The sequence below is a fragment of the Sus scrofa genome, chromosome 4 (genome assembly GCF_000003025.6).
Source record: "Sus scrofa isolate TJ Tabasco breed Duroc chromosome 4, Sscrofa11.1, whole genome shotgun sequence".
Taxonomy (NCBI): domain Eukaryota; kingdom Metazoa; phylum Chordata; class Mammalia; order Artiodactyla; family Suidae; genus Sus; species Sus scrofa.
In genome coordinates this window covers 75,145,818-75,217,906 of record NC_010446.5, presented here as the reverse complement: position 1 = coordinate 75,217,906, position 72,089 = coordinate 75,145,818, and the positions used below count along the sequence as shown (strand labels likewise).

General features: G+C 42.1%; 1 protein-coding gene and 1 long non-coding RNA gene across 3 annotated transcripts; one reads left to right on the top strand and one right to left on the bottom strand.

The window, feature by feature from the left end:
- On the bottom strand, nucleotides 6,919-26,651 carry IMPAD1 (inositol monophosphatase domain containing 1). The gene is made up of 5 exons (NM_001243632.1): nucleotides 25,990-26,651; nucleotides 17,864-18,026; nucleotides 16,729-16,824; nucleotides 9,698-9,859; nucleotides 6,919-7,744 (listed from the first exon to the last, which is right to left on the bottom strand). Exons 1-5 carry the CDS (start codon nucleotides 26,374-26,376, stop codon nucleotides 7,473-7,475), a joined length of 1,080 nt encoding a protein of 359 aa, NP_001230561.1. The 5' UTR covers nucleotides 26,377-26,651; the 3' UTR covers nucleotides 6,919-7,472.
- On the top strand, nucleotides 34,652-54,423 carry LOC110260292. 2 transcript variants are annotated; one of them, XR_002343317.1, is made up of 4 exons: nucleotides 34,652-36,420; nucleotides 42,795-42,841; nucleotides 52,272-52,339; nucleotides 53,766-54,423. It is a non-coding gene; the product is annotated as an uncharacterized LOC110260292 (long non-coding RNA). The 2 variants fall into 2 exon arrangements; XR_002343318.1 differs by lacking the exon at nucleotides 53,766-54,423 and adding an exon at nucleotides 52,471-53,048.

Here is a 72,089-nt window from a genome sequence, read left to right as displayed (position 1 = left end):
AAAATAACCAATGGGAAACTTTAGAGCTAAAAATCAGTCAGAAAAAAAATTCCCTAGATAGACTTAACAATAGACTGAATACTGTAGGAGTAATAACTCTTGCACAGGTCATAACGGCAAGGGCAATAGAAGTGACACAACAGATGTGACAATAAACTGTACAGGGGAGTTCCCGTTGTGGCTCAGCAGGTAATGAACCTGACTAGTATCCATGAGGATGCGGGTTCAATCCCAGGCCTAGCTCGGGGGGTTAAGGATCCAGCATTGCCATGAGCTTCATATAGACTTGAACAGGCTGAATTTCAATGAAAAATAGGCAGTTTGAAATATGGACCCAAAACATTGGAGAAATACAAACTGGGAGATGTAAATTTGGGGTCATTGCTACTTGGGTGACAATTGAAATTTGCCCTGGGAGAATATGCTGAACAAAAGCCAAGAATGGAAGCTCTGGGAAAAAATATGGAGGCACTGAGATTCCCTTTGAAACTTTCATGCTGAGCAGAATCTTTGGCATCGGTCTCAGGACACAAGCTCACCTTCTCCTCAGACTGCAGGCTGTTCTGATTAAAGTGACTTTCTACTAGCACATGCTTCTCGAATTATCGACTTCTGAGCAGTGAGGGTCTGTAACAGGTACAGCCACAGAAAGAGCAGAGGAGAACCACAGAGGCGAACTGTAACGCTCCCTGAAATTAACATCTACTAAGAAGATCACTGGCAACCATGAAAACTCCTGATGTTTTTTAGCTAGGATGTCTGGGATTTGAAGTGGATGCCAGGGGGTCAGATTTCCTTCATCTCTCCATTGGCTTAACAACAACAGCAAAAGAGGTGGGGGAGCTATAAAAAAATATACCTCACTCACTGCCTTTTCCTGAGTGACTGTAATAATAATAAACACAGTTAAGGTAGATTTATAGACTATCTAATATAAACCCAATACTGCAAAGGTCTCAGACAAACTAAAATCATGTATTTCAGAATTCTAAAAAGTGTCAAGAAGTTATCTGCTTCTTTCGGAATTCAAACAGGTATTTTCTGCCTCCCATATGTACGTGTAGCCACTGGATGTGGAAGGAGTGGGAGAGAATTCCAGCACAGCAACCACCTAGAAGTTCACAGCCAGGCCAGGGCAAGGCTCACAGGTTGAGGGCAAAGCCCAGACATTCCCCGAGCTGCCATTTCTACACAGCCGTGTCAGGTGGCAAATGCTCATCTGCAAATCTGACAAACGCTTTTGGAAGAATCCTCAGCAAATGTAACAAGCAGCATTCCAGAAAAATCATGCTTTTCAGGGGAAAAAAAAAAGCATTTTAAAAGGTGTAGCTAAAGAAATTAAAATAATGTAATAGCTATCTCAAGACAGACAGGTTGCCAGTGACCGAATGAAAGGGGCTGCCCTCAAGCCTGCTTTGTTCATGCTCAGAATAAACCAGATTGGAAACTGAAACCTCTCAAAGGGAGCGGATAACATCTTTCTATTCCTACAAGACTTGAGGGAAACAAAACCCCCGGACATCTTCCCCATCCTACTTTTCCAATGACTCCCTTTCTGCAATTTTGTTCTTTCCTTTTGCTTTTTTGCATCCTCCCTCCATCTCAGTTACTGAAAAAAGTCTAGTAAAGGACTCAAGGGATCATTTTGCTGGAGCTGTGTTTGTGGTGTACACCCATTCTCAAGCAGTTGATTTTTGTGTAAACAGGGAGAGAGAAGACAGAAGTCCCATAAAATGAAGAGTTCCAAAGCAGAAGCATCAGGAGACACAAAGCAGGACGTGGTTACCAGAGGAGGTGGTGGGGAGTGGCTGTCCAGTGGGCTCAGAGTCCCCGTTTGGGATACACAGGTTCTTCAAATGGATGGTGATGACTGCACACCATTGTGGCTGTAAACGCCACCCAACTGTACCCTTGAAAATGACTGAAATGGTAAATGTGTTATATTTTACTGCAGTAAAAAAAAAGAAAAAAACAAGTAGATTCAGCACACCATCTTTCAGACATGACCAGTTTATTCAGAAAATTCAAATTCCAATTTGGCAAAGTATATCGGGGTAGAATGGGGGTAATCATTTCATCAGAGGTAACCGCATTTTCTAGAGCTAATTGGCTGTGGGGTAGCATCTGAAGGGAAGAAAGCAAAGTTTTAAAAATCATCTACAGAGTGTAGGGTGATAATCATAATTGTTTGCAGAGGAAACCAAACAACCTACCGCCTTACACAACTGAGGCCTGAGAGATGCTGATGCTAGAGTAGAAACCCCTTATTCCATCTACTTCAATGGACATGAAGCACTGACTTTGTTCCAGACACTGGGCTAGCTGCCGGGATTGAGGTGGAAATACTAAAATCACCCAGACATGATCCCTGTGCTAAGGAAGTTTCCACCAGTAGGTGTGAAAACGAGTGCTGTCGGTGAGGAACACAAGCTGCTGTAAAAGCCGGGCAAGAGGAGCGTTCACCTCAACCTCTCCTAGACGTTGAGGTCGGGACTCTCCCAAACTTGGTGGTGAGTGAGACGGATGAGTAAAGAAAACTTCGGGATCTAAGCATGTCTTGGCAACAGCAAATGGTCTAGCTCCTCCAGAGCTTTCAGTGTGTGAGGTGGGGAGGGATATGCAAATGTTTTTAGTTTTGTTTAATCCCACTCACCATTAACTCATTATATGATCTTGGCAAGGAAGTGAGAAGTAATTTTTAAAAACCCCCAGATTGAAGAGGCAGGGACACAGACAGGTAGACAGGAAACGTCGCATCATAGTTTTAGTGCAGACTCAACCCCTCGCGTGTATCCATTCAGTAGCTTAAGAAAAATCATCAAAGCGGGAACACACACGCACAGGCACACACACTGACAGCACCACAGTTCCTCATGGCAGGACATGGGCTAGGAGGCTGGCTTTGGCTACTGCCAATGGCCGTTGAAAGGGTACAACACGAAGTCCGTATTTTACACACAGTCCACACACACTGCCACCTTAACCGAACACAGGTGATGAAGAGGGCTTAGGAGAGGTCATCTGAGGAGAGCCAGATGAAGTCTTCCTAGGCTAACAGATCTAATGGTGACCTGGGATGCTGTATTTATTTTAAAAAAATGCAGGATAAGCAAGGCTGAATAGTAGTTTACTGTATGTATAACATACACCTCGAAAAGAATGTTAACTGACATACTACCCAAAACATCACAGTTTCTGCTTTTGCAATTTACACATATTACCTGAATTTTAATACTTGAGGGAACCCTTACAAACACAGTATATGACAAATTGTAATATTATTCATCATCCTTAATTTCTGAAGGTTTGGTTTATATGATTTTATCTCAAAGGAAAACTAATATTTATAAATCTCATTTTTCCACAGAATGAATTCATCAACCAACGTTAAAAATAATTTTTAAAAAAGCAGCTTCCTTGTAAGCCTTTCCCAGTGGTAAATTGGAATGCAAACACCTGCCAGGCTTTGACGAAATAAAAATAAACAACTTATATGACCAGCACCTCATAAAACCAAGACCTCTTCAAAGCACAAAGTCCAATCCATCTTGCCCTCTCAGTAACTGCTAACCCGAACCCTCCCCGATCCAGGAACTGTTCTGGTTTGTTCTGTCACATATAGTACTTTTTAACATTAACAAGTTCTTGATATGGTATCGTAAATAAATAAAAACCAAAGTGGCTAAGAGTACTGGAACAGATAATAATAGCACACTGCAATGACTTAAAAGTAAAATTAAAAAAAAATCTATCATGGTCTTATTCATTTAAATAAAAAAACCCCAAATGATTAAGTATTGTTTCAGATCTATATACATCAAGATGCCAGTTCTTATAAAAATGTATTTTAGCTGTAAATGCTAGATTATGCAAAAATAATTTTGTATTAATTTTAATTTTAATGAATTTTTCCCAACTCTAATATTAAAAACATTAAAAGAACTTAAATTTTAATGGCAAAAAGTTCCTGTTCTCCCCATCTATTAAAAAAAATTGCTTTCCCTTATTAACATACAATGCCCTATTTTTAAGGCACAACTTTTTTTAGGATAAAAATGAAACCATAGATTTACTTTACACAACAATTACAAGGCAGACTTTTGTAGACATAGGCTGGAAATAATTAAATAAGTCTTAAATGCAAACAAGATCGAAAATGAAAAATTATTGTTCCATCCAGGACCAATCAACACACAGGCAAGTAGTTTGCAGCTATCGATGCCATAGTTCCTGTTTTAAACCTGCCAAAGATGGCTGACAAGCTGTTCTCAAGGAGAGGCAAGCTGATGTTTCCTTTTCTGAGGAACAGGGGATGGCCCTCCAGCTTTACGTATATCTGGGCTGAAAGACAGCTGTCACCTCCAAAGCCTGTTTTGAATTCAACCCAGGAGACAGGGCCTCCTCCCCAGAGCTCCCTCCTCTGTTCTTAGCCACTGGTCCTCCCACTGCCTCTGACTCAATCTGCTGAATATTCAAAGGAAGCACCCAGCAAACAGGAAGAATTGGCACAATTATTACTTAAAACACATGAACCAGGATGCTTGGTACTTCATTAGATAGTCGTAAACAATTCAACATTGATTTAGAATCAACAAAAAACACTAAAATTGGGGAAAGGGAACACTTGAAAACAAAGACAAGCATGCCCCATCTTGTAGGCCTTTATCAAGTGAAGTACAGATACATGCATGAAAACTCATAGAAAAAACAGGTTTTCTCCAGCAAGCACACACGGCCAACTCTTGTATTTTCTACACTTTCTTTGAAGCATGGCTCAGGAGAAATGCCGTGTAAAGACAGAAGCCTTGGGTTATACTTGATGGTGTAAAGCTTTGTGGTTTTGAAGGTGACCTACTTTTTGAGGAGTCTTTGAAAGGTAACGGTCAAGCAGGATTTCTCTCTCCTGCTGGGATTTTAGTCGAGTCTCAGTTCTACCTTAAGATTTCAGCAGCCAAGCATAGAGACATCGAGAATTCAGGGTTATGTGTCGGGGAAGAATATACTGGTTAAGAAAGAAAAGCAGAAATAAAAGAACATTAACAGGCTAGGGAACAGGACAGAAATGAAGGGACAGAGGAAGAGGACCGCTGATGGTTCCTGATGTTGCTTTTACTCTATGATGTGAATACTCAATTTTAAAGGAAAATAGTCCTATGAATACGGGCAAAGACAATGGAAAGGAAGACCATGAGTTGGGGAGGTGAGAGCCACTAAAAGTAAACATTTGAGAAATAATTTTAATGATGTAATTCTGGGAGATACTGTCTCACTTATCCATGAAAGTGTTCTGCTGGCATCTTCTGGCACAATACTGTCTTACCTAAATAAATATAAATACTGTTCTTTGTACTTATATTAGTTCTGTAATGTATATTGACTTTTAGAAACAAAATGTCTTAAAATGAACTTTTTAGAAAAGCACTTAAAATCATTAGTACTATACTATAACCAATAAATTATAAAAATAATGCATTTAACTATCAGTCAATATCAATTTTTGCACACAAGCCCTTCACAAAGCCATTATCTACACGCGGATTAATAAAATTAAAAAACCAAAGCAACCATGCTTGCTAAGATGCCAGTCCCGTTTGCCTAAGTTGGACATACTACAATGAAAACAAATGCTTATACCATGGGACTCTGTGCAAACAGCAATGCTTTTGCCATCTCTCCCGAGAAAGGATTTCCTTATCATATTGTGAACAAAGTAAAAAGATGAAGTCTCTAATATTCTGTTCAGAATTCCAAAGTCCTGCTTAAATATCAAGTATTCCAACTACCCAAACTTACAATGAATATTCATGAACAAAGCCCCTGCCCATGACCGCATGCTGCAGACTGGATGGGCACGTGTGCATCGCACTTGCTCTGGTCCCCCGTGAGGAATAAAAGGACTTTGCACAGTGTGACGTGCAAGCCTCAGGAAGTGTGCATTTTCTACTAGATGAGGGTGCCTATGGCTTGGTCAGTCTTTACCTCCAAGATAGGAAAATACACAGAAAGTTGATTTAGGGTAAAACATTTTAAAGAGAAAAAGAAAAAAAAAAGAAGAGAGAAAAGAAGAAACCATGAAAGCCTAAGAAGTTCCTCCCCTGTCAGAGTGTAATGGAATGCGAGCAGACAAAGTCACATGAAATGCTGGTGTTTTTTAACACGAAGGCCCGGATTCCACACTGAGGGAGATCAGACACCCTCCAAAGGCAGCTCACAAAGCAAGGTTCAGATCACAGCAACATAGTGGGTGTCATAACCTTTTCTCTCACCAGATTTGGCACATCTGAACAGGAAAACATCTCATCATAAATAACTTCCATCTTCATTTCTTTTAATCTGAAGGGGGAAAAAAAGTACCTCAAAAGTTACTACTTTGAGAGTCTGGTTAGGTTAGATCCATTTATTTACGGTTAAAGTAACCATGGCAAAAGCAATCTTAACTTCTTGATGAAGAGAGAATCTCCAGATATAAACCTGGTAAATTTTTTAAAAAGTACTAAAACAAAGCTTTTGAAAATAATGAAGGCTAGCTTGATTCATGTTAATGTCAAATAACTTTCAGTTAAAAAAGAATGCCTTATATTTTTATAATGCCTTATAGCATATTTTATCCCTCATGAGAAAATGTACCAAAATTCTAATGCCAACTGTGAAACCTCAATCCAAATCTTACAAGTTAGGAACTAAACGCCAGTTAAGAGGGAAAGGATGGAACCACGCATTGTGCACAGGGCAAGTGAAAACCATCGGCAGGATGACAGGGATGCTGAACCCAGAGATACAAGCACACTTTTCTCTATAAGAACAAAACCTAACACACACACACAGAAATTACAATTACAACGGAACCATCATATAGCTATATTTTCTACTAGCTGGTGAACCTGTTATTAAAATTTCAAAGGAAAAAAAAAAAAAACAAGTTTTTCTACTTTAATCCATGAGAAATATTCAGTAACAGATAAATAGAGCAATTGTTGCATATTAATGAATTTGTAGCTTCTTGTGCTTTCCATCTGAATTAGAGGTAAAAACCCCCAACTATTTTATTTTCAATGAGATATAACCGTAAAGTAATATTAAACAGCTACACAAAATCAATCCTTTCTTCATCCCAATTCTATACGAAGGTACCAACAGTGAAGATTCATGATATTGTGTGAAAATGGTGACTCGTAACAACGTAGACTCAGCTATAGGTTTTAACTCACAAATATATATTATATATGCTCCTTGTGTATGACAACTGTACGAAAATAGTCTCAAAAATAAAGACAATACTTGAGACACGAAGCAACCCATCTTCCCTGATCTTGCATCCTCTTAATAGGGAAGAGAAGTCTCTGATGCTTCATAAATACTTCCGAAAGTTCAGGCTGGCCTTAACCATGCATAGTCTTCACCATCGCTTTGAAGCCTCCAGTGTTTCAGCTGACTGTCCAGCTCTGGAGGGCTGGGACCTTAACGGGCTTTGCTTATTTATGTCCCGTCTTCTCTAGATCGGGGAGCTTCCTGACCAGAGCCTGGTGATCCACCCTGACGCTGGCGAGGAGCCCTCCTTCGATGCCGTCAGAGCCGGTATAGCTGATTTCTTCACCACTCAGCGTCGTCATATGCCCCCCGAGGGCTTTTAAGATGGCATTGCCAGCACATATATCCCACTTTTTGATATATGTCACATGGATATACAGATCAGCTTTTTCCTGACTCTTATCAGGCACATCCAAGAGTGCTAAAACTTTGTAACCTACAAGATAGAACAGAATTTAGGTTACTGCTTAAAAGATTTAAAGAAAGGCAGTGGATGGAGTTCCTGCTGTGGCTCAGTGGTTAACAAATCCAACTAGGAACCACGAGGTTGTGGGTTCAATCCATGGCAGAGCTCAGTGGGTTAAGGATCTGGCGTTGCCGTGAGCTATGGTGTAGGTCAGAGATGCAGCTTGGATCCTGCATTGCTGTGGCTATGGTGTAGGCCGGCAGCTATAGCTCAGATTAGACCCCTAGCCTGGAAACCTCCATAGGCCATGAGTGCAGTCCTAGAAAAGACAAAGAAAGACCAAAAAAAAAAAAAAAAAAAGAAAGAAGAAAGGCAATGGATAAGCAAAGAGGTCTTGCTATGTAGCACTGGGAACCATATCTAGTCACTTATGATGGAGCATGACAATGTGAGAAAAAATGCATACATGTATGTGTGACTGGGTCACTTTGCTGTATAGTAGGGAACTGACAGAACACTGTAAACCAGCTACGATGGGAAAAATAAAAATCATTAAAAAAAAAAGATTAATGAAAGGAGATGACTCTTCTGAGTACAATGTTAAAATAACAGTGCAGTGTGTGTGGGAGCTCCTTGTACTATCTTTGCAACTGCTAAGTCTAAACTTATTTTAAAATAGTTTATTTTAAAGTAACAGTATAGACAAAAAACCCAAATGAGCAAAAAAATATGGCAAAGTATCTTATTCATCTATCCTCAAATATAAACAAAAAATGTACCTATAATGTTTAAAATTGAAATCTACTTGTGGTTGTTTTCCATGGGATGATACACTCAGTATGAATTGCTTTCTAGGGAATATTATGCTAAAACTAAACACCTACAGGTTTCCCTTGAGTATCCAGGAAGGCTGGCTTTGAATGAAGAAAGCACAAAATAATGCTGCTATCTTGAGTCTTTTTCAGTAGTGAGGTAGAATTTTTAAAATAAAGTAATAAAACAAACCCAAAAGAAACTGGGTCTAAAATCTAGTTGGATCCCAATCCTAATGGGAATTCTGAGCACCACCTTTTCCTAACCAACCTGAGAGCCCGTGAGAAAACAACAGTCATGTTAAGAAAGGCATGTCTATGCCATCAGTCAACTAAAACTTTCAGACTTAAAATTAGTAAGCATCACTTCTCCCTTTATTACTGTGCTGAAAAAGTTTTCAAATACAAATGTTTCTGACTATAATATGCTATTTATTTGAATTTAAACATGTCTGTCCTATTAAACAGCCCTCAAAACAAGGGTGCATAAGCGGCCCACACACTAATTCCAGGCCCTGGCCTGTTTTTGTCGGTCTTCAAGCTATATTTTTTTGTATTTTTGAAGGGTGGTAAAAAAAAATCAAATAATAGTACCATGAGAGATCCTATGCGGCTCACAAAGCCTAAAATATTTACTATCTGGCCTTTTGGAAGAAGTCAGCTGATTCTGAGCTGCAGCACAGGTGACAGAGGAAGCGGGCGGGCGTACATCCAGCGGTGGGCCCGGACTTGGCTCCATCACAGTCACGCAGGCTGGAGCTTGGGGGCTAACAAGACTGAGGGGTCAGTCATGCTAAGATCACTGAGGCCCAGTCCCAGGGTCCAGCTGCCACGTGAGTGTTGTGACATGCTTGATCTTTCCTTCCCTCTCGATGTTCCTACAGTTACCTAACAGGACAAGTACCTCAAAATCAGACCAGACACAGAACCACCCCTGACGACACACATGCTTTTGCAGCACTGGAGGCAGAGCAGCCACCGCTGTGAGGCTGTTGCTATTCTGAGATTATCTCTAACAAGGGGGTGTGTGTGGGCCCTGGATCCCACTCTAGACAGAAGTGAGTGGGAGACTGTGCCCACCCTGAAAGCCCCGGGTCCACTCACTGTCTTCCCAAGCAGCTCTGGCCATGTTGGGGGCAGGGGCAGGCAGCGCAGGGGAGCAGGAACGTACCTGCACCGCCGGCCGGGATGATTGTGGTCTGGTTCCCGAAAGTCTGAAGGGCAACCTGTTTGACCATCCCCGAATGCGAGCGAGACACAACGATCCTGGGGGTCTTCTCATTGTAAGAAGTGCGGGCTTTCACGTTCGACCCGCCATCAACCATCGCCCATGCTGGAAAGCAAAAGCAAACATGATAGCCAGTGATGGCACTGACGCTTTTAAAACTAGAACTCCAAGCACCAAGAGTGGCTGAAAGAAGCCTTTTTCTAAAGAATTACCATACTTTGGGTTTTTTTCCTAAACACAACAGTAATGTGCTGGCTTGTCTGTTTTTCACAATAGGCATAAATGAAGACAAAGTTAAGGTGGGTATGCAGTCCTGCTCAGGCAGCAAGGGGGACTGTGCAGTACTTGGCTTAAGCACCACCGGCTCCAGAGCTCCTGGTCCTCACTGGGACTACTCTCCCCTTCCTCCCCTCCCTTCCACAGATCTGACCCCCAGGGCACATTCTCCAGGAAACATCCCACCCTGCTCATCTCCATCCCAAAGTCGGATTCCTGGGCAACCCAACCTGTGGCAACGTATGCATAAGCACAACTAATCACCATGGCTACACAAAACTTAAAACACTCTTTTCTTCTAAGCTATCTTTTCTTCTCATATGTTCAGTTTCGATTGTACAATGGCTTAATCTCCTAAGGAGCTTTATAAACATAAAACAGTTAAAGAGGTAGGTGAGTTAGGTTTACATATCTGCTACATCAGAGAGTAGAAAAAGAAAAGGCACTGGATTTCAAAATAGACCAGAAATGTTTAAGAAGGTGAGGAGATCTCAGAGGAGGCCTGAAATGTTTTTCTTGGCTTGGAAATTTCCTTTACTGACTACCAAACTATACAAGAAAACAAACTTACTCAGAATTATCCCAATGAGTTACTGTTTTAGTAGTCTCTCACCATGGGACAAAAGAGAGTCCACCAGGGCTAGCAATAAAGCAGCTGCATTAGCACTTATCCTGGCCGCAGAAAAACATTTAAAAATTAACAGAGTCTAGGTTTCTGAGTCCCCCAAGTTGATGGCAGTCTCTCAAGCCTTCTTACACTTCTTTCCAAAAATTATACACAGCATCAAGGAGAACAAGTTAACTGACACTTAAAGCATGAGGAGACAGAGGACAGCTACAAGTACAGATTCATCAGAAGGAAGGGGAGTAGCTATGGAAGATCAACAGAGCAGGTGCTGCAGCCACCCCCAGTGTGGGGAATACCCAGGAGCCACACGGACGTTCCCAGAGGTTGGGGGACTCTCGGTGGTGGCAGAATTAGGACAGCAACATGGAACCAAAAGTGAAGTCTCCAAGAGCATAGTGGACAAAGTACGACATCTTTTAGGACCCCTCTCTAAGAGAGACAATTTAAAAGACAGAAAATGGAAGTTAGAAAAAGAAAGGGATTGAAAATAAGGGCCCTACAGAGACAAGAAAGGATCAAACAAGAAAGAAAAATGTAAAAACAAATACAAAAAGATGCCTAATGATAAAGATAATGCTTTCCTCACTCTAACAGCAAAGAAAGCTCCTGAACCTGAACTGAGAATTACCCAAACCCCTTACCTGTCACCACCCTCCCCCCAGGCCCACAGCAGCTAGTTCAAATAGGAACACAATATGCAGAACTGCAAAGTCCACTGAAAAGGAAGAAAACGCAGGGAATGAAGATTAAAACAGTTCAGGCTACTTGGAAATTAGCACTAAATCACAGGTGACACAAGAGAAAACAGAGTTGTCTAAAGGCATAGGAAGCAATAAGAAAGGCAAAAAATAAGTGAAACAGGTAAAGAGATAAAAGGGACCAGAGTAAAAATGATCCGTATGGAAGCCAGTGAAAGAAGAGTCAACATACACACATCAGGAGTCCATGAAACAGAAAAACACAAGGATGAAACAGAACTAATCTTTACATTAGGTCTCAAGAAAATGTCCTTGAGATAAAGAGAACCTAAATGTCCACACTGAGACATAACATGTAGACATCTGCCCAGAACGCCCACTCTGACATACATCACAGTTCTATTATGAGACTCTAAAGGTAACGTTCTTTGGCACTCCAGGAAAAAAAGACCAGGTTACTTACAAAGAAAAGAAAATCATGTTATCAGCCTTTTTGTCAAAATTCAGTATATATCAACAAAGATCACACCAGTTCAACATGTAACCAAGAAAAACGGGTATAGAGTGGGTTGAATGATGTCTTACCAAAATTCAGGCCTGCGTCCTCACCGTATTTGGAATTAGGGTCTTTGCATATGTAAAGCTGACATCACGATGGATTGGGGTAAACCCTAAATTCCATGACTGGCATCCTTATGGTGAGGGGGTGGGGGCAGAAAATGCAGAGACCAGGAGAAAGTAAAGGTGGAGGCAGGGATGAGAGGAAGCGTCTGCAGACCAAGGAGCACCAAGGAAGGCCTGAGGCCACAGAGGCCAGAAGAGACAAGGCAGGATTCCTCCCTTGAGCTTTCAGGAGTGTGATACTGCCAATAATTTGGCATCAGACTTCTGGCCTCCAGGAGTGCAAGAGAGTATGTTTCAATTGTTTTAAGCCACCCAGTCTGTGGTCATTTATTCTAACTCACCTAGGAAACAAATATAGTTTTAAAATAAAGAGATTTTATAACTAGGCAAGTAGTTCCAAGTAGAAACACTAGAGAAAAAGCTTTTACCACATAAGAAATCAGGTAACAGCACATCCACGAGCCAGCTCTGCTACAGTAATCTACTAGAGGACAAGCTTTATCTAACGCAAGAATGACAGAAGGGCTCTCAGCAAAAGCACTGCTGGTAATAAGCACTGGATAAGTGTAACTGTGGATTTAAGAGAAAGCCGACAATAGGAATAAATGTGTAGAAGTGTCATCTCATTGAGAAGTGAGAGCTGGAAGACATCATTTAAATCTGAAGAGCTGAAGAGGTCCCGTGGTGGAGCAGTGTAAACGAACCCACTAAGAACCCTGAGGTTTCGGGTTTGATCCCTGGCCTCGCTCAGGGCTTTGCCATGAACTGTGCTGTAGGTCGCAGATGCGGCTCGGATCTGGCGTGGCTGTGGCTGTGGTGTAGGCCGGCAGCTGTAGCTCCGATTCAACCCTTAGCCTGGGAACCTCCATATGCGGCAGGTGCGGCCCTAAGAAGACCAAAAAAAAAAAAAAAAAAAAAAAAAGGCAAAACAAGTAAATAAATCTGAAGAGCTGAAGAGTACAGTAGAAAGATAAACATCAAAGAAAATATGACTGACTAAAATGAGACAGTTGGTCAAGGAGGACAAAATAAGCTAATTTAACTGTTGCTCATAGGAGAGAACAGACAATACCTCAAGAAAATGACTATACAGTGGTATTTAAAAAATGTTAGTGAAAATGCAATAAGAAAAACAAATTGAACTTAAAAAATAATAACTGCAGTTTGAATCACACTGTATATATAAAAATAAATATAAAATACATATAAATGAAGTCATAAGGACATCAAAAAAAAAAAAAAAAAAAAAGAGAGAAAATCCTACTCTTCCCTCCCAAAATAACATTTATTTGCACTGGAAGTAATTTTTACCCTTTTTACTTGAAAACTGATAAAGGAAGAGTAACCTGTCTTTGGGTAGGAACTACATTCAGGATAAATAAATAACCCCAAGTTGATGTAGAAATTTCTCTATAGAACTTCAGCTAACATGAATAGAAAAAAAAGCAAGAGAATTAGAAAATACCATTTCACATCTTAAATAGATCCTAAAACTAGTATATAAGAGGTTTAGTGGAATCCTGATCTCCAAAGATGCCAAAATACCCCCCAAATTGTCTGCTGATAGAAAGAAAATCAAAATAATTTTATAACCAAGAAGTTTGCTCATAATCACCTGAACCATCTTATTAATAGGACCTTCTACGACAAGTGTCCTGATTACTTCAAGTTAATGTCACAGGTAAAAAGGGGACTGGAGGCTGTTGCCAGATTGAAAGAATTTTTTTTTTTTTTTGTCTTTTTTGTCATTTTAGGGCCACACCCTTGGCATATGGAGGATCCCAGGCTAGGGGTTGAATCAGAGCTGCAGCTGCCAGCCTATGCCAAAGCCACAGCAACGCGGGATCCGAGTCGCGTCTGCGACCTACACCACAGCTCATGGCAACGCCAGATCCTTAACCCACTGACTGAGGGCAGGGATCAAACCCACAACCTCATGGTTCCTAGTTGGATTCGTTTCTGCTGCACCACGACGGGAACTCCAGATTGAAAGAATTTAACATAGCAACCTAACAACCAAAAGAAATGTTTGTCACGTGACTGGACCTTGGTCTGAAGTAACCCATTATAAAATTCACTTTAGGAACAACTGGGAGATATGTGACTATTGGATCAATTATGAATAATTGTTAATTTGACTATTACATTAATAATGTTTTTGATTAGAACGTTATTTTTAGCGACGCATACTTAAGTATATAGGGGTTAAATGTCATGATCCTTTTAATTTTCTTTATTAAAATACCTAGGCAAATAAATAAATAAAAGCAAATACATAAGAAGGATAGCAACTGTTAAATTTACAGCATATAAAAATTCATTATAATTCTGGATTTTTGAAATTACTCAATATAGAAGTAAAATAACAAGTGAAAAACAAATATTCCTCTAAATTCTTTCTGGAGAGGATCAAAAAACACGGTTTGAGACATGAATTTACAATACTATATCTCTAGAGGTCAGTATTGTGTAAAAGAATAAAGACAGCATATCAGTATAGTATCAATGATTTTAGATAAGAATTACTAATTTAATGTTATTATTTATTTTTATCTCTTTTTTTTTAGGGCCACACCCACAGCATATGGAGGTTCCCAGGTTAGGGGTCAAATCAGAGCTGTAGCCACTGGTCTACACCACAGCCACAGCCACACCAGATCCGAGCTGTGTCTGTGATCTACACCACAGCTCACGGCAACGCTGGATCCTTAACCCACTGAGAGGGGCCAGGGATTGAACCTGTGTCCTCATGGAAGATAGTCGGGTTCATTAACTGCTGAGCCATGACAGGAACTCCACTAATTTAGTATTTTAAAAGTGTATTTCATGTCACATAAACTCAGTAATTCAGTCATAACCTTTATATGGACAAAATTATTTCAAGCACCTTAAAAAATACAGTAGGTTCTTAAATAAATATTAAGTGAATAAGGATGATAATAAGGTGTAGTGATAAGCTAAAATAACAGCTAACAATACCTTTACTGTACCTGTAAGAGATGCTAAAAAAAAAAGTCCTATAGAAAATAGAGTGGTTGGTACTTTGCTACACAGACTTCAGACTTTATAACGTATTTTTAATGGCTATGAATTTCCACTGAGCGGCTATGCTACACTGACTTACACCTTTATACACTGCTTCATTACAAAATGTACTACTCGAATATCCCCTGCTTCTAAGAATTTCACTCAGTGAACTCATTCTAATTAAGTCTGCTAAGAATTTTGATCAGCTTTGTTCCAACTGCTACTAACAACAATAAAATCTAGCTCCCATTACAGGCACGTGTAGCTACATTCTGGTAAACACACAAGACTTGACAGTTTGTATTCTACCCACATCAATATACAGTGTGGATCTGAGAACAACAGCCCCCAAAGAGGGCATAAGTCAAATAAACCTTCGATGCAGGAATGGAAGGCCCACCCACAACCTAGTTAAGAGTGTATCGAGCTTTCGGAATGTCTGCTGACCAGCAGGCACCTGAGGTTCCACACAGTAGGCAAGGCTGCTGCATCACTGAGGTCCCGGGCATTTTGTTACTAACATACAAAAATGTTTTTGGAACACAACTCGGTCCTAAGTTAGAGACTTTGGGGTGCTTTATCTTCAGGGATAAGCCCATGGGGGAAAATATATTCTTAAGGAATAAAAGTTTTTAAAGATGGGCATTTATTATCCCCATTTTCCTTTCTAACATGAACAGATGTGGAAACCAGGGCCTGAAGAATGTGAATCTGTCTGCTTCTCTGATATCAATTTTTCTGTGCTTTCTTTGTCCCAGTTCACCTTGGAGAAGAACAGAGTCAAAAGCCCCATGTCTTTGATGGGAGTCACCAGTAAAAAGCATGAGTCCTTTCAGACTATCAGCAGTACTGCTCATAACACTAACTGCTTCTCTCAGTTCTCCACAATGAACATGCATGGTGTCGCTGTGGACTATAACCCACAGTGAGAACACCACAGTAACTGGAAGACCATCATGAGCCTCTGACAAAGGGCAGCATAATGGCTGTGTGACACCAAAATGTCGTCCCACTACCACCAGCACTGGTAGGCTTTGAGTAGGCCATTCCTGAGCTGAACAGCAAGCTCTTTGGCTTGGTCTTCCATATTCCCACTCCCAACACAACTGTCATGGATTTGACCCGCCACCTGCAGGAACCTAGTAAACATGACTGCATCAAGAAGGGGGGACAGCAAGGGTCTAAAGAAGTTCTGAAAGGCATCCAGGCCCACAGGGACGAGCCTGATTATGAGGACTTTCATAGTGATACTGCCCGACTGTGATGCTGAGACGGCCCTGCCCTTCATCACACCATCAAGCTCATTTGCTTGTGTCCCGATATGACAGCAGGTGTGGCTAAGGCCACTTCATGGTGATCTCAGAATGCGCACCAGTGTGTGAGAGCCCTGGACCTTATCCCCAGAAGCAGGAGGACAGAAACAGAGAAGACCTCAGCTGCTGAGGAGTCCAGGCCCAACTGGGTCCCTAACACACTAAAAACCGCTCATCTTCACTGAACACACTTTCTATCCTCTAAAGCAAGTGTAGAAACCTCTGCTTTGCCATATATTATTCATATCAACAATAAAAACCCTCACCATACCCAGTGAAGGAATGAGGTAGGTTAAGCGACTGATCTTGGTAATTACTGAGCTCAGGTGAGATTCCCAAGGAAAGTCAGTACCACAGAAAAATGATGTCATAACATTAACTCTTAGAAGCACCAGCATTATTTCTTACCTGTATACTCAGAAAACGGTTTATGTATCACTCCTAGCACAGGTTTACCGTTTACAGCCACACATACCATAGTAGTAACATACTTTCGAAGATCCTCTATGAGAGAGAGAAAAGAATTATTATTAAAATAATTTTAGGATTGATTTGAAAATCAAGTTTCAAGCCCTTAGAATAGTCCCTATACAAGGGACATACTCACTAAACATTACCACTATTATATGATCAAAATTATATAATCTCAGTCTAGTAAATACTTCATAAACCCTTCAATATTTCATATTTCTATTATCTATTCCTGTGAGACATTGTTTTATAATTTCAGTTATTGTTAGATATATACATCTAGTGTCTTCTCCCTGTTCTCCACATAGTCACCTACTGAGTGTCTATTTTGCGTCAAGTTCAGTGCTTAAGCACTGGAATACAGAGGTTAAAAAGCAGAAGCTCCAAAGTGCAGAGAATGCCAAAGGGCAAATATATACACAATCAGCTTTGTCATATACATCATGAGAACAAAGGCAAAGCAGAAATTTGCTACTCTAAGAAATAACGCATGGGAGAGCATCCACAGAAATGAAACAGGAGCTGGGGCGAGGTGAAAAGAACAGAAAAAGGAGGTGGAAGAAGTCATTCTCTGTTTTTCTACTTACTCGCTCCCTGGGTGCCTAGGATTTACAATTTTGAATTTCAAGAATAGTTGCATATGCAATAAAATCTAAATTTCAAAATCACAAGTGAATATTGCATTCTGGCTATGTAAATAAATACCTCAATAATGTGCACCTCTAAATATAAATTGATATAAAAATAAACACTTCAATCAATAGTTGTCCAATAGGAACCATTTTGTTGTCGTGACTGCTAAAAACCTCCCTTCACTGAAGACTCACTGATGGACTGAGCCACTACCACAAGGAGGATGCCATAACACAGTGGTCTGGGAGCAAAAAGGTTGAGAAGAGCCGATCCACTCCAGAATTTTCATACCACACTGCTTTAATGCAGCTCTCTGTCTTAAAATCTAATTGGAAAAGTTGTTCAGAATACCACCAGGTATATACCACTGTCCTTGTTCTGGTTCTTTGCTACATAATGGCAATCTCAAGTTTGAGATCCATTTTAATTTTAAAATTACCCGTATATTCCTGTGTAGCATCAAGTGGGTCAATCCAGACAGTAACACTTTCTGCTGGTACTTCCTGAGGAGTGGCTATTTCCTTTAGGATGTCCTCGGGGATCTTACGATCCCATAAGATAACCTCCTGATCAGTTGCATCCACGTGTTCCTCAGTATTGATCTGTATCAAAAATTGTTGACAGTTAAAAAAATCTTTAAAGTAAAAAAAATCACTGCCTGGAAAGAACACAAAAAAGAAATACAATTCTGACAAAATCACATAAATTGAAAGTAGATAAATTAGTATTTTTGTTTCAAGGAATTTCACTGCAAAGTGAAAATATATTACAAAAGAAATTTCAGCTATGTCGCCTTCCAGTGCTTTCCAATCTAATATTTCAGCTTAGCTTACTGTGTAAACAAGACAGAGAATCCAAATATAGAGAAATAAAAAAAAGAAACTAAATATTAAAGAAAAAAGCTATTTAAAGCTTAATGATATTTAGGAAAAATCGCAGATCTAAGTGTGAAAATGCACTGACAATATTATGAGCACTGAATCAAACACAAGTAACTATAAAAGAAAAAGTGACAATGGACATAAAAAGTGATATACCTTAAAAATAATAAGGATGTCAATTCTCCCATCTGTAAACTACAGATTTAAAGCAACTTCAATAAAAATCATTAAAGTGTTTATTTGTTTGGTTGTTTTAGCCCTTCTTGCAAAGAGAACAAGCTGTTTTGGAGGAAGGGGAAAAAAAAAATCTCTATTTCTGTATATCTATATAGACATCTATCATGGTGGGGTGACTCTCCCTAACATATTTTGGCTTTTTGCCCAGCTACACTAAGGGATAACTGACAAAGCTGAATGTATTTAGAGTGTACAACATGATGAGTTGATGCACACAAACACTGTGACGTCAGGACCACAAATAAGTTACACCTATCTACCACCTCATATATTTACTTTTGTGGGAGAATACTAAAGTAAATTTCATGTACATAATACAGTATTATAAACCAGTCACCTTGGTGTACATTAGATCCTCAGAACGTACTCTGAAAGTTTGTACACTGTGACCAACATCTCCCTTTTTCTCCCATCCCCTTGACACTGGCAACCACCATTATACTCAATCTACGAGTTTGGCTTTTTTTTTTTTTTTTTTTTTTTTTTTTAAGATTACACACTTAAGTGATACCATACAATATTTTTCTTCCTCTGTTTGGCTTACTTCTTAGCATAATGCCCTCCAGGTTAATCTAAGTTGTCCCAAATGGTAGGACTTCATTTTCAAGGCTGAAGAGTATTCCATTTTGTGTGTGTGGGGGGGTGTATGGAAGAGGGAGGGCAACACATTTTCTTTATTCATTCATGCACAAATGGACACTTCCCTATCTGTTGTTTCCATATCTTGACTATCATGAATATCATTACAATGAACTTGGGAATAAAGATATCTCCTTCAGACACTGATGTCATTTCATTCAGATATATATCCAGACGTGGGACTGCTGGATCATATAGCAGTTCTATTAAAAATTTCTTTAAGAACTTCCATTCTGTTTTCCATAATGGCTATACCAATTTACATTCCCATCAATGGTATAAAAGAGTTCTCACATCCTTGCCAACATTTATCTATTGGATAAAAACAATCCTAACAGGTATGAGTTGATAACTCATTGTGGTTTTGATCTGTATTCCCTAATGATTAGTGACTTTGAGCACCTCTGCATACATCAGATGGCTAATTAGATGTCTTCCTTGGAAAAATGTCTATTTGGGTCCTTAATCTATTTTTTAAACTGAATTATTTATTCTTTTGCTACTGAGTTGAATGACTTCCTTATATATTTTAGATAAAACCCCTTGTCAGAAATATGGTTTGTAAATATTTTCTGCCATTTCATAGGTTGCTTTCTCATTTAGTTGACGTCTTCTTTGCTGTGGAAAAAGGCTTTTGAGTTTAATGTTGTCCCACTTGTTTGTTTTTGCTTTTGTTTTCCATGCTTTTTGGTGCCTTTTCCAAAAATTATTAAGACCATGTTAAAGAAGTTTATGGCTTCGGGTGTTACATTTAAATCTTTAATGCATTCTGAGTTAAATTGTGTTGATTGGTATTAAGACAGGGGTTCAATTTCATTTTTTTTTTTTTTTTTGCATATGGATAACCTGTCTTCCCAGAATCATTTATTGAACAGACTATCTTTTCACCATGGTATGTTCTTACCACCTGTCAAAGATAGGCTGAATGCATATGTGTTGGATTATCCCTGGACTCTGTATTAAATTCCATTGGTCTATGTGGATGTTTTTATGCCATTACCACATTGTTATAATTACTACAGCTTTGTACTAAAATGAAATCAGGAAGTTTTGTACTTGGTAGGCTACTAAGGTTTTCGTGGTTCCCTATGAATTTTAGGATTGTTTTTTCTGTTTCTTTGCAAAATGCCATTGCAATTTTGATAAGGACTGCACTGAATCTGAAGATTGCTTTGAGTAGTATGGACATTTCAGCAACATTAATTATTTCAATCCAGGACAAATGATATCTTTCCATTTATTTGTATCTTCTTCAATTTCTTCCACCAATGTCTTCCAATTTTCAGCATACAGGTCTTTCCTCCTTTGGCTAAATTTATTCATATTTTTTATTGTTTTTGATGCTACTATAAATGAAACTGATTTCTTAATTCCTCTTTCAGATAGTTCGCTGTTTTTAGCATGTAGAAATGTAGCTGATTTCTGGATATTAACTTTTGTATTCTGAAACTTCACTGACTTTATTAGTTCAAGAGTATTTGGCATCTTTACGGTTTTCTGTTAGATCAACTCATCTGAAAACAGGCAATTTTACCTCTGCCTTTCCAAGGTGGATGCATTTTATTCCTTTTAGATACCTAATTGCTCTAGCTAGGACTTACAGCACTCTGTTGAATGGGTAAGGTAACAGTGAGCATCTTTTTCTTGTTTCTGAACTTAGAGGAAAGGCTTAAAAGCTTTTACCACTGAGTACATTAGCAGTGGGCTTGTCATATATGACTTTTATTACACTGAGGTACAGTCTTCCCACACCTACTACGTTGAGTTTTTAGCATGGAAACATGATGAATCCTAAGATTTTTATCTTTCATCCTGTGGTATATCTCCTGACTGCTTTGTGTATGTTAAACCACAGTTACATCCCAAGGGTAAAGTCTACTTAATGCTGTTTAATCCTTTCAACGTGCTGCTGAAATCAGTTTGCTAGTGTTCTGTTGAGAACTTTTGCATGTATGTTCATCAGGGATGTTGCCTCTTGTAGAATCATTGTATGACTTTGGTATCAGGGTAAAGCTGGCTTCATAAAGTGAGTTTAGGAAGAACTGAAATTAATTCTTCATTAAATATTTGGTGGAATTCACTGGAGAAGTCATCTGGTCCTGGGATTGTCTTTGGTGGGAGATTTTTTTGATTAATGATTCAACCTTCTTACTAACTGCAGTCTGTTCAGATATTCTATTTCTTCCTAATTGGTCTTGGCAGTTTCTTTTTTTTTTTTTTTAAGGTATTTATACACATTTGTTCTAGGTTATCCAATTAGCTGGCATATACCTACCTGTTCATAGTAGTCTGTTATGCTCCTTTGCGTTTTGCAGTATCAGGTGTAATGTTCATGCTTTCACTCTGAATTTATATATCTGAGTATTCGCTTATCTTAATCTAACTAAATGTCAATTTTAACTTTTATAAAAGAAATAGCTCTTAGTTCATATTTTCTACTTTTTCTAGTCTTTTTTTTTTAGTTATTTCTTCATCCTGATAATTTAGGGCTTTTTTCTTAACGTAGGCTTTTTTATTTTTTATTTTTTTTGCTATAAATTTCCCACTTAGAACTGCTTTTGCTGCATCCCATAAACTTTGATATGTTTTACTTCTATTTTTTTATTACTTCAAGATACTTTTTGCATTTCCCCCCCTTTTTTTTTCCTGAGTATTGATTAGTTTTCACACATTTGTATATTTTCCAGCTTTCCTCTTGTTATTGACTTCTGGTTTTACATCACTGTGGTTAGAAAAGATGCCTGATATGATCCCAATCTTCTTCAATTTGTTAAGAATTGTATTCTGGCCTAAAGAGTGATCTATCCTGGAAAATACTTTATGTGAGTTTGAAAAAAAACCGTGTGTTCTGCTGCTGACAGATGAAATGTTCTGTATGTGTGGGACAGGTCCATTCAGTCAATTAGGCAAGTCTATTATTGCTTTATTGATGATCTGTGTGGATAAAATATCAATGAAAGTGGGGGTAGTGAAGTCCCTACTATTATATTACTGCATTGCTCTGTTTCTACCTTCAGATCTGAAATATTTGCTTAATATATTCAGATGCTCTGATGTTGGGTGCATGGGTATTTACAACTGTTATGTTCTCCTAGTGAAATGACCCTTTTATCATTACATATTGACCTTCCTCGTCCCTTGTTACAGTTTGCTTTATGTCCATCCCCTAAACCCAGCCAGGTCCCGGGAGCCTCTTATTTGTTTCCTCTAGGCTAGTGCCCCGAAATAGTCAACTTTGTGAGCTTCTTCCCAATCCCAGAGTCATGCTGACTTTCTGCACTTGTTCACTAGCCATCTGCAAAGGCTCACTCTCATGGTCTGTGGGGGGAGCACATGCCAAAATCAGGCAAAGGCAGGTGGGTGATATGGGTGAGGTGTGCCCATGGGCCAGTTGGTGAAGGGGCTGCAGGTGAGGAGTCCCCAGCAGTTTATGGGCAGGCTTTCTGATGGCAAATGTGAAGAGCTTAGGAGCAGCCTTTGATGAGCTCCGAGCCCTGACATAGGTGCTCCTGCATCTCTTAGCCTTGCAGGTCACCTCAGTCATCTAGGTGAGGTGACAAAGAAGTGGGCCTCTAGGGCAGTGTCTTGCCTGACTAGGAAAGCCAAGTGCTCACTCACACACTGTCATGCATCTGTTTCAGACTCTTCAGCCTACTTGAATTAACTACACTGGTATTACTTTGATTAGGCCTGCTCCTTTGAATTTGCTTTTTTCTGTGTGCGCAATGCCTATGCCTGCACTAATTATCCAATTACTAGTTATTCGATTTTACAGAAGAGGAAACTGTAGCTCAAAGAAGTTAAATGACCGGCCAGGATCACCCAGCCTGGTGATTGGACACGTTAAGGCAAATGTTCTGTCTACTACGTTAGCACCTCTCCAGCTTTTCCAGTGAGGACTCCTGCTGAGAGAGAAGAGCTTAGCTCTCATCCCATAGGTCAAAGAAGGCAAAGATGCAAAACTCCTATTGGCCTGGAATATCATGCCTTATCTTCAAATAAACTAATGTCAACACCTTTTAATGAGTTGAGGACAGGAGCCCCTCAAAAAGAGAGCTCCCCATTCATTAAGTCTAAATCTGGCTGTACTGTGGCTGCAGAAACTACCTCCAGCCTTCATCTTCATCATTATCCACAAGGATACAACAAGAAACAGTTAAATGGCCACAGCTACTACGATCTTCACAGAATGAAATGAAGCATGGCCAAAATGTTCAGGAAGAAAGGGCTACCCTGAAGGTTTTCCCAAGATCCCAAACACAAGAAAGGCCGATGGTGGAAGGGAATCCAGAGACTATAGGCCAAACCTGAGTTTTCTTTAAGAAAACACACACTCCTTTTTTTTTTTTTTTTTTTAAGAGTCACACCTGTGACATATGGAGGATCCCAGGCTAGGGGTAGAATTGGAGCTGTAGCCCACTGGCTTATGCCACAGCCACAGAAACTCAGGATCCAAGCCACATCTGCGACCTACACCACAGATCATGGCAACACCAGAGCCTTAACCCACTGAGCAAGGCCAGGGATCAAACCTGTATCCTCATGGTTACTGGTCAGATTCGTTTCCACTGAGCCATGGTAGGAACTCCGACAATGTGTACTTCTTTAGAGTAAGGTTTCTCAACCTGGTCATCAAGTGAAAAATCAGGCCAGATAATTCTTTATTATTGATGGCTGTCCTGTGCATTATGGGATGTTTACCTACTAGACGCCAATAGCATTCCACTCCAGTTGTGACAACCGAAAATCTCTAGACATTGCCAAATGTTCCTGGAGGACAAAACTGTCCCCAATTGAGAATGAGTGACATGGGGAATATCCTCTTAACTAAGGAGTGAACCTTAGATAGGTGAGCTCAAGCCTCTGACTAGACAGGAAAGTCAAAGGAGAAAGAGGCCTCTCTCCATTCGCACAGAGCACCAGGATAAAAGAAAAGAGTAGCTGTGGCTTCTCAGTGCTGTTTTTCCGTAAGGACATAAACTCAGTGAGATTCGACTTAAGACCGTTAGCAAAAAATTTCAGCTTCGAAAACAACCAGACATTTAAGACGGCACATCTGGGTGCTGGAGAAGAAGGAAGAAAGGAAAGACTCTAGGGCTGAGTGTCTACTTAGGTGGCTGCATCTGGACTCCAGTCTAACAGCGTCCCGACAAAAGGAGATGGCTCATCATGATACCATCCTGCTTTGGCACATTGTCTATGAGCATAACCTCCTCTACTCTACCCATCATCAGCCAAGATGAACACTAAAGACCTACATGCCAACCTTCAGTCATAAGAAAACAAATTATTTTACATAAAGGCAGACTCCAACATCTGGGATTTGAAAGCTTAGCTTCTATGTTTAACCAAACGCAGCTCATCACCTTTGGCAGCTATTCCCTTAGCATTTGTTAATCAGGGAGAGACAAATGCAGAATCCCGTGGAAGCTACCCAAGGCAAAGCTTTGGCAGAGGTGGGGTGGAGTGGAGTTCACATGGGAACACACATGTATGTACACATAGATATGCATTTTCACTATTTCAGAATTTTTTTTGTCATTGCCTTTTAAAAAAATTCAACTTGGCTGCTATATTTCACTATTATTGCTTCCAAACATCTACGATTTTACACTTTCCCCAGGAAATTCAGTATAAGTTTTAAGTAGACTCCTAAAAGTAGTCCACGTACACTGTGGAGTATTATGAGCTTCAGGTCTCCCATTTGTAAGAGGGTATAAATAAAATTTACTTCTTAAAGTTACTGTGAGGATCAAGTAAAGTCCTGCGTAGCCAGGATCTGGGCACCTAAAACACACTCAATAAATGGTCACTATTACTTCTGTTACACCTATATGGCAACTTTTCTGAAATTTGTTTTTTTCCACAAACTCTAAAAAAGACTATGTGCTTTCAAGAGGTGAGAAAACTTTTACAAGCACATCTTATCACATCTAGATGTAAATGCAAGTATTGTTTGTATGGCTAAAGCTTGGTAGGCAAAGGAAAAACCTGAAATTTTGCATGTTTTGTTTGAGAATTATCGTGTCAATTACATCTGGTATCCAGAAGCTCATGACATCAAAGCCAAAGTTCCTTCCCACTGAAAAAAAAATGTTTAAAGGAAAAAAAAAAAGGGGGGCAGTAAAAAAAAAAAAAGACAAAGAAAGAAAACCAAAGCAGTAACAGAACAGACTGGAGAGAGAGGGTTACACAAGATATGTAATTCCACAATGACAATACTCTCTTACAAAAACAACAGTTAAAGGTCAGATATCTTCCAAAGAAGCCAGGGTTCATGTTTCAATGTTTATCTAGCTCATGAAATTCCAAAAGTACTTGTACTTGCAGCAAGACGTCTACAGTTCCCGCCTTCGACTCCTGGCAGGTCTGCCAGAAAACCTGTATTTTACAGTCACGACGCTTCCAACAATTAAATGAAACAAAGCTGGAGGGCCTTGGGGGTTCCAGTCCAATTCTTCCCTTTGACAGAGGAGTCTGCGGCAGGGAGTGAAGTTAACTTTCTCAGCCTTCTGACATCAGGGCCCGCCCAGAACCCAGCACTCCGGATCCCAGGTACCAAGTGGGCGCGTACACCCGGGGGGACCAGACGGGCACGCGCCCTGAGTCAGACCACCCGCGACCTCACCCAGCTCTTTCACGTACGCTGTGTGTGACCTTGAGCACCTCAACTTGAGCGTCTCCGTCTCCCGACCTGCGAAGGGGGGAGCCAGCGCCCTACCGCCTTGGGCAGTTGGAGGCGTCTGCCCGCCCGGACCCGAGCCCAGGCTCCCGCGCTCCCACCCAGCCCCGCGCTCGCGACACCCACCTGCACGTTGGGGAAAGCTGTCTTGAGTAGGTAGAACATCTTGCGGTTGGACAGCACATCCCCGCTGGTCATCTTGTCGTCGGCCCCCTCGCGCGTCTTCCCCTTGGACTTCTCGTGGAGGACGTTGCTCTCGCGGACCCGACGCACTTCGTCTCCGCCGCGCACGGCCGCCAGCACGGACACGGCCAGCATCTCCCGCAGGTCCACCGTGCCCCCGTCAGCCGCGGCCCCGGGCCCCGCCGCTCCGCCGCCAGGCTCGCCGCCCATGCCGAATAGGCTGAAGCGGCCGGCCAGGAAGCCCGAGTAGAGGTGGTAGAGCACGCCGAGACCCAGCAGGCAGAACACGGCCACCCCCAGCGGGGAGAGGCGGATGCCCATGGGGGCCATGGCGCGGGAGGCCCGGCACTCGGGGCGGTGGCCCTCACAGGCCTCCCCGCGCCCCGCGCCGCCTCCGCCGCCGCGATCCCGGGCCGGGCGCCGCGAGGACTACACCGGCGCCTGCTCCTCGGCGCTCGCGCGCCCCATCGCCCGCTCCCGGGAAAGGCCGAGCTGTGCGGAGAAGCCCTCAAAGCCGCCGTTCCGCGCGCCCGACTAGCCCAGGCAGCGCGCTCCCTGCCCCTTAGCCGGCCGGCGGGTCTGGCTTCCACGTTAGCCAACGGCCGTAAGGTGAAAGGGGAGCGTGGGTGTGTATCCGGGTTACGCAAGGGGCGGGGCGAGGGCTATAAGGCTCCTCCCTCGGGGCGGGGCGACCCAAGGGCCTGGCGGCAGGCCGGCTAGCCGGGTTCTCTGTAGGTGCGGGTTTGCACCGCGTCCGTTGGTCTTGTCGACGGAATTTGGGTTTTCAAATCAGTTCTAGATGTGGAGGAACTACTTGCCACGCACGGGAGGATGCTGAGTCCCTTGTGAAAATTTCAATCAGATCTCTCTGAAATAGAGCCACAGTGACAGTCTGGACTTCCCATCACTCTGGTTATTGAGGAACCGAGGAGGTTCGTTAAAGCCATTTTAAGAGCAATCTATGCTTTTTTTCGCCTGCGCTTGTGTAAAGAGAGCCTCCAGGATGAAACTGCCCCTTCCGTGCTCTTCCAGGCGCAGCGGGAGTGGGGAGGCGATAGCAGGAATTTTACTTGGTTCTTCGTGCCCCTCTCTAAATGCTTATGGACTTGTATTTGTCTGAGTGTATAGACTTTCCCCTTACCTTCACCTGCCAGAATAAACCATCCGCTATGCAGGTGAAGAACTTACCTTGATTCTGAGCCTTCACAATGTAAGGAAATATTCTGGGTTTCCAGGTACATTTTACTGGTACCTTCCTCCCAGAGGCTGAGCAGGGCGAGAAGTTGCTTGTGAAAGTCCACTTGATATAAAGGTTGTCCCAGGATGGTCGGCCAATCTAGAATATGTAATCTTTGAGTCAGTATAGGCCGTATAAATTCACTTATAGAATCATTTACCAGAAATAATTGCCTTCTACTATTCCACTGATTTCAACAATAATAGTGTGTACTTACTAAATTTTAATAGATATATAATAAGCCTTAATTTTATCTCTCACCTTAAAAGTGAATCTTAAGGTGAGCAATATTTTAAATGTTAGAGTGTCCCATAAAATCAACTTAAAATGCAGCCTATTTTACTGTTCATAGCCAAAAGTCATTGGTTTTAAGTAAGCTTTAATGTTAACGACCTTAGATACTGCAAGTATACAGAATGGATTATGAACTTCAGTTTCTGAAAAAGTTGTTAGAGGCAGACTGAAATTTACTGCTTCTTTTTTCTGTTTTGTTTTTTGTTTTTTGTTTGTTTTGTTTAGGGCTGCAGCTGCAGCTTATGGAAGTTCCAGGCTGGGGGGGGAATCAGAGCTGCAGCTGCCAGCCTTCGCCATAGCTGGTGGCAACGCTGGATCCCTTAACCCGCAGTGCAAGGCCAGGGACAGAACCTACATTCTCATGGATACTAGCTGGGTTCTTAACCTGCTGAGCCACAACAGGAACTCCCTCTACCACTTCTTTAGAGTCCATGGCATCTACAGAGTTTGCCATGTGGTTGTATAGATACAATAGACAAAGACTGTTGATTTCTTGGTTTCCCTGACAGAAATCTGTAATTAGCTTAAAAACAATCACAGCACAAACACAAATCAATGAAGGAACAGTCTCGGGAGTGTCGACAGCAGCAAATCTTAAGGAACTGGCACTATCCTTGTTGGCTTTAGGGAGCAACTTGGCAATTCTAAAGCAAAGCTGCTTTCAAAAGAAATCTGAACGTGAAGGTCACAGGGTAATTATGGTTACTAAATCCAGGGATAAATATGAAGACCAGGGTGGAAGGAAAGGCTTCATTAGGTTCAATAGAACCACCTCAAGCTGCACCATGAGATCAGCAAAAGATATGAGTTGGGTAATAGATAGGATAATATTAAAAGCATTATTACATATTCCAAGGATATTGGCCATGCTCACTGTAGCACAACACAAGCCTCAATGAGACACAGAGATACCAAAAGCTCCGAGGCCTTTATACTGTAGGAAAAGGACTTAAGAATTGAGAGCGAAGCTGCCGAGGCACGTGCAAAGAATGAACGTGACTTCCAGGTGCTCTAGTACTCCGAGGACAATTGATAGGAGCTAATAGATACTGATAAAAGACAGCATATAATCATTAAGAGAAACTTTGTGACAAGAAGGACAATTTAATTACATGTTGTTTTAGAACCTCCATAGGAATTTGATGAAAAGAAACTTGCATTTTGAGTAACAAGTTGCTAGAAGCTTGAAAAACAGCATACCTGCTAATGAACATTATATGAAGTAAATGTAAAATAATAGGTTTGTGAATTAAAGCAAACCGGTCCTTCAAAAATTATCTTTTCTTTAGGTGTTGAGAAAGAGAACTGCCTACTCTTTCTTCTGTATAAACGCTGATAGAGACAAGAATTGACATACAGCAGAAGCATCTTTAACCACCTAATACCTAACTGGTTTGCCAGACCCTGCTCTGTGCTCTCCTTGTGCTCTCATACCTAGTAAGGTCACCTGCTTTTGGGGTATCTGCCTCCTTTCACTCCCACTAGTGGACCCTTATATACATCTTATAGGTTAGTTTTGTGAATTTAAACCCCACTTTTCCATTGTGGTTATTATTATAAATACATGTAAGTTAAATATTATGAAAAGCAATCAAAATGCATATAGATACAAAGCTGAAATCTCCCAATGACTTGATTAAGACGAGTCACTAAAAACAAAAATTGCCATTAAATTGGATGTTAGAGAAATCCCCGTGGTGGCTCAGTGGGTTGGGAACCCAACTAGTATCCATGAGAATTCATGTTTGATCCCTGGCTGCACTCAGTGGATTAAGGATCTGGCATTGCTGTGGCTGTGGTGTAGGCCAGCAGCTGCAGCTCCCATTTGACCCCTAGCCTGGGAACTTCCATATGCTGCAGGTGTGGTCCTAAAAAGAAAAGAAAAGAAAAGAAAAAAAAAAATAGGTGTTAGAGCAAAAACTGTAGTCGACTGTGAAGAAAAAAATCATGAAAATTCAAACAGATGCTGAAATCAGACTGACTTTAAAGAAACCAAGCTAGTCCTTCTGGATAATGTATTACCCGTGTGGTTGAAACTACAACAAATAAATAGCAAAGGAAACCCCTGCCTTACATTAAAAGATAGACAAGGGATTGTATATCTGCATCTTTTTAAGTCTGGCTAAGGCGTCTAGTCTGTTCTATAATTCCCAGCCTTGAGTTTTCTCAGTTAACTGATTCACTCCAATTGGGACAAGTCACATGAGACAAGGACTTCTCCAGAATGTCTGGATGTTTTTTCTACCTCCCTACAAATCCCACCTGTCTTATGCCTTCCTTCTGTGTGAAGTGAGTCACACCACTTGTGAAATGTTATCAACATCTCAAATGATGACAAAGCTTTGGTTTGTCTGAATGATTCTCCACGCCCAAATTTACCTCGGAGAAACTTTAAGTGTTTGTGTTGTCTCTCTGCCAGTTAGTTCCCCTGGATTTTTCTTTTTTCACATAAAAGTGCATTTTAGGCAGGCAAGTGAATTAGCTAAGAGATCAGGCCAGTTAAACCCTAGGTAAAAGTGGTCTTGCTACTTTTCTGAGAAATCAAAATGAGACAATGAACTGATGTCATTTCTTCATGTTTAAATATTAAATTTTAAGAAGAGAATTATTTGTATCTTCCCTTCAATCCTATAAAAACAAAAATATTGTTTTTGTTTTTGTTTTTTTTTAATAGGTCCAGTGATACAGTGTTAGGTTCTGCCACTGAAGTTCTCTCTTTGGCAGATCATAAAATTCTTGGGACAATGGCTTTCATATGTTAAGACTCTGGATGATCCATTTCATAAAATACAATCTGTATCCATTCTTTTTTTCTTTTCTTTTTTTTTTTTTTTAAATGGCCTCACCTGTGGCATATGGAAGTTTCCGGGCCAGGGAATGAATCCAAGTCCAGCTGTGACCTATGCCACAGCTGAGACAATACCAGATCCTTAACCCAATACTTCAGGAGAGGGATTGAACCCACACCTCTGCAGTGGCCCAAGCCGCTGCACTTGGATTCAGTGGGAACTCCTACATCCATTCTTGAAATTGATTTTCCTCAAGATTTAGAAATACTTAACTGCATGGGTAAGTTTTTCAGTTACTATAAAATAATATGTTAGCATCATGACACTTACTGTGGCCTCGATCTTAGCAATAATAATAGTTAAAATTTATTTTAAGTAGAGGCAATGTTGTAGGTATGTGCAATAGAAACCTGGATATAATTTCTGCCCTTTGAAATTAATCACTCTAATCCATATGATCAACACAAAGTCAGGTAGATATCTTACATATCCGTATATCTGCTGACCTCAGATCTTATATATAAACGAACTCAGTATATATTTATGAAACTGGAATTTTAATGAAATTTTGTCTGTTGTATAAAGTGTTTTCTGAAATATCGAATTTAACAACTACATTAAAGACCGAACATACATTTGTCTGTTCACGGCATTTGTTTCACAAGCACACAAGTCAGCTGAAACAAATATTAGCTTTGGAGCTGTTGAGATGTTATATATTTGTTAATTTTTGTGTGTTCTTTATTAAATCCAGTGCTTGGCAAAGCAACAATTCATTTAGTAATGTAAAATTTCTTACATATTTTATTCTCTAAGTGGTCTGAACTCATGTTATACATTTTGTTCATTATCTACCCAGAACCTAAGCTAAAATAATCTTAAAACTCCATATAGTTAAAAAAAAAAATACTGTATAGTATCTGAAATGTTCTAGTCTGCAAAAAATGGCTTTTGAATGTGTTCATCAATCATGATTAGAATATATAGCCTAGCAAAATGTGTTCATAATTTATATTATAGAAGAACCACGTAATACTATTGTACAGGTTGGGTGTAATTCAAGCCAAGTCAGACCCCCTGAATGTAAGAACTCAAAATTTAACATTAGCCAATGTGTCTAAAACATTTTGCCAATGAACAAAGGTTTAAAAAAAAAGAGAGAGAGAGAGAGATTTTTAGAGCCGCATCTGCGGCATATGGAAGTTCCAAGGCTAGGGGTTGAATTGGAGCTGTAGCTGCCAGTGCCACAGCCACAATACCAGATCCGAGCCGTGTCTGTGACCTACACCACAGCTTGTGGCAATGCTGAATCCCTGAATCACTGAGCAAGGCCAGGGATTGAACCCACATCCTCATGGATACTAGTCAGATTTGTTTCCACTGCGCCACAATGGAAACTCCCCCAAAGAGCTATTTTTTCAATGTTGTAGATATAACAAAAGAAAAACTTCACTACACAAGGCTTACCTTACTACTTGAAATATTCTTCTGTGGTTTTAAAGCCTTGAAATTGAAATTGGGTCACTGATGGGAGACAGTTGTGAGTCTCTGTATTTTTCCCTTGTCTTTCCAGCAGAAGCACTGACTCTTTTTTCAAGGATGTTATCTTTGCAAGGGTGATCATACCACAAAGAGCCTTGAAAGACAGAGCTGGGATCTCCCTCTAGAGAGAATGACAAGTTTGTTTCCTGTGCATTATAATAAACATAACAGCAGACAGGCTTACTGCCAGTGATAAAAGATTCAGGGTCCCTAGTTCTAAGTTCCTCTCCTGTAATACACCTACTGTGTGTGCAAGAATCTCTTGGCGCCCGCCCCCCATGGGAATTGGGGCTTGAGAAGCAAGTGGAAATGTTGACACTCTGAATGCCACAATTGCTTTGTCTCTGAGCCAGGAGTCTCATTTCTTCTGCCAGATTCCATGAAACTGGCAGGCTAATTTCTTAGCTGCCAGTAAGAGTGAAATCTCAGACCCTTCCCTTCTTTTGACAGTCAACATCCCCACATCGTCAATTCAGAAGGCCAATTTTCCCAATTCAATTTCTTCACCTTTGTCCCAAAGCAAATAGAAAATATATTTTCCTGCATCAGAAATTTATTTACTAACGAAACTGTATTCTGCTACAAAGTGTCTTTCTCAGGTGCTACAAAGTGTCTTTCCCAGGCATTCATCCTTTTAAGAAACTAAGTTCCTTGCTCATCCTCCCTGTCCTGGAGGTTTTAAGAGTTAGAAAAGAGGAGACACACCCAGATAGCCCTAGGTGACAGGGTTTACCCCAGGAACATACCCAGCAACCTAGAGTCATTCTGTGCCTCGGTGCTTCTAAAACTGGAATGTTCAGCAGATCAGGAGTACTTCCGGAATGACTTGTAGGTGTGTGGAATACAAAGGCAGCTCCCGTGACCCACTTTTCCTTGCATGCATCATGTTCACACTGGAGCGAGGGAGTCACTCGTATTAGCAGAGTTTTATGCCAATTTACCTCCCCTGCTGTAGTTCTGGAATGCATTTGCTTGAGTGTCTTTGGCACTGCTCAGGTCATTTTAGCCAGGTAGCAAGATTACTTTCATTTGACAATCCCCAGATTTGGGAAAAGCCATAGCTACTGGAAAAAGAACGGTCTGATGTTGCTTTCCTTTGCAAAGGGCCGGCGGGCAGCTATAGCCATCATTACCGCCCAGCTAGTACAGCCCCCCAAAGTTACATTTTAACATCCTTACACCTCATTACAAAGTTGCAGACACCTGCCAGGTGAACATCAAACCAGAAAACTCTAGAAGTTAAAAGAATAAAAGATAATTTAGCTCCATCTCTTAATTTCATGGGTGAATAAACTGAGTTCTCCTGAAGCTAAGCCAGATGGAAAACCTGCTCTCCTACTTCCTGTTCAGCATGCTTGCCACCAAATGCCCTGAATGTGGGCAACGTACCCCTCCTCTGGGGGACAGCTAGAGCACCAGCCCCTCAATGCAGAGCCTGGCTTTTCAGTCTTGGCCACGGTGCCTGCTGGCACCATTCTCTCTGCCCAAAAGCCATCCCATCCCTTTTAGAATTGCTAATTAAATCACTTTACATTTGCATATGATCTGATTCAGATTGCATTTAAATTTTTTTCTAACTTCTTGAGTGCTTCGGAATGATACCATTTAGTTTTAAATGTTTTCCAATTTCGATGCTATGAATCACTCATTGCCATGAACAACGCTAAGAAACAAATACTCTGCAAGTTTATCAAGGCTGGCGTTAGCTAGCCCAGTGTCCAGGAGGTTTCCTTGGATTTCATGCCCTGTGTGCATGTTCCCATGGCAAACAGGGCGCCTCTGTCATTGTGTAGACTTCATTGTATCATCACTGCCTGGTGACCTGGCTGCCTCCCTACTGGACTCTGAGCACCTAGTGGGCAAGACTCACGGCCTATTCTGGGTTGGTGTCCCAGAACCCTGCACTGCACTTGACCGGTGCTCAGCAAACGATTCACTATGCATTTTGTTCATTCCAGCACATTTACACAGTCATTGCCAGGCCCCCTGGATTCCTCACTGAGCCTTGTTCTTTACTTTTTATCTTGTTCTCATCCGATAGGTTAATAGAGTGAGGCTAACCATCTCTCAGACACAAAACCTTGACCAAATCTAGCCCAAAGTTAATAGGAAGTGAGGTAGGAGGTGTTTACTCTATTTAGTCTCAAAGGAGCATCCCTTTCTCTTTAAGCTCAGATGCTCTCTTTCAGCCTCTGAAGAAGTGTCATTTATAGGGACATAGCTTTGGAAACATGAAGCAAACTTATCTCTGATGTACATGGGGCAAGTCAAAGTGAGTCCAGCTGATGGTGATGGATAAGGGGGTGAAAGGCAGGCAGACTTCCATGATTCCAGATTCTCCAGGCTATTAATTAGGAGATGACCAGCAAAAAAAAAAAAGGTATGAGGGCAAGAGTACAACACTTCCCATGAAATAGCTTTATTTCATGAAGTGGAAAAATTACAAATGTTATTTTTAAAATCAGAACAGGAGTTCCCATCGTGGCGCAGTGGTTGACAAATTCAACTAGGAACCATGAGGTTGTGGGTTCGGTCCCTGGCCTCGATCAGTGGGTTAAGGATCCGGCATTGCCGTGAGCTGTGGTGTAGGTTGCAGACACAGTTCAGATCCCTCATTGCTGTGGCTCTGGTATAGACCGGTGCCTACAGCTGGGATTGGACCCCTCACCTGGGAACCTCCATATGCCGTGGGAGCGACCCTAGAAAAGGCAAAAAAAAAAAAAAAAAGACAGTAAATAAATAAAAAATAAAATCAGAACAAAATGTATACATGTTACAAAATGGCAAAAGATAAATAATATGAAAACATCATATTACGGGAAAATGCAATTACTACAGATAAAGAACAAGAAGTCCTTGGGGACATTTATGTGGCCATGCTCTGTTTAGACTGTTCATATCCAGGAGCAGGGCTATGAGAAGGAAGTTGACTATAAGAGCCCTCATGGTAACATCCGAGGGGACAAAAATGTCCTGTGTTATAATTGGGGGAGTGGTTACCTGAGTCTATGCTTTTGTGAAAATTCTTCAAATTAATGAATTTTATTGTATGTAAATGATACCTTAAAAAGTTGATTTTTTTTTTTTTTTTGAAAGAAAGGGAGGTGGGAGGGAAGATGGAAGGACAGACAAATCAAGTCAAGAAACGAATTGTGCCTCTCAGGGTAATGTAAATCTTTGAAGAAAAAGTAGAGCAATGGCAGCGCTGACCTCTGCATTTCTGCCACATCAGACTATACTGCATGTCCCAACACAATGGCGCTGGTGGAATGTTCTAAGAAGGCAAGAAATGTCTTCTATTCCTGGCTTGCACCCTCCCTGAAAGCTCCTTCTCCCCACTGAGTGTGAAGGCAGAAATAAACAGACTAATCCAGAGAGAAGAGAGAGCCCTTCCTCTAGCCAACCTAGAATGCGGGTGACTGGGGAGTGGGTCACCCCCAATTCCTTTCCAAGGGGCACATGGCAAATCAGTACCAACCAGGCTGGTGATAAAGCCCCCAGGCTGGTGGATCTGTGCCCTGAAGTCCTGCAAAGATGAACCTGGATAAGAAAAAGTAGGGCAGCATTTAAAAGTGAAATCACTGGTCTTTATCAGTCACAGGGAGGCCGAGGCCAAATCCGAGGGACCAGTGTGCACCACAGAGTTGGAAAGGCCTCTTCTGCTAAAAGGCACCAGGCCAACTTCAGCCAAAGCTGCGGACCTCCCAGAAAGGGCTCTGAGGCCCTGCCTAGAGGGAACAAAGCCGCAAAAGTAAAGCACAGGGCTGGTGCCTTGTTTCCAGGGAACAACAGGATGAGGTGGTTCCAGTGGGGGTTTCTTTTGCTTCCTGAACCTGTTTTCCCTTCTGCTGCGCCCCAAATCTGAGTAGCAGCCAGCCCCATGCCCGCGATCCCCTTCCCGCTCCAGCCTCCTCCCATCACCCCACTGTCCCAATGTGTCTGGTGCTCCTATCGGGTCCTGCTCCGTGGGGCATGGCCTTGTTGTCCTAATACTTGGGCATAAACTTCGTAAGGCTCCACCCACGTGATATGGTCTCGACCAATCAAAGAAACACACTCGGCCTCCGAGATTTCTTTCATTGTCTGAATTTCTAAGCACTGAGACCACACCTTTCTCTTCCACTTTCTTTAGGAGCTTGGTAGTTGACTTCCTGGGGCTGGGAAGGCCCTGGCCTGAGTTCCCAGACTTCAGCTCCCCTCTGGGCCTCTGACCTCCGAGGTAGCTCTCCCACCCCCTGCTTTCACGTGCCCGGTCTGCCCAGTGTGACCGGGCTGTGCCAGCGGGCATAGGTCTGCCTCTGACTAAATGTGCTTCAAGTTAAAGGCACTGTTTTATTTACTGGGATGCCTGGTTCCCCAAGGCTTGTAACCTCATCTTCCTTTCTAACGACCCCAGGACCTGGCCCAGACCTGGCCGCATCAATACCGACTGCTGATTGAGGATGATGTGATGATTTGGAACCCGGAAAAGCAGAGGGGGCTGGGCCCGGTGGCACTGACCGTTTGCAGCAGGTGGGGAGAAGCGAGTTCTCTCTTTGTCTTGGAGTTGTGACTGAGATTCTGAAGCTGAGAACAGTGGGGATGAAGAGCCCGTACTTTAGGAATGACACGTGTGGGTTCAAGGCCCCAGGCCAGTCCCTCCCTCTCACCCACGTGTGGCCCAGGAGCATGATGGGAGGAGAGGAGGTGAGGATTCCTTTAAAGCTGTGTTGGATGGTGTTCTTACCACAGCCGTCCCCCCATCTCTGCCTCATCATCCAGCTCAGCTATGCAAAGACTGAGACCCTGGACAAATCTCAACGTCCTCAGGTAGAATCACAAGGCCATAGTTGAGGTCTCTCTAGGATTAAAACAGATCGTTTTATAAACTGCTCAGCACAGTGCTTACATGTTCAATGTTAGCTGTTTTTGCAAAGTGGATCCCTTATCTTGGTATCATGGCCTTATCTTGGAGACAGTAAAACCAGTCTCAAGGAGAATAATTTTTTAAATTTTAATTTAAAAAATTTATTTATTTTTATTTTATTATTATTATTATTATTATTATTATTATTATTATTATTGCTTTTTAGGGCTACAGGTGCAGCATGTGGAAGTTCCCAGGCTAGGGGTCAAATTGGAGCTGCAATTTGGATACCACAGCCACAGCAACGTGGGATCTGAGCCCAGTCTGCGATCTACACCACAGCTCACTGCAATGCCAGATCCATAACCCACTGAGTGAGGCCAGGGATCAAACCCTTATCCTCACGGATACTAGTTGGTTTCATTTGTGCTGAGCCACCACAGGAACTCATAGGAGAGTAATCGAGAGCCTGGCTCTGTTGCCGGCTGCGTGAGTTGGAATCCAGGTTCTGCCATTTACTGGCTGTATGATCTTAGGCAAGAGACTCAACCCCTCTTACCTAGGTGGGCAAACACACACACACTCACGGGATGCTAAGGAATCTTCAGAGGGTGCTTTGGAGACAGAATTACAATCCAACTCATAACAAGTGTGGCATGTGTGAGACTCCTGGGGCATGAGTCCAGGAGTTGGTGGGGTGGCTGGAGAGGCACTAAGCAGCTGAGTGGGGCAGGGATTAGAAGTAAAGTTTTTCATTGGGTTGGCTTGTCCCATGAATGTTCTACATGTGTGTATTTCCCTCCCTGTGCCACCCTGGCGGCCCCCTCAACACCCTCAGAAAACATCCACCAGGTCCTCTGCCGCTCACTGCCCCTCCCACAGCCCACACTGGCCCCCTTCCCTCCTGACTAACAGACCCTGCTTTTTGTGAGAGAGCAGATCCATGCCCAGTTCAATGCGATGGCTCACGCGTCATCCAAACAATGGTGCTAACACTGTTGTCTACAGCCTCGGGCTTCTTAGAAGCTGGAAGCTGGACATAAACCCAGTTCCAGCCAACGATACTGAAGAGAAGAGCCTTACAGAACAAACATGAGTGTAGAAGCCTGTGCCGTAGGCCAGGAGAAAAGACAGAAGGAACCACGTACATGTATAGTTTTGTAAAGCCAGAGAAAACTCAGGTGGTAGTCAATTACTATAGGTAGGAACTTTATAATGTGGGAGCTAATAGCTCTATTATATTTTGTAATGATCAACCCGCACCTGGAGTTCTGTATTAGCATCTGAACCTCACATGAGAAGAGTGTATTCCCAAGTTTCAGTGTTCATTTTAAATAAATCTTTCCCCCCAAATTCATTAATTATGGAGACTCATGCAGCCGTCATTCCTAGACTGGAGAAAGAGCATTTTTCCTCCTCAGGGGGAAATCTTGGAGAAGAGGGAACCATGGGGTGGCGGGGGGGGGGGGTAGGGAACCCTGCCTCTCCTCTAAGGCAACCCAGGTTCCCCTCCCCCACTCCTGCAGGGTGTCCCCATTGCCAGCTGAGTATCACCAGCTGAGGTCACTAATGCAGAGGACAATCAGTTTAGGAGCGAGTCACCAGACCATCTCATGTTAATGGCTGGGGTATTTAATTATATTTGGGCTTCAAACCAGATAAAGGGAGACATCATAGCTGTCCAGGGAGAGAAATTACATTACTCTAGAAGATTACATATGTATGATATAGAACTATTACTACGCTGTAGTACAGTTAAGGTCAATTGGGAGGAGGTTATATAAAGATAAGTTCTTGTTCAAAAGAAGGTGTGCTTCCATCCAACAATTAACTCTAACAGTGCCGTAGCTTAGAGGCATCGTGTATCCCTGTGTATGAAATGGGGTTCCAGCGGAAGCCAGCTGACTACCTGTTGGCAGCACAGAAGGAATTGCACAGTGAGTGGGAAGGTCAACTGCATGACCTTGAAAGACCCTGTGATTTATGACTGGCTTAATATAGTGTCTATTGTTTTTCTCACAGAAATATGACTTTCCAATGCAAATATATATATTTGAACAATAATAGACTACTTCACAACTATTCCCAGACGAGTTGTTAGACATAATCTTATTCTTGTAGAGTGTAAATTTTTCGTCTAATTTGAGTGAAGTGAAAGCCTTTCAAGTGCAGATGAGAGAAGTTTCTCACAGAAAAGAAGGCTAGTCATAGTTAAGTGTATCATTCACTTGACATAATATGAATTTATTATCATGCCAGTTTGGTGTTTAAGGGTCATTGCCTTATATTCACAATTTGTCTTGAAAGTAGCCCAAATAATTTTTACTGAAAACTCGGCATCTACTTTATGAACCACGAATGCCCTTCTTAAATTATAAAGATATGATTAATGAGCTCCATGAGCCCTCTCCCTGAATTCTCAAGTACTACTGAGAAAACCGCAGTGTTATGGAGGAAAAATGAGTCTATCCAGAGAGTTGTTCTTGCATTTCTCGTGACAGATTACACTTGTAAGGCTGAGGTGGTGGTTCAGATGGGTTTTTAATTGAAATTAATAGGGAAGATAAGAATGTTGGATGGAAGAAACAGTCAATAATGAGATTTGTAGAAATAGCATAAACCCCCTACTTCATGCTTGAGCTGGATTGAAAACATTAACAATCAGCCTTGATGACTATTAAATCTCTGTACGTAGAATAAAGCAGATTAGGAAAAACAATGTGTCATTAATAATAGGAGATATAAATGGATGTAACTGAGCTTAGAAGGCAGCTATCAAAAAAAAAATCATAATTCTTTGGAGTTCCCATTGTGGCTCAGTGGAAAGGAATCTGACCAGTATCCATGACGGTGCAGGTTTGATTCCTGGCCTTCCTCAGTGAGTTAAGGATCCGGTGTTGCTGTGAGCTGTGGTGTAGGTCACAGATGCGGCTGAGATCCTGAGTTGCTGTGGCTGTGGTGTAGGCTGACAGCTGCAGTTCCAATTCGACCCCTCGCCTGGGAACCTCCACGTGCCATGGTGCAGCTCTAAAAACACACACACACACAATCATAATTCTAACTATGGATAGGTGAAGAGCTCCATCTTTTCATCTGCTTCCTGGATTAATCTAGTATTGAACAGAATGTGAGTGTTGGTACCCAGCTGTAATATTACCAAATTTGACTCTCCCGTGGGAGAGTATTTCTTCTAGCTTCTCCTAACCTATAAAAGTGTTACATAGAGAGATTTAGTGTTTATCATGCACTTGTTTTTTAGGGCTGTACCCAGAGCATATGGAAGTTTCTGGGCTAGGGGTGGATTCAGAGCTGCAGCTGCCATCCTACACCACAGCCACAGCCACAACAACACAAGATCTGAGCCATGTCTGTGAACTACACCACAGCTGGTAGCAAAGCTGGATCCTTAACCCACTGAGCAAGGCCAGGAATTGAACATGTGTCCTCATGGATACTAGTCGGGTCCATTACCACTGAGCCATGACGGGAACTCCCAAGAAAGCTTATTTTTAAAAATATGCATTTAAAAACAATTATATCCTCTCCCTCTTCTTTGTTCTTCTATCTGAATAACTCGTGTTCTTTCAGCTCTTTCTATGGCTTTGTTCCACGACCCACTTTATCCTTTTGCAAGTGTGATACAAAGGACTGAATGCAGTATTTTATTTTTGAGATAGTTGGCAGAGAGCAAGTCTTACATCTCTCTCATTCTGGAAATCACATTGATATCAACAATTTTTTTTTGCGCATTTGCAGTCATATCCAGTATTGATTTGTACTGAATAAAACTCTCTGAGTTAATGGACCTTAGCAATTTTTTTCTCTGCAACAGTTTTTCTCTGCAATTGAGTAATGCAACCTCATGCACATTGATGGCAGTGCTCTTCAAAGTCAAATGCCAGAGCAAGGAAAGCAGTGGGTCCGAAGAAGATGAGGATGGGAAGAAAGGCATGAAGGCCTTGAGAAAATTCAGATCGAAAATTAATTCTCATGTGAAGCTCAAGCTTGCCCCAGGGCCTGCATCTGTTCGTGCTGTTCCCTCCTCCTGGAATGCTGTTCCTGCAGACCTTAGCCTGGTTCTTTCCTTTATGTCACCCAGACCTCTGCTCTGACATGACCTTGTCATAGAGGTCTTCCGAGACCAACCCCCACCCCCCGGTCCCCCACCAAGGCCCCTCCTCAGTCTCTGGTCCTTTATCCTGAGGTTTAACTTCTTCCTGGCCATGATCAGTCTCTGAATCTACTTATTCATTCATTCATGTGACTCAGACACTAGAACTTGCCCTATGGAAGAGCTGGAACATTGGGGTTCAGATCTTGGATCCACTCCTAACTGCTGCTGAATGTCTCTCTCAGTTTCTTCATCTGTAAAGTGGTAAATGTTCACACAAATGAGTTGTGAGTTTGAGTGTGTTGATGCAACTGTAGAGCACTTTGCAGATGCCTGGCTCGTGGTCAGACCAACTGTTGTCTTATCCAGGGTTGTGTTTGCAGAAGTGTCCTTCAATGGATGCTTCAATATTTTAAAAATAAACAAATGTTGATTAAATGTTGAATAAATGTAATCATCACAATCAATCCTTATTGAGTACTACTCCTTGCCAGGCATTGTACTATGCAATAAACTTCAAAAAAGAAATTCTTCTCCCTGATTTACATCTGCAAAATCTGAGGCTTTGGTTAGCTAATGGTTCAAGGTCCCAAAGGTGGCACTTATCAAAGCCAGGGCACAAATCTAGGTTTCATGTGATGCAAAAAACATCTTAACCACTTTTCTATGCTGCTGCTTAATTGACTGCATTTTAGTAAAGACCACATGATGGCTGTCATTTTAATTCTTGAAAGAATGTAATTCACAAATACCGCCTTGATAAATCCAGTTAGTTGTTTATCACAAGCATTTTTCTAGTATGACATTTTAACATGATCTTTGAAGAAAGCAGGACAGAATGAATGGCCCTGGGGGTGAAGGGCAATTTCTTTGGGAGGACACGTCAGTCTGGTAGAGACCTTACTCTTAAACAGAACTCCCTGACTGGCATTGCTCCATTGACACCTGTCAGTTCTCCTTTCCACAGTTCTATCATAGCCAGGTTAATATTGTGTGAGTTGTGGTTACTCACATTTCATAGCAGTGAAGTAATTCGTTTCTCTGTAGAGACAACGAGTGAACCTGTATAGCTACTCTTTCTCTAGGACAAAGATCAAAATGTTAGCATCTCTGTTCTTGTGTAGTCTTTGTGGTAGCCCTCTTCCTGGTTCCTATCAAGTCAGAAAAGTTAAAACAAAGCCAGGCGGGGGGGAATGATGAAATGGCCCCGGGTTAAGATACCAGGGTAACAGCTAAGCCGCCATTTTCTGAGATGTGTCTTTTCTAAGCTTGGGTCATTCCAGGTTCTGTTGCCAGTTTGTAGAAGAGTCATTTGGTAGAGTTGAGGCAAGAAAAGGAGATTTGAGGTGCCTTTTCCCATTGCCAGGTGCAGGAAGCAAGTTCGAGCATCTTACAAGCCCAGAAAAGCCCACAACAGTGCTTGACCACCACTGGACACAACCCACAATCAGACCTTCACAGAAAGAGCCGTAATGACAGCCTGGGTGGCCTCTGTCATCAAGAGATCCCCTTAAAATCATAGCCTTCTGGAATGTGCTATCAGACCCTGTAAGAAATTGCATCTTGTGAGGAGCTGATATTTCCTTGAAAACAACCCATGATTCTCTACTATGATCAAAATGTCTTGGCCCTTCAGTCTTGGGTAGGAGTTGAGGGTTGACCCAGAGTTGAGACTGACCCAGTGCTTATTTTTGGAGGACTTATAGCAAATAAGAGTGAAGGATTTTAGCAGCCCTGCTCATGCATTTATTCCTGGTATATGATTATGATACAGTCTTACCATCACTGTTTATTGCAATATATTGACTCTGGGATCAGACGCTAATATGGTTGCTGTTAGTGTATGGCTTGAAACTGATTTTTAACTATAAAGCATGGTCTGTGAGAAGTGTCTTAATAGTTGATATTATTATTTTTATTTTGCCGCAGATCATTTGCCCACTCTAGGGGAACTCATTCCTGGTTTTGGCCAAATGGTAAGTGATTTCTCTCTCGGTAGAAACAAGAAGGGCCACAGGAGAACTTGGAGGGTTCCCTATTATTTAGAGGTGCAACCACTAATCAGAATCGCCCCCAAGGTGTATACACACACAAACACACACACACACACACACACACCCATACACACATACACACACCTAGGAGCACACACACACACATACACACGTGCACACACACTACCTAGGAGAACACACACGCACACACACCATATACATCTTTTAGTGAGTGTCTTTTTAAAAGCAAACAATCTGCTAGTAGTTGGTAAAATAAATATTGCTTATCTCTTTTGGTTATTTTAAGAGGTTCAGGTAAAACTAATAGATTTAATCAAGAAAACTGATAAGGGCGGTGTGGTCATTCAGTGTGGTCATTTTTTAAATGACCACAATTTTTTCTCTAATAGTATATTCTATTTATTTGTTAGAGTTGATTTACAATGTTGTGCCAATTTCTGCTGCACAGCATAGTGACCCAGGAATATATATATATTCTTTTTCTCATACTATCTTCCATCATGTTTTATCCCAAGAGACTAGATATAGTTCCCTGTGCTATACAGTAGGACTTTATTGCTTATCCCTTATAAATACAATAGTTTACATTGACTAACTCTAAGCTTCGAGTCCATCCCACTCTCTCCCCTCTCCCTCTTGGCAACCACGAATCTGTTCTCTATGTCTGTGAGTCTGTTTCTGTTTCCTATATTCTTTACTGAAGTGATTTCTGTCATTGGTCAGGCCAACATATCAAGTAAGTAAATGACAATGAATTTTGTCATCCAATATGATAAAACTAACACCAAGAAGGATACATTTTGCCTTGTGATAATATATAACAGCCACTTTATGGTTTTAAAGTAGTCAAATTAGGAAATACACTATTTGATTGATAATTAAAAATGTGTTATCATTCCTCGATTTTTTATTTTGCATGCTTTCCTTCAGGAAAAATATGAGGACTGGAATTCTAAGACGTTGAGCAGTTATTCCTGTATTTCACCCTAAGGAAGCATAACCGACTGTTACGTTGTCTTCACAATCATTCAGGAGCTATTTGGAGCAGTTTGGGATAAAAAGATTAGATGAGTTGAGTTCCCCTCTCTAGCTCCCGGGCAGGAAGATCTGTAAAAATGTAGCCACTTTCTCCTCAGAGGGCTTTAAATGAAATTACCTCCTTTAGGTCATGGTACTAAAGGTCAGGAGAAGGAAACTGGTCTGTTGGAAATGCCTCTTGTTTCACAATTTGAAAAGATAATACTTTCCTGTTTAAAGCTTGACATTTCATTCTCCTTTACATACCGAGAACCTGTTTCTCCTCCAGGAAAAATCCTGTGTATTTTGAAATCACTGGTCAGGAGTGCGTGGGCTGGAGAATGAAGGGGAGAGAAAAATAGAATTTAAAATATTGCAATGGGGAGTTCCTGTTGTGGCTCAGTGGTAACGAACCCAAGTAGTATTTGTGAGGATGCAGGTTCAGTCCCTGTTCTCGCTCAGTGGGTTAAGGATCTGGCGTTGATGTGAGCTGTGGTGTAGTCGCAGACATGGCTTGGATCCCGCATTGCTGTAGCTGTGATGCAGGCTGGCAGCTGCAGCTCCAATTTGACCCCTAGCCTGGGAACCTCCATATGCACAGTTGCAGCCCCGAAAAGCAAAATACACACACACACACACACTGCAATGGTAAATTAAATGAGGACCCCAGATGAGGAGGCACTGTTACACTGCCCTTGAGAGATACATTGAAATAACCTAGAAAATCACTTTAAAGGCCAACTGAGTCTGAGGCAGACGTTGGTTTTGTTGAGATATGGTTTTGTCACTGATATGCAGCTAGACATCAAAAGCTTCCAGAGATCCAGCGTTGCTGTGAGCTGTGGTGTAGGTTGCAGACGCGGCTCGGATCCCGCGTTGCTGTGGCTCTGGCATAGGCCGGTAGCTACAGCTCTGATTAGACCCCTTGCCTGGGAACCTCCATATGCCGAGGGAGTGGCCCAAAGAAATAGCAAAAAGACAAAAAAAAAAAAAAGCTTCCAGAAACAGTGAGTCCTTTTAAGCAGATTGGCACAAATCAACACAATAGAGTCCCTGCAGGGTTTTCTTAATGGCCCTCACCGCCTTTATCAATATGAGTAGAAAAGCAATTAGAATTTATTAATAAAGTCCTGGAGTTCCCACTGTGGCTCAACAGGTTAAGGATCCGATGTTTTCTCTGTGAGGTTGCGGATTTGATCCCTGGCCTCACTCAGTGGGTCATTGATCTGGCAGGTGTGGCTCAGAGCCGGTGTTGCTGTGGCTGTGGCATAGGCCTGCAGCTGCAGTTCTGATTCAATCCCTGGCCCAGGAACTTCCATATGCTGCAGGTGTAGCCAGAAAAAGAAAAATTTATTAATATTGCCTCAGCCTTAACTTTTCCCTAACTACCAGGTTTGCATTCTTATCCTTACTTTGAAAAGTCAACAGGGATTTATTCAGCCTTGAAAAAAATATTTGCAGCAACATAGATGGACCTAGAGAGTATCATACTTGAGCAAAGTTAAGTCAGAGAAAGACAAATATCACATGAGATCACTTCTATGTGGAATATAAAAAAAGATACAAATGAACTTATTTCCAAAAAAGAAACACACATGCTGAGATAGAAAACAAAATTTTATTTTTGTCTTTTTAGGGCCGAACTGCAGCATATGGAAATTCCCAGGCTAGGGGTCAAATCAGAGCTGTAGCCACTGGCCTACACCACAGGCACAGCAATGCCGTATCCTTAACCCACTGAGCGAGGCCAGGGATCAAACCTGCGTCCTCATAGATGCTAGTCAGATTTGTTTTCATGGAGCCATGAAGAGAACTCTGAAAACAAATTTATGGTAACTGAAGAAGAAGGGGAGGAGGTAAATTGGGAGTCTGGGATTAACACCTGCAGGCTACTATACATAACATAGATATACAACAAGGACCTACTGTAGAGCAGAGAGAAGTATACTCATTATCTTGTAATGACCTATAATGGAAAAAAACTGAAAAAAATGTATAACCGAGTTACTTTGCTGTACACCTGAAACTAACACAATATCTAAATTAACTAGACTTCAGTCTTACAAAAGGCATTAAGACTTTGGGGAGCAGTATGGCACATCACACTTGTGAGTTCACCATTCTGACGAATGATGATGCTTTAGAACCTTCAGGGTAAATGATGGTGGGGGTGGGTGTATGATCCTGGGAGTTGGGGTCCTCAGTACTGTTTTGTCACCGACATTGCCCGTGACCTGGAAGAGGGATTTATAGACCTTTAAAAATGGCTAATATGAACTCACATGTCCTTTAAGTCTGCTCCCCGCAGGGCAGAAGAGCAGGGAGGAGGCTAGGGTGTCCGAATCTGTGTCAGCCCGAGAGGCTGGGCATCTCAGCATCGCTGCCTGCCCCCTTCCTTCTTTTCCTCCTTCCTCCTGGTGCCTCTGCTGGGTGCCCAGGGCTCTGACTCATCTTCTCCATCCCTTCTCATGGGCATCCACTGGAATCTAAGGGCATGCCCTCCCCATCAGGCTGTGGCGCTAACTCCTAGCTGTACCTGGTGATCTGATGGGGGAAACATGGACTTTTGGAGGCCACAGCCTGATGCCCGCCCCATCAGGCTGTGGCCTGGATGAAGCCTCTCAGGAACTCTAACCTCCCTCTGCCTTTGGGTGACAGTGTAAGGATGGTCACAGCTCCTTGATGTAAGTCTGCTTCCCTGGAGTGATGTTTGGCATGTGGACAGTCGTGAGGATGCCTGGCTGGGGACCAGGATGGAGATGAGATGCAGGACATAACCCAAGGCTGCCAGACAAGGTCCTCATAGCACAATGCTGCAAGATCCCGGAGAGAGCTCAGCATGGGAGGTGACTGTGTGTTTTATAAGGGGATGAACACTGTCTATGCTGCCCACACTTCGAGTGCATCGCTGCCATCACATTCCTCCCTGGGTCCTGCCTTGGGACCCACTCTATCTGACATCCCTCTGTACCTGAAAATCTGCTGTCTTCCACTGTCAGACCTGTATACCTCCATCCTCTGAGCACCGAGAAAACAAGGGCCCCTCCAGTTACCAGGACCTAGAATTATACACAACGACAACACAGTACTCACCCCAGGCCCATGGGTGCCTCCTATCGCCCCGCACCCCACTGCCCTCCAGCCCAGCCGCTCAGGCTGCCAGCACGTCAGGGCTCCTCACGGCCCTGCTCCCCATGCCTGCCCTGTTCCTGCTTGATTTCTCCTTCTTCTGAGCACCTCCGCTCCCTTCCTGCTCTTCTGCAGAATGTGTTTCCATTATCCAGCCAGGCTCTGTCCTCTTCTCAGGATCCACACTCACCCTGGCCACGTCACCCCATCTCTGGTGACAACTCCCATCTGTGTCCCAGGTCTACCTGGGCCTCTTAGCTTGCCATAGAACAGTTACTTTCAACTTGGCTTGTCCAGTATGGAGTCAACACTCTTCCCCGCAGCTCTGTGGCTTTCCCAGGCCTTGGCCGGAGGCATCACTTCTTCCTCCTCTGCCTCAAGCCCCACTTAGCCACACCTCATTCCAAGTATTTCTGTCCTCTTGTGTCTCTTCTGCACCCTCCATCCATTTCCCCTGCCCGGCTCAGTCAGGCTGGCATCAGTCCTCTCCTGCATTATTATGGCAGCTTCCGAACTGGTTACCTTGTCAAAAACAACCCCCAGCCCCCACTTCATCAGGCGAGTGTCCATGACTGAGTGTCCTGCTTGGAAGATGGTAAGTTCTGTGGGGACAAGGACTATCCCTGCTCTGACCCTGGAGGAGCTCCAGTTTTTTTTTTTTTTTTTTTTTTGGTTTTTTTTTTTTTTTGTCTTTTGTCTTTTTTTGTTGTTGTTTTGTTGTTGTTGTTGTTGCTATTTCTTGGGCCGCTCCCGCGGCACATGGAGGTTCCCAGGCTAGGGGTTGAATCGGAGCTGTAGCCACCGGCCTACGCCACAGCCACAGCAATGCGGGATCCGAGCCGCGTCTGCAACCTACACCACAGCTCACGGCAACGCCGGATCGTTAACCCACTGAGCAAGGGCAGGGACCGAACCTGCAACCTCATGGTTCCTAGTCGGATTCGTTAACCACTGCGCCACGACGGGAACTCCAGGAGCTCCAGTTTTTATCAGTGTCTGTGCCAAGACTGGACATGCAGTGTCCAGAGTAAGACTGTGGTCTCTGGAGCTGTATCTGGGCACGAGGATGAGCTCATGGCTGTGAGACTCTGGACAAGCCCCTTTACATGCTTCGCCTCTGTTTCCACATCTATGTAGTGGGGATAATTCTGAGCTTTACTTCTTGCGCTTGTTTTAATATGTGCAATGGGCATAGATTAGTATCTGCCAATCTGATCAGCACGAAGTAAATGCTAGTATATAGCTGAAACTTTTAACATTTATTTTTGTGAATGAATGAATCATCCCTAATTTAACTTTAGCTCATCTTGTATTGTTCCCTACTATTTGGGGTCGGTTAGTCCCTGGTCAATTCCAAGTTCAGTGAGTCTGGAGACCAGGGGCCTTCCCCGCTCCTCAGCGCCCAGGGGAGGGCTGAGCACACACTGGTCATTCAGTAAATGTTTCCTGATGGGTTCCATGCTCTGGAGAAGTGACGTGATCCCCTAACAGAGGCCCACAGTGTGCTGGGAGTCTGTCTTCATGGGTCTCTTGTGCTTTGCGTGTCTTACAAGCAGAGACACTGGCAGCCGTTGTTCTAGATTCCCTTTTTGAGGATGTTTGTAGAGTGAACAGCCTGAGAAAATAGGGATGGTGGCCCCCTTGGAGCCAAGAGCAGGTTTGTTTGCTGTCCCATGTCATAAAGATAACATCTCTCCAGGGTAAGAGTTGGGTTGAGCTTCCTTATGGCCCCTTAGGAGAGGCAGGGGCTTTTAAGCTCAGAGTTTTTCAGCTGCAATGCAAACACGCTGAGTTCTCAGCATCCTCATGTGACCTTCTACCTCCCCCCGGGAGACCAGGGGCTGGCTATTGCTGTGCCTCGGGCAACAAGCTCCTTGGTCCCTGACCTGGGAGGCTCATGTTCTCTGGCAGCACCCATGGCACTGTGGCTGGCTCACTTCTTAGCTTGGCAGCGGCATAAACCCTCAGACCCTTCACCAGGCTTGACGTGATGCTGGACAGAAAAGCACACAATTGCTGGGTTCCCTATTGATCCGACTCCACTTAGAGGCATGGAGAACTCAGTAAACTGGATGCCCAGTTTTCAATTCTGCAGTTCTGGTTTCTCATGCTGCCTTTCACTATGACTGCCAGGGAATATGGCTTCACTGCACAACACCCAGGGAGGAGGTCAAATGATTTTGCTTTGAGATTGTCCCTTGAACATAAGGAATGGACTTGAACATGCATGCAGAATACTTTTATCCCGCTCCACATCTTGGTGAATTGGTGTGGTTGTACATTTGCTGGGGGCAGAGTCCAGGGAAGCTGGCTGCTTTAAAAAAGAAAGTGCTTGTGTTGTACTTAAAGCTGATGTGGCCAAGATAGGAAAAGCCTCCCATCTGGGGTGCAGGGCAGAGCTGAAGGAACTGGAGGCATGAACCTGGAAATGTAGGCGTTCTCATCAAATGTCCTAAGACCAGTCGAGCTGTGCAAACTGTGAGATTTGGCTCCAGGGCGTGGAACTTAGTCCCAAGGCTGTCAGCACCAAGAAAACCGTTTTCAACTCAGTCTAAGGAAGGGTCTCATGTTAAAATGGGGGGAGGGGGTCCTAAAGGGATGATGTTCTTTTCATCACAGGAAGGATTTCAATAGGGGCAAAATGACATCACCCGACAGGTGGTTGCACTGGATAAATACTAAGAGTTGAAGAAGCTTAACTCAAAATGAATATTTATGTTAATTCAGGTTGATACCTGTATTTCTGCCCATGTAATTAGTCCACTTTACCCTATGCTTTGATGAACAGAAGAGGCTTTTCCTGTGTGTGCTTAATCCACGGACAGATGGTGTTGTTGACAATAGCACAATTTGTCCCTGACACTGTTTCTACATGTTCTAACCGTGTAGCCGCACTGTGTGCTGTGACATCCAAACAAAAGGCTCTCATGGGTCCATCGATTCTCCAGTGACAGTAACAGTCCCTAACCATGGACAATGACGGATGTTAGAAAATACTGACCAGTTTCTGTGTGTCTGGGAGCTTCCAAGCACTTTCCAGGTGGTGCTTCATTTCATTCTCAGAATAATCCTATGCAGGCCGTCCTGTAGGGGCCCATTTTACAGTTAAGGAAACTGAGAGTTTATGTCTTAGTCACATAGCTGAAGTACCAGAGGGAAATTTGGATCCTGGGCAGTCTGAGTTCGAAGCCAATGCTCTTATCAAAGACATATTTAAAAAAAGCAGAATCAGGAGTTCCCCTGTGGCCCCACAGAAATGAATCCGACTAGGAACCATGAGGTTGTGGGTTCAATGCCTGGCATTGCTCAGCAGGTCAAGGATCTGTCATTGCCATGAGCTGTGGTGTAGATTGCAGACACAGCTTGGATCTGGCATGACTGTGGCTGTGGTGTAGGCTGGAGGCTACAGCTCTGATTAGACCCCTAACCTGGGAACCTCCATATGCCACAGGTGCGGCCCTAAAAAGACAAAAAAAAAAAATTAATAAAAACAGAATTAGAGGTAAAGAAAGAAATATCTAGCAAGTTGTTAAGAAGACATGAAACACAGTCAATTTCCGAAGGTGTTAAAAGATTCAAGTGTTTTTCCTTGGGTACCAAAATAACCCAAGTGGTATCTGTTCATTTCTGTAAATTGTGATGCCAAGACTTCATCTTTGCAGGTTATTTTAAAAGATGAGGTATTTCACAAGGACCATAGGGGAACTTTTTTTTTAAAGAAAATCTTGTGTTTTGCTGACACTTTTTGAACTTGGCTGCTCGCCGGGGAAACAACCAAGTTTAAAAAGCTGAAGAGTTCAGCTTACCGGTTACAGTTAAAAACTTGTACACTTTATGCCTGAGGAATATTTTTTCATGCTTCAGGTTTTCCATCATCTGATAGGATGATGCTACATTTATGAAATATTTTAGGATCCTTCAAAGCTGGATGTGTTGCCACTCTTTTTCCAGATGGAAGATTCCAGGGTCAAGGCTGATGGATTTCAGAGGTGATACCATTTCCCCTCAGGCTCAGCGAGAGGATGGTTAATTCTTGGAGAGTCAACTTGTGACAAGTGGATGATGAAGACTTGTTAAAAGTGGATGTTTACAAAAATTTGACAGTGCTGCTTTTCCAATGCGAAAAAGCCATTAAAGAAAGTGGGCTTGAGAAGGGACACCATTTTCCATAAATTTCCCATCTTCAAAATTGTTGAAAAACTATTAGATCCAGCTGGTTTCTACCTGGGATTGGCCAACTGGGGCCTGAGGTTAAATATTTTAGGATTTTCTGGTCTTGGACAGTCTTTGTTGTAACTATTTAACTCTACGGGGTGGCGTGATGGCAGCCAGGCAAGACATAAAGAAACAAGAATGTCATGTCATGATAAAACGTTATCAATTAACAACAAATTTTCTTTGGCCGAGCCCACAGCTTATGAAGTTCTGAGCCAGCAGACAAATCGGTGCCACAGCAGCGACCCGAGCTCCTGCAGGAAACTCCTGAAGTTTTATTTTATTTTATTTTATTTTTATTTTTTTGTCTTTTTGCCTTTTCTAGGGCTGCTCCCATGGCATATGGAGGTTTCCAGCCTAAGGGTCCAATCAGAGCTGTAGCTGCCTGCCTACACCACAGCAACTTGGGACCCAAGCCGCATTTGCGACCTACACCACAGCTCACGACAACATCAGATCCTTAACCCACTGAGCAGGGCCAGAGATCGAACCCACAACCTCATGGTTCCTAGTCCGATTCATTAACCACTGAGCCATGATGGGAACTCCATCCTGAGGCTGAATTTTATGTAATTTCCAGGGTCACAACTATTATTCTCTTCTTTGCTTTTTTCCAACCACTTAAACATATAAACTTATCCTCAGCACACAAGCCATACAAAAGCAGGCAGAGGGCTGGGTATGATCTCGGGGCTTAGCCTGACTTCAGTCTGGCCTGTAGAAGGGCACAGCCCTTGAGAGCCAGCAGGCGAAGTTGGTGAGACTGCTCTTGGCATAGTTGCTTCTCTTTTTTCTGCATCCCCTCCCCACTCCCGCACCACCCAGGATTACTTGGTCCTGGGCAGGAGAGTTTCATTTCGGCAGCGTGCATCAGCTACCCATGAAGGATGCACTGGTTGCAAGTGGCATTGCCTTTTCTTTAACTCTGCTGTTGTCTTCATAGGATGTGATTCAAGGATTCTCAAGCCTAGCTCCACCTATAGGGGTTTGATAGCAGAACCAAATGTTCTATCTTTCCATCTGCTCACAGGTGCTGCTCACTCTTCATAGATGTTCCATCACTTCTTGGAAGACTGCATTTCCTAACCTCCCTGGCAGGTAGGTAAAAAACTTGTAACTGGTTTTGCCCAATGGAATGTAGACAAAAACAAGCATGTCTTACGCAGGCCTGATGCCCATGCTATCCAGATAGCTTTCATATTCTCTCCTTCCCTCTCCCAACCACCCAGGTAAAAGCAAAGATGGCAGAAACGCTGGAGCCCCGCAGTGGGGGGGGGGGGTGTGTCACAGAATAGAGAGAGCGCCACCCAGAGGAACTTCCTGAACCACACTGGATGTTGATGCAGCAAGAAATAAACTCGTACTGTTTTGAACTACTGAGATTTCAGGGTTGTCTGTTAGAGCAGCTATCACGAATTATCCTCATATAATTTGGCACTCCTTTCCAAGGATTTTATTTAACTTCCTCTCCTTGCCTTTGATAGGGTTTATTGGCAATCTCTTACCTCGCGACAATTGCAAATTTGTGGCTCATAAAACATAACAGAAAGGAAAATGATTATAAAAGTTCACAAAACCCAGAAATCACATCTGTAGACATTTATCTCAGAAAAACGAAAATTTATATCCAGACAAGAACATTTTAGGATTGTTCATAAGTAGCTTTATTTGTAATAGCCTCAAACTGGGGACAACCAAAATGCCCTTCAAGAAATGAATGGTTACAATTCAATATCTTAAAAAAAAAAAAAAAAAAGAATGGTTAGGAGTTCCACCATGGTGCAATGGCTTAAGAATCCTACTGCATCTGTTCAGGTTGATTCAAAGGTTTGTGTACAATCAGTGCAGTGGGTTAAGGATCCGGCGTTGCCACAGCTGTGGTGTAGGTCACAGCCATTGCTCAGATTTAGTCCCTGGCCTTGGAACTTCCATATGCCACGGTGTGGCCATAAAAAAAGAAAAAAAGGCAATTAAATAGTATCAGATCCAGAAGGTCTCCATAGCCAGACTTTTTTTTTTTTTTTTTTTGTCGTCTTTTTAGGGCCGAACTCGTGGCATATGGAAGTTCCCAGGCTAGGGGTTGAATTGCAGCTGCAGCTGCCTGCCTGTACCACAACCACAGCAATGCAGGATCCAAACCGTGTCTGTGACCTACATCACAGTGCATGGCAACACCAGATCTTTAACCCACTGAGCAAGGCCAGGGATCAAACTTGCATCCTAATGGATACTAGTCCGAATTCATTACTGCTGAGCAGCAATAGGAACTCCCAGACATTTCAAAACAAAACCAGAAGAAATTGCTATTCCAGTCTAACAAAGTTTGCTGATTATGACCCAGATTTCCTCATGTGACGTGTAAATTCTGAGTTTTCTTTCTTGTCATGTAATTGCATTTGCTTCACCTTTTTTAATTGTATCTTATATGCAGCAGGAGAATATATACATTTTTCCACATATTTAAACAGAAAGATTCTGAGATAGCAAAACAATTTCTTTTTTTTTTTTTTTCTTTTAACTTCAGAGGAATGCACTTGAGAATAGAAAATGGGCTGCAGGAACCACAGCCTTGTGGACATCTGAGGAATGCTCCCTTCTGGCCTGCTTGACTCTTGAGCCTGGGTTTGGGTTTTGTAAGTGCAGCTGGAACATGGTGTTAGGCATTAGCTGCTTCATGCTGGGCTCCAGCTGTCAGTTGGGGCCCCATGGGGTGTGGAGGGAGCTACATGGACATGTGGTGCAGAGCCCACAGGGTGAGTGGTGCTGATTTTGATCATTTGCCTCGTGCAGCTATGCTGCCTGCGTTACAAAGCTGAGGGTGAACATGGGTGGTAGCTGGGAAATGATGGGCTTTATCTATAAGAGAGAGTAGATGAAGAAAACAACTCAGCAGTAAAATCCACACTCCTAACCAGGGCACTCTGCCCACTCCCTCTGTGTTCAAACAAATCACCTGCCAGACTTCCCGCTCAACCTGTCTTGGGCACGCTGATCTGCTTGCTGTTTTCCCAACATATCCAACTTGGATCTGCCACAGGACCTTTGCACTTTCTATTCTCCCTGAAACACTCTTCCATGGGACCTTCATGGAGTAAATTTCCCAACTCTAAAGAGGCACCTTCTCCAATTACTGCTTTCCTCCGAGGCTATCCTCTGAATATGATAAGCTTACTCAAAGTGGCTCCATTACCGCCATCCTCTGACTTTTTTTTTTTTTTTTTTTTTTTTTTGCTTTTTAAGGCTGCATTGGTGGCTAGGGGTCGAATCAGAGCTGCAGCCACTGGCCTACACCACAGCCACAGAAATGCCAGATCCGAGCCTCATCTGTGACCTACACTACAGCTCACAGCAGTGCTGGATCCCTGACCCACTGATCGAGGCTGGGGATCAAACCCACATCCTTAGGGATACTAGTCGGGTTTGTTTCCCCTGCGCCAAGACAGGCACTCCCATCCTCTGATCCTTACTCAGTTATCTTTTTAGCACTTATCACTGCTGTAATTATGCTCTGTGTTATATTTGTCACTGGATAATTATCTGACTACTTCAATGAAGTGTAGGCTCCTCATGGGAAATGTCTGTTTTGTTCTGTTTTATCCTCAGCACCCAGAATACTTCGTGGTATGTAATAAGCACTATGTCCTACTTTGAATGCAAAGTGCTGTGTGCAGGGTAACTAGCCTTTCTGTCTCAGTCTGGCATTTGCGCTCACATGTCTCTGCCTGTGGCTCCAGACTCCTTGTGTTTGAGATTTGGTTTTTGTCTTTATAGGAAGTGTGTGCAGGTTTGTGAGGTAAGGAAGGTTTCTTGTCAAGATTTCAAGGCAATGACCCTAAGATGCTGATAAGCAGAGTAAGCTTGATGGATGGGGCCAGCGTTCAGATCTGGATCTTACCACTCGAATATCTCTCATTTTAACAATGACATTGACAATCTATGTAGGCAAAGTCTCTCCCTAGGCCTAGAGCCATGGGCTCACTTTTAAATAGCAAAGGGAAGGTGAATAGAATAGGATGGGTGATACAGCCATATTTTCATGGGCAGCCTTTCTTCTGCTTTGATGCTAGGTTTTCTGGCTTAGGGTCCACATTAAATTTCAATGAAGCCTCTCTGAGTTTTTCCTTCTGTCCAAATGGGAGACCTGGAGGGAGAAGCTGGAGCCAGCACTTGGGTGAAAGCTAAGGGCTCCGGATGGCTCATACACATGAGCAAGTGTCAAGGCTGCATTGGACTGTCAGCAGGTACGTGGTCTAAGGGGAGGGCCCCTTCCAGTCTTAAAAGTCCCGCCAGCCTTAAGTCCAAAGACCAATGGTCAGCCAGGCTCAAAGGATTAGAAATAGCAGCAAGGGGCCTATAACCTGGGGAAACTGAACAGGTAGAAAGACCAGAATGAAATAAAAAGCCAAGAACCCAGAGGGATGGTTTATGAAGTACCTTGGATTTCAGCTTGTCTGATAAGGCCAGGCTTTTAAAATTTGAACTGGCAATAGCTTAACGCACGTAAGCCTATAATTAGGTAATTAAAAGTTATATAATATTCTGTGTTTATGAACCTTAAATCATAAGCTTGCTGTGATTGGAGAATTTAATAAGTCATTGCATCTAAGCTCTTATTTCTATATTCAGACAGAGTTGGTTAGATCTGTGGTTTCTTAGAATAAAGCATCTAGTTGTTTCAAAAAATGAGGAAAAGACCCTTCCCATTTTTGCCATTTTTCTTTACAGCGACAAAAGATTCTGACGTTCCAGCACCTTCTGTGATCAATGAAAAAAATCACAGGAAAATTACCATTCACTTGGTAATGTACATTTTAAAGGTGCTTTTCATTTCATAATTTATACTTTTTTTTTGGTAGTGAATGTATTTAAGTGGTTACCTTAATGTGTTCTCTGAATACAGAGAATTGTCGGTGAAAGCAGTAAGAAGTGTAAATGTACAAATTAGGTGTTTATTAGACATAATAGATAAAACAAAATGCAAGTTTTTGTTAGGTAGTGATGAATGGACAAAGGAACAAAATGTAAAGAAGGAAAAATAGTGCAACTTGCGTTTTCAGGAAAATGGAGTAGACATATTTTTCCCAGTTCTTTCTCTAATACAACTAGAACCCCTGGACATTATATATGAATATCTCCTACCACATGCTGGGCAGGAATAAGACACAGCAAAATGTGGGAGAGCCAGGCCCTTGTCAAATACAGAGACCCACTTCTGGAAGGACACGTGGCCAGAATATTTCACAGTCTGTTGAAGGAACACAGCTTTTGAAATTCCAGCTCTTCATTGTTTGGACAGTATTTCGAGATAAAGAAATTTGGTTAAAAAGACTCCATCCTTAAAGTCTGAACTCTGAGTAATTATAAATTGAGAAGCAAAAAATGTACCTGAAATTAGTAGCAGAGATAGATCATGATTAGAATTAACATTTTTTGAACACTGCACTATTGTGAGGTAGGTGCTGTCACTGTGGCTTGTCCACAGCCACACTGCCCTGAACATACCCAATCTCCACTATTACGATTGTTGTTCTACAGATTAAACTTCTTGCCCTTGGTGGGAGGGCTGGGAAATGGGATTGCAGGGTTTGGACTTTGGTCTGCCTTGTTCCTCAAAGCTGATAGCTACTGTTGCAAACTTTCTCCTGAAGAACAATGTGGAAGTGAATGGTCAGAGACCTGGAAGCATTCAGAACTGGAGTTCCCAGAATTCTAGTGCATAAATCAACATTCTTCATTGTATTAGAAAGAAAAATAAGAGGAAACCAATGCACTCTAGAGTTGCCAGTACTTACTGGGTCAAGAAAAGGCTTTTTTTTGTTTGTTTGTTTTGTTTTGTTTAAAACTACCATCCATTTTCACCATTATTTCATTAAAGAAAGGATATTTTAACATCAGAATGTATAAGAGGGATATGATTTTAGAATAAAAGAAAGTCCTTTATGAAAACTTTACTGCAGCAGGTTTTTTTTTTTTTTTTTTTTTTTTCCTATTTTTAAAAATTGGGCTACAGGGGAGTTCCCATCGTAGCACAATGGTTAACAAATCCGACTAGGAACCATGAGGTTGTGGGTTCGATCCCTGGCCTTGGGTTAAGGATCTGGCATTGCCGAGAGCTGTGGTGTAGGTCGCAGATGCGGCTCGGATCCCACATTGCTGTGGCTGTGGCGCAGGCTGGCAGTTACAGCTCCGATTAGACCCCTAGCATGGGAACCTCCATATGCCACAGGAGTGGCGCTAGAAAAGGCAAAAAGACCAAAAAAAAAAAAAAAAAATTGGCTACAGATCAGTGAGGATAATGTCACAGACCAGTGCTGGTCTACAGACTGGCATCTGGAAAATGCTGGTTCAAGGACCATAGAGCAGTTCACAATGAAAGATGTAAAGAGTCTGGGTAAGACAAGGACAGAAACGATTCAGCAGCTTCATCTGGTTAAGCATCTGTCCTGTTTAGAATCAGAGAAGTGAAAAATCTCTTGAGGATTGTAGGATCTCTGGATGTGATCCCTGGAAGCATGTCTCTGGCCACTGAAAATGCTTTGGGAATCAGACACACAAGAAGTGTGTTGCCATATTCCTCTTCACGGATTTAATTCATACCTGGATACTCCAATCCTTTCATATCGAATCCATCTTGTTCTCAGTTTTCACAACCCCTAATTTGTGCTCATTTTCTTGTTTCACGCTGCACATCAGAATTCAACGGCCAGATCTTTCCATCTAGGACCTTGTCTCCTCTCTACCTAATTCGGATTTTCCTACAGGCTCAAACATTACAGGTCACTTTGTGCAAACCTTCCGTCTGGGCTGAACCACTCTGGGACTCCTTATCTCAAGGCCACTCCTTTGGAAGGCAGTTTTTCCACACCTTTTACTTCAGTTCACAGGAAGGAACTAGATGATAATTGTATAATTTGTATCTTACACAAATACAGCAAAGCCTATGCAATTGAGTGCTTATAATAAAATTAGGTGCAGAGCAGCCTCTGGGATTAATTTTGTAGAACATTTGGCTACCTGTAGGCTTATCCATGTGTCAAAGAACAAATAAAGGATATATTTTCAAAAGCAAAAATTGAGTAAAATAAGATTATATGCAGAGGACACCTGCTGTTTTAACTTGCAAAGCATTCCTTGCTTTTGATAGCAGCACTCCAGCTTTACTTGGAAGGATAATCCACACCCCCTTGAAATTATTCTTGGAGTAACTGTCAAACAAGATGCCACAGTCTTGCAATCCTACCCCCCACCCCCCATGCCCAGGGCTTGGCACAAAACCCATGCTAGGCAATCAGACTCTAGAATCAGAATTCAAAATTTGAATTTCTAACCCAGTAGCAGAGGGTGGGAAAATCATCAGAGCTGAATCATTCCAATCTTGGCTCTTCGAGGAAACTGTTTCTAATTCATGAAATGTGGGTTCCCAGAGCTGCCCTGCTTCCTATTTTTCTTCATTCGGGCTTTCTTTCTGTTCTCTGCTGTTTTACAGCCTTTCAATTATTCTATCTCCTCCTCAGCCCACCCCCTTTTTATATTTACATTAATCGGAATCTATTTCTGGGCTTATAATCAAATATTCTAGCGGATACACTTTGCTTACTCCTCATAATATCCATAAAAGAAAGCTGCTAAGGCGCACTAAGGCCTTACCATACCACCGATGTGCTAAGTGCTTAGTACGCATCTTGATCTCCACAATGGCTTCAGGATGTGACATCAAGCACACTTGCCATTACACTGCTGAGCAAATTAAGGCTTGGAGAGATTAAACAGTTACCTAAGATCACAGCACCAGCAGGTAGAGGAGACAGGGTTTGAACCCACGATCTGTCTAACCTTCTTCAATGGAGACAAGTAAAGGGTATACTGTTCTGACTGTACAGAATGAGCACAGACCTTGCCAATCAAATGCATAAAGCCTGTAAGGAAATACAACCCTTTTCTATTAATAGACAGTATTCCAAATATTTGAACTCTCAAAGTTTTGAAACCCATACCGAGGCAATAAAGTACAGAGAATTCTTTCAGGTTGTGTCTATATGTCCCATGTATAAAATATTCAAATAAGCACATTGCAATATTACATCATGAATAAAATATTCAAATAAACACATTACAATGTTACCGAAAAAATAATTCAGACTCAAATCATCCTTTGACATGGACTCAACATGATAAATATGCCCAATAGGAATTCCATACTGTGGTGATGTTTTACCTGCTGCAATGGTTGTACAACACAGTTTTACCAAAATAATAAAGTTGTGTTTAATGGGAACATATTGTATGTAGCTTCCACTGTGATGTATAAATTTAGATGAACTAAAATAGAATAAAACTGAAAATTCATTCTCTCAGTTGCACTGACCATATTTCATGTGCTCAGTGACCACACGAGAAATGCTTGCTAAATGGTCAAAGAAAAACTTCAGTGTTCTTTACATATTCTCACTGATGTCACGCTGGGTACGAATGACCTAAATTTGAAGCATCAAGGAAGGAAAAGCTTCCTTGTGACCTAGCCTTCCAGGTATGAGAATTTATGTTGAAATGGACATTTTTTTGTAATATATATCAAAATAATGATTTTACATATTTTTCGGTCATGACTCAATATGCAAAGGGTTTTAATTATAATTGACAGAGGTCTAGAAATTAACTTCAAGAACTGCAGGAAAAATGTTTTAAATGCTTGGTTGATACTGGCAAATGTAGAGTGGCTTTTTGATTTTTGCAATACTCTTTAGAATTGGCTCTTAACATGAGCCTAGGTGATCTAAGAGGGAATTCGCTAAACTTGGACAGTTACAGTTTTGTCAATGTGGGTGGAAATAGGAAAGGATAATGATTCGGGGTGCTCATAGGTCTTATTGGAAAACATAAGTATGTTTCAAATAGTTTGAAAACCTGAATCTACTTTTTCAACTGCAAATTTCATGAAATCCAGATAGATAAAATATTTCGATGAAATGTAGCATATGGATTGAGTCATGTTACATAGAACACTGTGGTATTGTGGGTTTTGTTTTTATTTTTTGACTTTTTAAGGGCCTACACCACAGCTCACAGCAATGCCGATTCCTTAACCCATTCAGCCAGGCCAGGGATCAAACTTGTATCCTCATGGATAATAGTCTGGATCATTACTGCTGAGCCAAGACAGGAACTCCCACATTCTGGTTAATAATAAGAAGTATATATTTAGTCTTCCTCTTTGGCACATAGCTCATCAAACCGTTCTAATTTCCTAAGTGATAAGAACTACAGGGCTATCTTTATTTCTAGCTCCTGAAAAAGCTCCTGTGTTCTGTGAGCTGCTCTAACAAATTAATCATGGATGTTGAAGATTTTATTCTAAATACCTAAAGTATAGTTATTAATAAATTTATTCTGATTATATGATGAATGATAATAATTTGGACACAGTGGATTAATAATATGTATTATTAAAATTAATTTCTTTTGTTTCTACTTTCTGTAATGTGGCTACTAGAAAATTTTAAATTACACGTGTGGCTTGAGTTATATCTCTACTGGACAAAGCTGCTCTAGAGTTAAAGAGATGGGAGGGGTTAGAATGAAGTTTTTAAAAACGTGCAGAGGAGAGAGTTTCCGTCGTGGCTCAGTGGTTAACAAATCCAACCAGGAACCATGAGGGTTGTGGGTTCGATCCCTGGCCTCACTCAGTGGGTTAAGGATCCCGTGTTGCTGTGAGCTGTGGTGTAGATCAAGATTCAGCTTGGATCCTGTGTTGCTGTGGCTGTGGTGTAGGCCGGCAGCTACAGCTCCTATTAGACTCCTAGCCTGGAACCTCCATATACCATGGATGTGGTCCTAAAAAGACAAATAAGTAAATAAAAATGAAAATGTGCAGAGGCGTTCCTGAGGTGTCTCAGTGGGTTAAGAACCTAACTAGTCTTCATGAGGATGGAGGTTTGATCCCTGGCTTTGCTGTGGCTGTGATGTAGGCTGGCAGCTGTAGCTCCAATTTGACCCCTAGTCTGGGAACTTCCATTTGCTGCCAGTAAAGCCTTAAAAAAAAATTAAAAAATTTTAAAAATGCAATAAAAACCTGTAAAACAGGGGAGAAAAAAAGGATGAAGACATAGGATGGAAGTCAGGAGAGAGGTAGGAGCAGAGGAAAGGATTTCAGAGAGAAAGTAGTTAAATATCAGATAGCAAGGAAAGGTTAATTAAGGTGTAATGGAGATGTACAGAATTCCCATCATGGCTCATCAGAAACGAATCTGACTAGCATCCACGAGGATGAGGGTTCGATCCCTGGCCTTGCTCAGTGGGTTAAGAATCTGGCGTTGCCATGAACTGTGGTGTAGGTCTCAGACGTGGCTTGGATCTGGCATTGCTGTGACTGTGGTGTAGGCTGGCAGCTACAGCTCCCATTCAACCCTAGCCTGGGAGCCTCCATATGCCGTGAGTGTGGCCCTAAAAAAAAAAAAAAAAAAAAAAAAAAAAAAAAAAAAGATGTAATGGAGATTTAATATTATCAATTGCCTAAGGAGGACTCGCTTTTGCTAGATGGAGATATTCTGGTTCTAGTGGACTATACTTCCCAGGCTTAATCAGGTGGCTTGATTAGTGCTTGGGTGTAGGACTTGGAAAAAGCTGAATTACTACACCAAACAGAATGAGAAGAACTTGGTACCTTAGGGAGAGGGGCAGGAGACGCTTAGAAAAGGGGTGAAAAGGGGATATCAGAGGGGAAGGAAGTGGGAAGGGCCAGTGAGATGCCTTGATGCTCAGTGCCAAGTGGGACAGAAGAGCCATGAGCTCTGGGTTCTGAGCAAGGCAATTCTTTTTGACATTCATGTGACACTACATAAAGTTCAAGTCGACAAAATACCAGCTAATAAGCCAATAGCCATAGTAACAGCCATTTACTCAAATAGAATTTATGAGAATTCTTTCTGCCATAGTCCAGTAAATAGAGCCACAAAGCACTCACCTGCTGAAGCCTCTAAGGCATGGGCAGGTGGCAGCAAAGGGAACTCCTTTCTTTCCACCTCTGCAGGTAATTCTCTTTGAAATTAAAAAGGGCTCTGTATCACTTTCCAGAAAGGAGGTGACTCCTTTAAAGGCAAATAATAAGGCATTTTTTCAGATTGTAAAAAGCACTCTGAAAATCACAACATGTTCAGAAGAGAATGCTCTATTATTCACCATCAGCCAGCTAGGGGAGGAGTCCAGTGTGCCAGGAAACTCTTTCTAGTGCCTGCTTTTTCTGGAACAAGTGTCTTCATCCTCACCCCCCACAATCCACACCATTTTTTAAACATCTAAAATGAAAGGCTCATCGACATAAAGAAATCTCTGTAAAAACACAAAGGCCCTGATATTTTGATAGTAGCAATGGACACACTCAGGGAAGTAGGAAATGAGTGTGGAAAAATACATTTTTTTCTCTAACGGCAGCTTGATATCGTCAGATCTCTTCCTACAACTTTAATTTTCTTAAGTTTAGTAATCTCTGGTCATAATAATTTCCATAGTAATAGTAATACTTTTGTCATTAAAACTGCCATAATTTAAAGTAGTTTAGGCTTGGTTTTATTAGACATATATTTCTCCTCCATTCAAAGCATGACTTTCATATAGGCTGTATACATATATAAGTTGGGTGAATTGGGCTATGTATTACATATATGTTTATAATATGTATATATTAGATCTGTATGCTATACTATGAAATTTAAAGACCAACTCCTAACAATTGAATAGTAAATTAGAACTTGCACTCCTGGAGTTCCCGTCGTGGCGCAGTAGTTAACGAATCAGACTAGGAACCACGGGGTTGCGGGTTCGATCCCTGGCCTTGCTCAGTGGGTTGGGGATCCGGCGTTGCCGTGAGCTGTGGTGTGGGTCGCAGATGCGGCTCGGATCTGGCGTTGCTGTGGCTGTGGCGTAGGCTGGTGGCTACAGCTCCAATTCGACCCCTAGCCTGGGAACCTCCATATGCCGCACTTGGGAGCGGCCCTAGAAAAGACAAAAAAAAAGAACTTGCATTCCTATAGTGCAGAAAAATTCAAAGTATTTAAACCATTTGATTTACTCTGTCTCATCATTTAAAAAAATGAATATAATTGTGAGGTTGTGTTATTGCATATTCTGGGTCTCCTTGGAGGTAGCCTCATTTTCTAATTTTATCTACCCAAGGCCAAGTTTTCTATCAGTGGGAAGGCTGCTGGTTTAAAGGAAAAGAATAGGGAATTAAAAGTGGCTATTAAAGTAGGGGTTTATTAATGACAGGAAAGTAACACCAATTCCAGGGCATGGCACGGCACTCCACTGGGTGTGTGCGCTGCTCAGGTTTGGCTTCCTGTTCACTGTGGTGAAGCGGCCCCTCTGCCCTGCAGGCCACACCTGCACCTGCCACATCCCCAGTCCGCCAGGAGGCACAGCAGCTTCTCTTGGGGCATCATGCTCTTATCTTCCTTATCAAGGAAGAAAATATTCCCAAGATGGAGCTCCCTGGTGGCGCAGAGAGTTAAGGATCCAGCACTGTCACTGCAGTGGCTCTAAGCTCTGCTGTCACTCGGGTTCCATCCCTGGCCCAGGAACTTGAAAATCCCAAGAATAATCCTATTTCTCCTTCCCCCTCACCCCAGTGGGATTTCTCCTCAGGTCTCTTTGTTCAAAACAGGGTCACAGGCAAAGCCTGACCTGAAAGAGGGAACAGGACAGCGGTTCCTGGAATGCCCGCCTCCAGAGCGGGAGGGAGGCTCAGAACCGGGAAGGAAGAAGGGTCCAGGGAGGGAGGCTTTCTCCAGGCAGCCGCAGCCCTGGTGAGAGAAGAGGAGGCACAGCAGTCTCCCTTGTGAGCTGTGGCCTTGGTTGGGGGTTCTGAGAGGAGCCTCGGAGATGGAGAATGAGGCATGTCCTGTCAGGTCACTTTCTCGATTTCCAAGACAACTATTTCACAACCTCCTCCCGCTCAGACTTCAGACAGCCGCCCCCTCCATCATGCTCAGTCTGCGGCCTTGGCCCTCCGTCATTTGAGTTAAAAACGAGAGGCATTCCGAAGAGGACTTCCGGCACCTGCCATGGAAACTCTATCCCTTCGGACCCGGGCCCTTGGACCCCTGCATCCCCAGCTCCGCTGATGGACACTTTCTTTGGCTGACAGCCTCTCTCTTCCCTCCAATCCCGTAACCTGCACCGGGATCCCATCTTCTCTCATCTCCCCAAGGTCATGACTTGTGAAGATGATCTCTCCCGCCGGTACCATCAGGAATCCGCTCGCGGATGGGGTAATATCACCACGGTCACCACTGCTGCAATCTCTCCCTTCCAGGTAAAACTACACTTTAAAAAAGGCGCTCTTGGCTCTTAATACCACTCTAGAAATCATACTTTTCTCGGTCTATTATTATAGTAAAACCACTTTGAAAGCATTAATGAGCTGCTGCTTCTTTACCTCTTCTTTTCTCTTCACCTCATTCCAATCAGGTGTTGATCCTTCTTTGTTTTTGTTTTGTTTTTTTTTTTTTTCCCCACATCTTCTGCATTTGGAAGTTTCTGGGCCAAAGATTGAATCTAAGCTGCACCTGCAACAGCTTCAGTAACACCATATCCTTTAACCCACGGCACTGGGCCAGGGATTGAACTCACACCTCCACAGCAACCCAAGCTGCTGTAGTCAGGTTCTCAACCCACTGCACCACAGTGGGAACTCCCAGATCATTCTTACTATTACTATTTACGTGGACAAATTGAATTACAAATCAGATATTTCTCGATATGCAGCTTTTGATGCAGCTGAACCATGTCTTTCTCTTGAAACAATCTCTTGGCCTTCCGGGCCCTGAATTTGTCTCATTTCCGTCCTACCCATTCACTGCTCCTGCTCGGCCTCTCTAGGAGAAAACAGGGTTTGCTTGTGTTTTTTTTTTTTTTTTTTTATTTCTCCACTCAAACCCTGGGTTTTACCCTCAAACAATACCTGGACCTCCCCAGTTCTCTCTTGTACAGCCACCTGCCTCATTGACAGAGGCTCCAAAAGGCAACTCTTTCAAAGCAGAATTCTGGATTCTTCCCCTTAACCAGTTCCTTCCCCAGGCACCCCCATCTCAGGGAATGTCATCTTTGCTCCTCAGCTGCACAGGCCAGAAACTCCATTTGCATCCCTGGTTCTTCCCCTCCTCCGTGGCTAATCCAATATCAGCTTCTGTCCTCGTGGTTTTAAAAAATATATTCCAAGCTGTCTCTCCTCCCCCCCACATCCATTGCGACTGTCCACCCAAATGAAAGGGTACCATGAGGCAAGCTCAAAATTGTCAAAAGGTGAGTTCATTACAGACCAGCAGAGGAATTGCCCTTTGGGGCGTGAAAACTGTAGCAAGTGACAGGCGAGCCAGTTGAGGGTTTGGGGTAGGCTGTATTTATAGGCAGGGAATGAGAAGGCGGCAGGGGTCAGTTAGAGTCTATTAAAATCAAAACCAAACCAAACAGAGACCAGCTTTGAAAATTTCCCAGGCAGACAAAATCAGTCCAGTCATACAAACAAAGCTCAATTCAGCTTATTTTGCCAGAGCAACCCTACCTGGGCTATTTCTTGTTCGTGAGGCTGGAAACCAGCAGCAAAATTTCCCGACACTGATGTGAAAGAACCCCTGACCAACTCCCTAGGACTTGAGAAAATTCCAACATTACCAGTTGTGTCTAAATCAGGAATTTGGAGGAAATCAGGCTCTCAGTCTTTATGTTGTGTGAGCACATGAGAGTTTCCATTTGCAATCCTCCAGCTCTATTTTTTATTGAAATTCTTTTACAACACCTCTCCCTATCATCTTAGCTTTGATTGTGCGTTGGCCTCCGAGCTGGTCTCCCTTCTTCTGCTCTTGCTTGTTGATAATATAATGTCCATATGACTTTCGATTTAACTCATAATAAAAATCCAAAATGAAGAGTTCCCATGTGGCTCAGCGGGTTAAGAACCCAACTAATATCCATGAGGAGGCAGATTCCATCCCTGGCCTCATTCAGTGGGTTAAGGATCCAGCATTGCCATGAGCTGTGGTGTAGGTCACAGATGTGACTCATATTCTGTGTTGCTGTGGCTGTGATGTAGGCCCTAGCCTTCGAACTTCCGTGTGCCTCAGATGTTGCCCTAAAACCAAAAAAAATAAAAGGGCCAAACCACTCCCCCAACCCTGTGCCAGATGTTTTGTAAAGAAGCCTGTGATGTCCTGCTGTCTACAACAACACTTCTCACAGCCTCTCTCACAGCAGTTTCTATATCCTTACTCTGCAGGTTTTTTCTTTGCTTTGCTTTTTTTTTTCTTTTTATGGCCGCACTCATAGCATATGGTTCCCAGGCTAGGGGTTGAATCGGAGCTACAGCTGCCGGCCTACACCAGAGCCACAGCAACGTGGGATCCAAACTGTGTTTGCAACCTACACCATAGCTCATGGCAATGCTGGATCCCTGATCCACTTAGCAAGGCCAGGGATTGAACAAACCTACATCCTCTTGGATACTAGTCAGGTTCTTAACCCACTGAGCCACAATGGGAACTCCTTGCTCCATTCTTTTTAATGCTTCTACAGCATGGAGAATAATCCACTAATCTACAAACCAATATCTCCATCGATTTTCCTGTCACGTGAAAACATGTGTATGTTCCATGCTGGGATGAATACATTGATTGCCACATAAAATAGCATGAGGTCCTGGTGCCCTAAGATCCTGTAACGCCCGAGGCACTGACAAAGCATGAAAAGATGTCTCAGTGACAGGGAAGAACAATGGTGTGACTGTTCCCATTGTAACCAGATAATAAAGCTGTGACTATCGATGCCGCTGCTTTGCAAATCTGTCTAACATCTATTCAAGTACACCGACAGTTATTGAATTATGAGGTTTCACGTTAGGGTTAATATGAATGTATAAGTCACAAGAAGAGAAAGTCATCCTTTTAATGAAATGATGGTGGAACACTTACCCACAGTAGGTTTGTGTCAGTGGCAGAGGATATAAAAATGAACAAAACACAGTCCCTTCTCCACAGGATCTCAGTTCAGGACAATGCCCCTTTGAGAGGAAGTGTGACAATTCACACAAAACATTTTGCTCTTTGTAAGATACTTGGCACCACTTTCATCAACAAAGTATCAATTCTCGGTCATCCTTAACTTTCCAGGGAATTAGTGAAGAAATAATTTATAAAATTCAGTTCTATCCACAAGGAATTGGTAGCAAAAGTAGTCATTGTATATCACACCATTTTAATTCTGCATCTTTAGAACACAATTATAATCATATTTCCACCTTGTTAGAACCTAAATTTCCATCTAAATTACAGAAAAATTAATTATATAAAATTAATATAATTGTAATAAATACTCTTACTCCCAAAGCTCAGATTTTTGAAACTGAAATGGAAACTTTATATATTCTTAAGAGGATATGCTTATCTAACTATAAATATTAACAAATGATTTCCTTCATGGATTTCCCACAAATGTCCTTGTAATATGTGAACTGCTGGGTAAGAAACGTGACCAACTGAATACCTTTTTTATTTTTAATCTTTTTTTTTTTTGGATCCACAGCAGATTTTCTGGTAAGAGTCATCATTCTAGATGATGGTATGTGAAATAGAGGTCAAAATCCACAAGTTTTATCCAGTTGTATAGAACCTGCTAGAAGGTTGCAACAGATCAGAAAAATGGGCTCTATCCGTAGCAAGTGGATTAAGAAAATGTCTTGACACTCCTCCAGTTAGAACAGAAGTTGTTATTGGAAAGCTATTTTAAATATTTCTATATTTACATGACGCAAGAATAGACCCAACTAGTTTTAGATTTTTAAATATTTTCAGACTGACAGTTTGTGTTCTATTTGAAACACAAAATTTTCTGAGGCCAATGCTTGCACTTGAAATAACTCAAATACTTGAGTTTAATGGCCATATTGGCTATGGGATTTTTTTTTTTTTTTTTAGTGAAAATGCTCCCAGTAAATTCACAAATACCTAAGCCAGAGCTTTGGTTCCGATTATTCAGCCATGTTGCAACGAATTTCTAAAATGGAAAGGTGTAACCTATACACACCAGAAGGACAATGTGAATTTTGCCTTTAAGTGAGAATTTAGGGGGAAAAAAAAAGCGCGTAATATTTTTACCTTGCTGTCCCATGGGAGCAATTTTGGAAAAATGCTAAGTATAGCGTCTGGCTGGATTTAGGGCAGGAGGTGCTGTAAATCATAGCAGTGAGGGGCTAATTAGCTGAGTCATGGGCCACTGTGCTTAAGTTCTCCGCAGAAATACACGGAGTCCCGGGGGGTTATTACAGAGGGTGGGTCTTCAGGGTAGCGGAACAGCTCTGCTTTCTTCTATTTTAAACACTGCCATTCCACCTACAGTTTGGTGCCAAATTAAAAAAAAAACAAAAAAAAAAAAAAAAAAAAAAAACTTTTTTTTTTTTTTTTTTTTTTTTGTAACTGTTAAATACCCATAACTTGGTGAATGAAACCAGGGATAGAATGGAGTGTCAGGATGAGTTTGGAGCCTGGAGTCTAGAACAAGTTTGGTACTCCTCTTAGTAATAGTCAATCTTGGGTCCCTTCTAGATGGTCTGCTTGGTTAGTGAGGTTTCTTTATGCTGATTCCCACCCAGCATCCACAGTCCTGGGCAGTCGATGGGGATGGTTCCTTTCTCACCCTTTTGGAGGCTCGCTCTACACAGGGGAAGTTTAGTAATCAGGGGACGATGCAGTATTTCGAACTGTTTTTCTGCAGAGGCCCCTTTCCTTGGGGGCTCTCTATTCAAATTCCTATCACTTGACCCTCCCTAATACGTGATTATCAACTCCCCAGCTCAAGCAGACCACACTCCTCGCGTTCTTGACCAACGCTGCATCACGTGACCCTACGCGAGCGTCCCTCAGTTCCCTGCGGGGCTCACTGGCGCCCTCTCTCTCTACCTCTGAGAATGAGCCCTGCTCTGGCTTTTTTGCCCCCTGTGCAGACCCGCGAAGGGTCTACAGGCAGAAAACGCCAAGATTGTAAGGTTTACTTTGTTCATTTCTCTTCTTTGGTGTCACTGTACTGAGCGCCCTCTTGTTCAATCTCTGAAGAGTTTTCGTTTTTGTTTTTTGTTTTTCCCATGTTTCACCCAGATTTTTAGGTGTTTAAGGCGAAAGGGTGAATCCAGTGCCTCTTCTCCATCTCGGCCAGAGTGAAAATCCCCTAAATCCTCTTAAACATCTAAAGGAAAGACTGAAAGATCTGGCAAGTCATGTTTAAAAATCTATAAAAAACAAAACACAAAAAATCAATTGAAAAAAATTAACCAATCATTAAAAAAGATAAAGTGTTCAAACTCATCTCTATTTAGTGATATATTAATTTCTTTCTTAAATCATTAATTAAAAATGTATTTAGAGGGAGTCTTTGGTGGTCTGGTGGGTAGGAATTGGTGCTTTCAAATATCATTGGATTTCAGGTTCCATTCCTAGTCTGGGAACTGAGATCCCACATCAAGCTGCTCCTTGCTGCAGTCAAAAGTAAGTATTTATATTTTAGTGTAGTGACACTGACTTCAGGCTTCTGCTCTTCAGAAATATAAGAGAATAAATACGTGTTATTTTAAGCATAAAATATACTATTTGTGTGTGTGTGTAGTTGCAAAGATATAATCCTATATATTTGATTGTTATTTAATGTAGATGTTACAATAATTATAATTAATATTTATGCTTTTTTTTTTTTACAATTTCAATCAATACTAACATACAATGTTTCTTGTGGTTCTAATGTAAAAAATGTGAGATATGTAGGGTATCACTAGGCTTAGAAGACGTGTCTAAATTCCAAATCATTATCAGACTTAACAGATGCAAATATTTAAATAGCTCCAAAGTCCTTCTGGCTCATGTAAGTTACTACATATTGTGGAAGCTGCAAATAGTAGTGACAACCAGTTAGACTGAAAGAGGAAACTTGGGGTTTACCCTTAAATAATAGTTGCACACCTACTATTCTGTGGGCTTTGTCACTTTTCAAATGTAAATATAAATGCAGGGTGAGAAAGTAAATGAGGTTTTATAGGGAAAACCAAAAAGAAGAGTTGCTCTGATTCATCTTTTGCGGTTTTCTACATCAGTAAAACGTAGTACACATAAAAATAATGGTAACTTTTAATTAGATACTTGCTATATGGTCAGCCCTGTGCTGAGTGCCTATTTCAGAATTTAATCTTCACATCAATGCTTGTGGCACATACAGTTATTAACCACTTTTACAGATGAACAAAATAAACTTGAGCAAGATTAAGAACCTTGCTCAAGTTTATGTAGTTAATAGGTGACTGAGCCTGAACTTGAAATTCCGACTTTAAAGGCTACACTGTTAGCCATAATTATAACACTGCCTTCATAAAGAAACTCTGTTTATGCCCATATCGTGTTGAGACAAAGGTTCTTAACTTATTTTTTGCCACATTCCTGTTTACTTCAATTATCACAAGCTTTATCATCAAACTTGTATAGTATTACCCAAGAGATAATTAGTTGACTTTAAGACTATTTCACATAAAACTTGGCAAAGAGGAGTAACCAAATCAAATACTTAAAGATGCATATCACAAATTTGAAAAGATAAAAGTGTCTTTTGGTTCCAGTGACTTCAGATCAAGTCAAACCCTAAACCCTTGTCTTAAAGCCCCCAAAATGTTGAATAAAATATAATAATGACTCTTAATATATATCTGAGAGAGTAAGAATCAGCAGAAATACTCAGGTGCCAGAAACAAAATAAAGAACAATAAACTAGATTATGGGGAGTTCCCGTCATGGCTCAGAGGTAACGAACCCGACTAGGAACCACAAGGATGTGGGGTCCATCCCTGGCCCAGCTCAGTGGGTTAAGGATCTGGTGTTGCCATGAGCTGTGGTGTAGGTCGCAAACTCGGCTCGGATCTGGTGTTGCTGTGGCTGTGGTGAAGGCCGGCAGCTGTAGTTCCAATCTGACCCCTAGCCTGAGAACCTCCATATGCCATGGGTGTGGCCCTAAAAAAAAAAGCAAAAATAAATAAATAAACCAGATTATGGATTTCTATCAAGATATCAAATAAACAGGGACTGCTGGCTCTTTCTTCTGAAGTCAGACCAGAAGAAACAATAAAAAGGAAAGAGAAAAATATTTGATTGGGGTTAGTAAATGCCAACTATTAAATTCAGAATGGATAAGCAATGGGGTCCTATTGGTCCTATAGCCCAGGGAATTATATCCAATCTCTTGGGATAAACCATGATGAAAGATAATATGAGAAAGGGAATGTGTATATATATATATGTATGATGGGGTCACTTTGCTGTACAGCAGAAATTGGCACAGCCTTGTAAAAATAAACTATACTTTAATTAAAAAAAATAAGAAGGGATAAAAGAGGATTTGAGGAAGCAAAAAAAAAAAAAAAAAAGCAGAAGTCACTTTGGACTGCTCTGTGGACACACAGCCAAATCTTGGTCAAGGATTTTGCTAGGGGTAAAGTTGAGAAGAAAGCTTTCAGCAATCCTCTGGCCTCTGCTGAGTTGTCCTGTAGCAATCCTTTCAGCGCTTCCCCCTTTTAGGATAGAAATTATGGATGAAAGCACAGACTACTGTTGTTCATTAGGTCATAATAGGGCGGTGCAAAGCCCTAGAATCTGTGGCCACCCACGTCGGGGCTCTGCCCCTGCAATCTCTCTCTCCAAAACCCCAGGAAGGACAGATTGAAACATAAAGACCGCCTGTTCTCACGCCTTCTTCCCAGTGCATTGTCTATGGAGAGGTCACCAACAGGAATGGCCACCAATGCGAACGGTCAAATGGTGTTTCCCTGGTGCGGGGC

Bases quoted from the DNA above. Each gene is read 5' to 3' on its own strand.
- IMPAD1 (NM_001243632.1), bottom strand. From the start codon at position 26,376: ATGGCCCCCATGGGCATCCGCCTCTCCCCGCTGGGGGTGGCCGTGTTC. The intron at 18,027-25,989 runs GTGGGTGTCGCG...TTTTTGATACAG, and splicing joins CAGCTTTCCCCAACGTGCAG to ATCAATACTGAGGAACACGT. The intron at 9,860-16,728 runs GTAAGAAATAAT...TTTGCTTTCCAG, and splicing joins ACCGTTTTCTGAGTATACAG to CATGGGCGATGGTTGATGGC.